Raw genomic sequence first — 72,089 nt, forward strand, 5'->3', positions numbered from 1 at the left:
TATGATTCAGAATGTTTTAGTCCCTTAGATTCATGATTCTGAATGTGACCCACCATAACTATAGCCATGAAAGTGACTGGACTGAATACTGGCTAATTTCAGGACATATCCTAGAATTTAGATTTTTCTGCTAAATACTTGATATTAGCTTATTTTATTGTCATTTGACTCCATGGAGTGGAAGCTAAATTCTGGCTAATTAATGGTGCTGGCAAAATAATTGAGTTTCTGCTAATGGGGGTTTTGTTGAACATCCTTGGTTCTCACATCTTGAGGTGATTGGACCTGTGCACTCGATAGTTATTATGTCACTGCTTCATTCTAGGTGGTGAGTGCCTAACAACCCTCAGAGGCCTTAATGAAGGAAGAGTGCCTGCTTGGGAACCAGGAGACCTGGGTTCTTGTCCTTTCTCAGTGACAGTGTGACCTTGGGGTAATCCCTTCAGCTCTTAGAGCCTCTGTCTCCTCCTTTATCCATTGAACTAAAATCCTAGGATTAATAAATTAGCAGTAACTAGCTTTTCTTAGTCATCACCTTCAGGGCTGCTATGTCCCTGGGGCATAACCAACAATTCTGCAATAACCATGTGACGAGAGGAGGATGAACTCTTATTGCCTAGATCTGTCCTTAGTCTCCTACTTAGCCCACTTTCTCTAAAGCTCTCTGGAGAAAGCCAAACTGTCCCAGGCCCCAAATGTGGCATTTACACAACAATGGGCATTGAACACACCTATCAGCAAAGGACCTTGCAGAACTGTGTTTAGGCTTATAAATGGTTCTAACGGGGATCAACAGCCTATAATTAGAATTTAACAATCCAAGTGAGGAGTAATATGTACTCTGCAGGAGAAATTGGAGCCTTTTTCTTTACTTGTGCATATTTGGTGTGTAGATTGGCTTCCAACTAGCCTTCTACAATGACTGTCCCACTGAGGTAAACATGTCACAAAGAGGAACAATGAGATCAACAATAATATAGCACTAATACTATAAACAAAAGAAACACCACCTTCTGCTCTAGCGGAATGGAAATCACACTGTAGACAAACTCACATAGCTATTTAAAAAACAAATTACTTGGCGGAATGCTTCCCAGCTCTCCAAAATGCTATTTACCGCTAACTCCATTACAAGCTGAAGCCTGGCCCTGAAATGTATCCATCTCTGCCATTTCATGGCACCAGTTGTACAGAGTCAAGGTGCTGGGACAAAGAATGGAAGGCCTCTCTGCGTAGGACGCTCTGCCTCCTTCTTCATTCACACTGTCTCTTTGATGTGCCAGTTCTTTTATATTTTCTCCAAGATCAAGACATTGTGGGGGGCAGATGTTAACATAAATGGAAAATAAAGCTTGTTTATTACTTTCCCAGTCACAGAATTTCCTGACATCCCACATGCCCCTTAGTCCTCTGAGAATGTGATAGACAGTGTGGTACAGTAGATGGAGAACTGAGTGAGCTTGGAATCAAGAATACCTGGACTTAAATCTCACCTCAGGCACTTACTAGCTGTGTGTCCTATAGGTGAGTCACTTAATCTCAAAGAATTATCATTTCTATCATTAGCAAAATGACAGGTTTCACTCTGACCTCTAAGGTCCCACAAAGCTTTAAATCTCTGATCCTATAGCTCTTCCTTGAAGACTCTATTTTTTTTTCTTTTTTTCTTCTTTTGAAAAGTAGTATAAATGAATCCAAGGATTTCAGGACTAAGAGTGACCTTAGAGATAATCTGATTTCACCTCTTCAATTTACAGAAGAGTAAATGAGCTCCACAGAAGCAAAGTGATCTGCCCAAAAGCAGAGTAAACTGGCTCCTAACTCTCAGTTCAGTTCTCTTTCCACCTTACTGCCATGCTTAATGGAATCCATTGGTCAGAGTCCAGGCTAAGACTAAAGGGATTTTGCAGAAGAATTAGAGGAGTTGGTCAGTGTTGATACTAATAAGTCATTTTCAAGGAGATGCTGCAAAGAAAAGGTCATATGTTTTAACTAGAGACACTCAACAGTGTGAAGCAAGGATAAGAAGGCAAGGATACTAGGTCGTTCCATTTACATTCCCCACCTTCACAGTGGAGCCAGGATTGACATCTCCAATCTAGGTCAGCCTACTAACTCCCTTACTTGGGGACAAGAACTAAGCCCTCCAGAGAGGAATTATAAATGAGGAAGAGAAGGGATAAAATCAGGACTATAACCATTGGGACACAATGGTCTTTAGGTCATATTTCTAAGAAGAAGTCCACGATGGTCTAACAAGAGGCTGCTTCTGGAACCTGGTACAAGGCTATATAAACCAAGCTCTTGATGAAACTCCTGAGTCCATTTTTCAGGGTGATTTAGGTAGCTCTTGGTTCATAGCAACTCAGATATTTTATAGAGACAGATGCTACTTAGACAGGTCTGATTGCTTTCCTTAAGGTCATGGGCAGAGAGAAATCAGTTAGGAAATTGGGAGTTCCTAGCCTGGAATAGAAGATTTGGGGAAAGATATGGGGATAGAAGTGGGAGAAGGGAGTCCCAGAGAAAAGCAAAACAGAAAAGAGAGGATATAACTAGGGAATATGCATGTTGGACAGCAAAAGACTAAGCCAGAAAAAAACCAGATTTCCCCAAACTATGACCCCATTATCTACCACTTTTTAGCTATATGACCTAGCATAACCTAGCCTACCTTTGTAGCCTTCCATAGGATATATGTATCATGTATAAAATGGGAATAATAATACCTCATCTACCTGAAAGCAGGATTCTAGACTATATGACTCTTAAGTTTCTTACAGCTCCAAATGTATGACTCTATGCATCACATATTTGAGTGGCAAAAAGGCTTGGAAAAAATGTCAACCAGATGTGTAGATCTTGGACATCATTCAACCTTCCTGGTCTTGAGTTCCTCATTTATAAAATGAGGGGGTTAGATTAAATGGAACAATTGTGTTGGTTCTTCATTTCCAAAGAAGACCATAGCATCAGAGAATTGATAACATGACTTGCACTTGACTTTGTTTTGAGTGAGGGGGGGCTGTACAAGGTCACCAACCTCACTTTATCTTCTGGAGCCATCTGGATCCAGTGACCAGATATTCATCGGGATGACTGGAGATGGCCCAGAATGCAATGGGAGACCTTGGTCTCTTGAGGCCAAAGCCTATTCAAGTACTCACTTAGGGTGAGGTAAAGCCCATTCAATGAATAGGCCTGTTTAAGAAGTAGTCAAGGGATGGCCCCTTTAATGAGGCAAAGAAAAATAACTAAATCAGGCTGGTAGGGAAACAACAACATGCCAGGTAAGTGAGTTTTTGGTTTGCTCAGGGGACTAAAGATTCAGGCTGATGACATCACTTCTTCATCATAGAATATGAAATAGCCCTAAGGAGCTCTGGGCTTTTTGATGCATGGCTAGTGCAAAATGGTGGACAAAGTCAGGCAAAGGAGACTTGCCCAACTAAATCAGCTCAAGGTCTTTAATGACTATTCTTGTTGAATATTCTTCTCCTGTTACAATTAAGTAAGTCTCCTTTTGTTAATTGTTGTATGACCTATGAGTGTTTCATTTTGTTTCATTATTGGACATGAACTAACCGGGGGCTGGCCAGAGTATCCTTCAAACAACATCAACCCCAATTTGCTAGAAGTCTTCCTCTAGATTACATTAAAAACATTGATATGTTTTTTGTTTAACCTGACCTACATTTACCAATGTATTCCTTGCCCTCTCTCTCTCTCAAAGAGCCAACACTTATGATAAATAAAAAGGTGAAAAATTAGTTCATCAAAATTAACTCACATATTGAAAAAATCTGGTGTCACATACAGTGTTCTATCTTCACTGTCTCCTACTTCTGTGAAGACTCCAGGGAGTAGTTCCACCTCATAATCATCAGACTGGCAATGTTGATGAACAAGAAAAATGACAAATGCTAAAGATGCTGTGGGAAAACAGGTGTATTAATAAACTTTTGGTGGAGTTGTAAACCATTCCAACCATTCTGGAAAGAAATTTGAAATTATGCTCCCAAAACTAATAAACTGTGCATATCTTTTGACCCAGTGATACTACTTCTTGGTCTACACCTCAAAAACATTGAAGAAAGAGAAAAAGGACCCCTAAGTACAAAAATATTTATAGCAGCTCTTTTTTGCAATGATAAAGAATTAGAAACTGAGGTCATCAATTGCATAATAACCGAACAAATTATGGTATATTATGTGGTGGAATACTATTGTGCTATAAGAAATGTTTAAAAAACATGTAAAACTTGTACTGCAATGATGCAAAATGAAGTGAGCAGAACAAGGAAAATATTTTTTATAATAACAGCAATATTATAAAGACAAACAATTTTGAAAGACTTTGGTCAACACAAACACAAGTCCAGAGGATTCAAGATGATACCCACCTCCTGACAGAGAGATGATGGACTCAGAGTAAAAACTGATGCATTTTTGTGAGGGGAGGGGCACAGCTAATATAGAAATTTGTTTGCTTAACTATATATGTTCGGATTTTTTTTTCTTAGTAGTGGGTCAGGGAGGCAGGAGGAAGAGAATGTGGATATGAAAATAAATTAAAATTTATTTTTAGAAAAGAAGCCAGAGATTCTTTTTAGTAACTTTCCTTTGGGGTCAAGTTTGGTCAATTGCAATTGCAAGGTAATGGATAGAGAGCCTGGAGTCGGAACAACCTAGGTTCAAAACCAATCTCTAATAACTTAGCTGTGTGACCGTAGGCAAGTCACTTAACCTTCTTTGCCTCAGGGTTTTTTTGTTTGTTGGTTTGGGTTTTTTTTTTTTTGCAAAGGAAATGGCAAATCACTCCAGCATCTTTGCCAAGAAAACCCCAAAATGGAATCATGAAAAGTTGTACACATCTCAACAATCTTTCCATTTATATTACTGTAATCATTGTATATATTGTTTTTCTGGTTCTACTTACTTCGTTTTTCACAAGTTTATATCACTCTTTCCATGCTTCCCTGTATGCATCAGATTCATTGTTTCTTATACTGTATATGGTATTCCAATATGTTCAGGGACAACTTGCTTAGCCATTCTCTAATTGAAGGGCATCTACTTTGTTTCCTATTATTTGCTTCTAGAAAAAATATTTTGGTGTATGTGGGGCATTTCTTTGTCATTGATCTCCTTGGGGCTGTACACCTAGGAGTGGAATCTCTAAGTTAGAAAGTCACTTTCTCTACATAATTCCAAATCACTTTCCAGAATGGTCAGATCAATTTGTAGCTCCACCTCTAAGGGTCTTTTACCACGTCATGGTTATTCACACAGCACTCAAGCTTCCTGTCTGTTATTCCTTGCTGCTCTTTTCTCATCATACATTTCTTTGATGATATCTCTTTATACCCCTTCTTACATACAAGTTGACATTGGTATCATTAGTTACATCACTATGCTCTCTGGGTCAACCACAATTTCTCTGATTTCCATTCTTTGACAATTACAGTGCTCCATAGTCATATCACACCACTAGGGATATTGGTGTATTAAAGTAATTTGTGTGTGTGTGTGTGTGTGTGTGTATGTGTGTGTGTGTGTAACAAGTTGGGAACATTGAAAACATAGTAAGATTTCCTAAATTCAACCCAGCCCGCTTTCTTATTCAATTCTGTAACTAGGCACAGCAGATGGATTGTCCTAAGACATTATATGGATGGAATAAGTCACTGGACTGTCCATCTTTCTGCATCTCATAATTTGGGCAACTGGAATCCATCCTTCCTCATAGATTTTGCTGTTTGGATTATTAGGCTGATCTCTATCGAATGGGAATGGATCCCTCCAAAGAGGATCTGTGGTATTCTGGGGTTTGGAATCACAAATGCAATGCCATCTGAGAAGAGGAACATCTGGTGGACCTGCCCACCTGGAGAGAATCCCTCTTTCATTTGGCCTGAGAACCTGGGGCTGTATTTCTCAATCCTCCATTACTACATTGCTACAAAGGGTCTAAATATCTCATAGTTTGGTGTTGTTACCCTACACCAATTTATTGAAAGAATAGCTGACATTTGCATCATCTAACATGCAAGATATATAGTCTTAATCATGTCCTATAAATTGTTAATCTCTGGGTCTTCTTATGTAATGGAAGTGAAGGTACTGACATGACCTCCATGCATGGAGGTCTGGGACCCTCAGAGGTTGTCATAGATCCCAATAACTGCACCAAGTTGTGAAATGAACATTTTCATCTTAGGACAGATCAGGAAGGTATAAGATCACATGGAGGGCAACAGCTCCCAACTGACTGGACTGTAAAGAAAGTCTAGCTATGCTGTTTGGTTCAATCCCAAGTGGTACAGAAAATGCATTATGTTGGTCAACTGAATGCCAGACTAGATGGCAAAGAAGCAAACTAAGTATGCCTTTTCAGTCAGATAAAGCTTTTTTCAGAGGGAAGGGAACACTGAGAGTGTGTTTTCACATACCTTAACTGCAGCAAGATGCCTTTTAAAAGCAAAAGCTAATGCCTGAGATACTTCAGCTTTTCAAACACTTCTCATGGCTCTGGTCTCATGTGTACAAGGGGAGAACAGAGTATCTATCCTTCAAAGCAAGTTATCTTCACTTGTCTTCCAGTTTGAACTACCGAACTCGATTTGTACTGAATGTTGAACCTGGAAAGCCCCCTTGGAGAATTGCTGTTGAAAATCTCTACCAGGTCATCTATCAACTTAAAAACAAGACAAAATAAAGCAACAAAACCAAAGACTCAAATATTATAGGGAATCTTACTGAATTCTGTTTCCTCATAATCATCATCTCTGCATTCTACAGCATGAAAAACAAATATTCTCCAATAATATAATGATGATAAAAATGACAGTAATGATCCAATTCAATAAAACATTTATTAACTACATATTATGTTTAAGGCATTCTCTTACCTATCAAGGCTTCATCCCTGTCCTTAAGTTTCCCTTCTACTGAGTGGGTATGTAACTTGTACACAAATAAAGAAACAGGAAGCATCTGTAAAGTAAGAAAAATGAATTTCAAAGTTGAAGAGAATGCTGATAACTGGGGTGAGGGACTGAAGGGAAAGATCAGAAAAGAGCTCATGTAGGAGAGCACCTGAGATGTGATTTGAAGGAAGCTATAGATTCTACAAGGCAGAGGAGAGAGAGGGGTGCATTCCATGCATTAGAACCACTAGCATACAGGTACTGGACCAAGAGATGGGATGTCTTGTGTGAGGGAAAAACAATTACCATTAAAACTAGTGACTTTCAACTTTTTAAAGGTGGACTGTGTGATCCAATGTCTGTCCCCTACTGTAACAACAGAGAGGGCTAGATTTGGGGTCTAAGAAGTCACCCACAAAATATTGTGTGGGAGAAGTCCCAGTCCTTCTCTCTTAGAGTGTCAAAAGTGGATCTTTTGGAGGGGTGGGAGACCTCATTTCAGTTATCAGACATACTCAGTTTTGGTGAAATAGTTTAGCCATTCATATATGATACAATTTTCACTTGATGACTCTCATATTCATGGATTTTTCCTGAGCCTTGAACTCTTCTTCTGTCTGTTTCAGGACATAAAAAGCATAAATATTCATTCTCTACAGGTATTATTTTTCTTATTACAACTTCTGCTTAAGAAACAGCTAAATGGACTGGACTAGGGCATCAGAAGGCATTAGTATCCCCAATAATCTGTCCTTAGAGCTCCCTCTTGTGGCAGTTAGTGAAAACAATCCAGTTTTAAGAATTTTTTTTAGATTTAGATTTTTTTTAGATTTTTTTAGATTTAGACAGCCTTTAAGGTCCCTTTCAACCCCAACATTCAGTGTACTTGAAATCAATGAATTCAGAGTCCCCTGGCATGAGGCTGTGACCTGATAAATACAACAAAGACAGAAATGAACCCAGCAGATCTCTCCTCTGACCATGAAAGAACCAGAGTCTAGGAATGTGAGCAGTAGTCATAAAAAGAATTGAGGGAAATACGTTGAACTTTTTGGACATGGATACTATGACTCAGTTGCCATCATCCTGAGGCTTCCCTTAGCCTCTGTAGCCTTCTCACTCTGAAACAGCTTTCTGCCATGTCAGCCCCCTTCTCCAGTTGGTGGGTTCTTCCCAGAGTCTCCATTTTGCGGACGTGCCAGACTAGCCAACTCTCATTCTCCCACTAGGCTCTGCTTCTGACATCTTTGTGTGATGTCTTCTTCTCATTAGAATATAAGCTCCTTAGGGCAAGGATTGTCTTTCTTTTTGTATTTGTATCACCAGCGCTTAACAGGATGTCTGGTACATAATAAGTGTTTAATAATGTTTATTGCATTGCCATAAGATCACAGATCTTGAGTTATATGGAACCTCAGAGACCATTTAGTGTTACATCTATCATTTTGTAGATGAGGAAACTGAGGCACAGAGAAGTTAAGTTACTTTCCCAAGGTCACACAGCTACTAAATATCTGAAGCAGAATTTGAAGCTAGGTCTTCCTGCAGGTTCAGTGTCTTATCCATTACTTTGTCTCGTGCTTACTTCCAGATCTAGGACTGACTTCTTGGCTTGAGAATCTACTCTGCCCAATAGTTTGCTCACATGTACCAGGTCCTTGAATTTCATTATTTCATAGACACCTTGTTACCAACCTGATCTGACTTTTCAAGTTACTCATGTTCTACTTTCAATTAGATCCCATCACCTCTACCCCCAGGCAGACACTCTCCTTACTCCAACTATTTGGCTCATTACCCACTTTGGGGATTTGACAGATGGATAAATTTGATGAAAGGAGGGTCTCTCCCTGTACTGCAAGCAGAGGACTCCTAAGAGTCCTACACAGAGCTGCATCAAGTACAGACCCAGGCCATGGAGAAAGAGCAATGCCTTTGCTACTCAGAATGAAACAAAACTCTGTGTTTGGGTGGCCAGTGGAGTCAGTCATCCTGGTGCCTCTAACTTTTGCTGATCAGGCAGGTGACTTCTTAAGATTTCTCTCTAGTTCTAGCTTTTTATAGAACTCCTTCCATAGGAACTCCTCACAGACCATGGTAAGGTCACCATCTTAATGTCTCAAGCAGCAGAAATGATTCCCCATTAGATAATGTAGAAAAGTTTTGTAGGAGCTCAAGAAGAATTCCTTCCCCATTAGAGAGTAAGCCTCCACTGTTGTCTCTCTTTTATTCTACCTCCTCCTCCCAAACTAAAAGTTGATAAGGCCAACCAGTCATTTTTCAGTTCCAGGAAGGGACTGTGATAAGAACCAGAAGGAAATGATGTATTCTAAGTCAGGACTTGGTATGGAATACCCCTGCCCTAGAGTATCATTTTTTTTGAGGGATCAGTGACAATCATCTATAATGAATTAGTCTGGGTGGACATAGCTGGGGACATGCATTATAAGAAAGGTGAGTCTCATCTTCTGTCATGAAGAGGCATAGTTTATATAAGGTTAGACTTGGATTAGAAAAACAAAGAATGGGAACAAAGAGTTGTATAATGCCTTCTATGTGCTAGGGACTGTGCTAAGTACTTTCTCATTGATCCTCACAGCAACCCTGCAAGGTAGGTGCTATCATTATGCCATTTTTCAGTTGAAGAAACTGAGGCAAGAAGACGTTAAGTAACTTGCCCCAGGTATCTAAGGCAGGATTTGAACTCAGGACTTCCAGCTGCCTCCAGGATATTTGAATTCATCCTCAGTCTTTTAATAGCTGTGTGTGAAATGAATAATACATATATGATTCCCCTGATAAAGTTGTTGTGAGGTTTTAAATGAGATAATGTATGCTGTGCCATTATTATTTTTAAATTTTATTTCATTCTGGATTTAAGAAGTAAAACAAGCATTCATAGTAGAATAGAAAAAAAAGATTGCACATGAAACCGCAAATCTATTTTATATAACTCACTATTCCTTTTAAATATATATAATAGTTATCATGAAACTTTTTTTGTTTCTTCCTCTAGAGATGCCTCCCAATAGACACAAATATACCTATGTGTATAAAACTGTTCTATACATGTTTCTATTTATTAGTTTTTTCTCAGGATGCAGATAGTATCTTCCTTCATTTGTCCTTTATAGCTAATCTGGGTATTTCTAACAGTCAAAATGACTTAGTCACTCAAAGTTGTTCAATGTTGTTACTATTTACAATATTTGGTTCATTTCACTCTCCCTTATATCCATGCTTTTTCTAAGATCATCAAGCTTATCATTTCTTATGGCACAGAAGTATTCCATCATAACCATATGCCATAACTTTTTCAGCCATTCCCCGACATTTGGCTCATTCCCTCAATTTCCAGTTCTTTGCCATCACAAAGAGAACTGCTTGCTATAAATGTTTTAAAACATATAGGTTCTTTTCTTTTTTCCCTAATCATCTTTGGAAATAGATCTAGTAGTTGTATTGCTGGGAGTGAAAGAGCATGGGTAATTTAAAAACTCTTTGGGCATTCTATACTGCAAACTTCTATGTGGATTATGAACTCTTTTGGTTCCACATGCTTGTTTATTTCTATTCATGTAAATTTCATGAAGTTTTGATTGAGTGTTGACAGCAGTGATATTATGGAGTCAAAGAGTACAATAAGTTTACTACCTCTTGGCCTAATTCCAGATTGCTCTCCAAAAGTGCTAGATCAGTCCACATTTTCACCAACAGTGAAAGTCCTTAGTGAAGTCCTAAGTCCCTTTCCCCTTCAATCATTTTAGCCAATCTTATAAATATAAAATGATATCTCAAGATTGCTTTAATTTGTATTTCTCTAATGAATAATGATTTAAGGCATTTTTATATGACTATAAATTGTTTTGATGTCTTCATCAGAAAACTACCTGTCCCTATCATTTGACCATTTATCAATTGAGAAATGACTCATATTCTTGTAGATTTGACAGAGTTCTTTAGATATTTGGAATCTGAAACCTTTTTCTGAGAATCTGTCTATAAAATTTACCCCCAATTTTCTACTTTCCTTCTGATCATGGCTATACTTGTTTTATTTGTACAAAACTCTTTTAATTTAATGTAATGAAAAGGATTCATTTGACACCTCACGCTGCTCTCTATCTCTTGTTTACTCATAAATTATTTGCCTATGAATAAGTCTGATGGGTAATATATTCCATATTCCCGAAATTTTCTTGTAATCTCTCTCTTTATATCTGTAACAGCAAGCAAAGTGGGATTTGTTTGTTTGTTTGTTTTCTTTTTGGAGTTGTTTCCCAGGCTCAGGCTAAATTGTAGGCATCTGAGGGGTTAGTCTCCTTTGAGCTCTGATGGGTGGCAGCTGTACTGAATCATGGGCATTTCGTGCCTAATGACTCTGAGCCAATCAGTAGCCAAGTCTTCATTACATATACTGGGAGGTTGGTATTTTACTTTGGGGATTTGATTATGAAAAGGATCTTGTGATTACCTGGTGGAGACTCTGAGTGGTCATATGTTCCAGATGCTCAACTGCTCAGATGTAAAGGGTCTCTCAATTCAGGGATGTATGCAAAGTGTATAGCAAGATTGCTTTGATTCGGGCAGTAGAGTCCTGTCTGTTGGTTTTTATTTCTCTGTATTTTCTCTGTTGAATAGATAGGAGGTTTGGTAGCTTTGGAAATGTAAAAGATAAAAAGGCATATCTGGAAGCATTTAGTTGAACTAATTCAAGTGATTGTTGACCCCTCAAAAGTTGTCTTTCCTTTTATAAATGCAGATCTAAGAACCTGTGATAGCAGTAAGGGTGCTTACTGATGCAATATCTAGGTCATATATCCATTTTGATCTTATCTTGCTAAATGGTGTAACACAGTAGTCTATGCCCAATTTCTGCCAGATTGCTTTCCAGTTTTCCCAACAATTTTTACCAAATAATGAATGTTTATTCCAAAACTGAAGTCTGTATACTTGACAAATACAAGGTTACTGTATTTATTGACTGCTGTAAATTGTGTGTCTACTCTGTTCTACTGATATACCTTTCTATTTCTTAGCCACTACTAGATAGTTTTGATAATTACAATCTTATAGTTTAAGATCTGGTACTGTACTGCTAAGCCTCCTTACTTTACCTTTTTTTCCCATTAGTTCTTTTGATATTTTTTACTTTTTGTTCTTCCAAATGAATTTCATTGTTGTTTTTTCTCATTCAGTAAAATAGTTTTTGGTAATTTAATAGGGATGGTATTGAATGTATATGTGAATACTGATGATTTATGTGGATTTAATTTATATCCTGGTACTTTGCTAAAAATTATTGTCTCAACTAACCTTTTAGTTGAATTTTGGGGTTTTCCAGGCATATCATCATATCATCTGCAAAAAGAGATAGTTGGTTTTTTTTTTTTATCTCATTCCCTCTTTTGACTCCTTCTATTTCTTTTCCCTCTCTTGTTATTGCTAGGATTAGCAATATAATATTGGTGACAGTGGGCTTCCTTGTTTCACACCTGATTTTACTGGGAAAGCTTCTATCTTATTCCCATTGCAAATAATGCTTGCTGGTGATTTTAGGTAAAAACTTTTTGATTTTAGGAGAAAAATCCACTTTTACTTTCAAGTGTTTTTAATAAAAATCAGTGTACTTTATCAAAGGCTTTTTCTGCATCTATTGCTATAATCATATGATTTTTTAAACTCTTGTTGCTGACATAATCAATTATGTTAGCAGTTTTACTTATATTAAACCATCTCTGCATTCCTGGTATAAATCTCACTTGGTCATGATGTATGATCTTTGTAGTATATTGTTGTAATCTTTTAGATAGTTTTTTATTTAGGATTTTTTGCATATGAAATTGGTCTATAATTTCATTTCTCTGTTTTTATCCTTCCTGATTTAGGTATTAGCATCGTATTTGTTTCATAGAAGGAGTTTGGTGGGATCTCTTCTTTGCCTATTATTCCAAATAAGTTATTTAGCATTGGAATTAGTTTATCTTTAAATATTTGATAAAATTCACTTGTAAATCCATCTGATCATGGTGCATTTTTCTTAGGAAGCTCATTTATGGCCTGTTCAATTTCTTTTTCTAAAATAGGTCTTTTTAGATCTTCTATTTCTTCTTCTGATAATCTAGGTAATACGTATGTTTGTAAATATTTTTCCATTTCACGTAAATTTTAAATTTATTGGTATATAATATAGCAAAATAACTCCTTAAAAATACTTTAATTTCACCTTCATTAGTAGTATATTCATTTTTTTTTTACTTTTAATAATAGTCGTTTGGGTTTTTCTTGCTCTTTTTAAAATCAATGGTTTAACCAATGGTTTCATCTATTTTATTGTTTCATTTTCACAAAATGAACTCTTAGTTTTATTTATTAACACAATGTTTTTTTTAACACTCAATTTTATCAACCTCAGCTTTAATTTTTAGGGTTTCCAATTTAGTGTTTAATTGGGGATTTTTAGATTGTTCTTTTTCTAGTTTTTTAAATTGAATACCCAATTCATTGGTCTGCTCTTTTTTTATTTTATTGATGTAAGCATTTAGAGATATATGTTTTCCTCTGATTATTGCTTTTTCTGCATCTCACAGGTGTTTTTTTTAAGGTTTATTTATTTATTTTTGGTTTTCAACATTCATTTCCACAAAATTTTAAGTTCCAAATTTTCTCCCCATCTCTCTCCTCCCCCACCCCAAAACACCATGCATTCTGATTACCCCTTTCCCCAGTCTGCCCTCCCTTCTATTACACCCCTCTCTCCCTTTATTCCCATCTTCTCTCTTGTCTTGTAGGGCAAGACAAATTTCTGTACCCCTTACCTGTATTTCTTATTTCCCAGTTGTATGCAAAAACAATTCTCAACATTCGTTCCTAAAACTTTGAGTTCCAACTCCTCTCTCCCTTCTTCCCCATCCATCCCCACTGAGAAGGCAAGCAATTCAATATAGGCTATATATATGTAGTTTTGTAAATGACTTCCATGATAGTCATGTTGTGAAAGACTAACTATTCTTTCCTCCATTCTGTCCTGCCCCCCATTCTATTTTCTCTTTTGACCTTGTCCCTCCTCAAGTGTTTACTTCTAATTTCTCCCTCTTCCCATTTGCCCTCCCTTCTATCACTTCCCCAACTCCCCTTATCCCCTTCTCCCCTGCTTTCCTGTATGATAGATTTTCATACCAAATTGAGTGTGTGTGTGTGTTATTCCCTCCTTAAGCCAAATGTGATGAGAGTAAGCTTCCCTTTTTCCTCTCACCTCCCCCTTTTCTCCTCCATTGAAAAAGCTTTTTCTTACCTCTTTTATGAGAGATAATTTGCCCCATTCCATTTCTCCCTTTCTCTTCCCAATATATTCCTCTATCACCCCTTATTTTATTTTTTTAGATATCATCCCTTCCTATTCAACTCACTCCATGTTCTCTGCCTATGTATATATATGTGTGTATATAATCCCTCCAACTACTCAAACACTGAGAAAAGTTTCAAGAATTACAAATATTACCTTTCCAATTAGGAATGTAAATAATTCAGCTTTAGTAAGTCCCTTATGATTTCTCTTTCCTGTTTACCTTTTCATGCTTCTTTTGATTCTTATGACTGAAAGTCAAATTTTCTTTTCAGTTCTGGTCTTTTCATCAAGAATGCTTGAAAGTCTTCTATTTCATTGAAAGACCATTTTTCCCCTGAAGTATTATATTCAGTTTTGCTGGGTAGGTGATTCTTGGTTTTAATCCTAGTTCCTTTGACTTCTGGAATATCATGTTCCAAGCCTTTGATCCCTTAATTTAGAAGCTGCTAGATCTTGTGTTATCCTGATTGTATTTCCACAATACTTGAATTGTTTATTTCTAGCTGCTTGCAATATTTTCTCCTTGACCTGGGAACTCTGGAATTTGGCCACAATGTTCTTAGAAGTTTCTCTTTTTGGATCTCTTTCAGGAGGTGATAGGTGGATTCTTTTAATATTTATTTTGCCCCCTGGTTCTAGAATATCAGGGCATTTGTCCTTGATAATCTCATGGAAGATGATGTCTAGGCTCTTATTTTGATCGTGGCTTTCAGGTAGTCCCATAATTTTTAAATTGTCTCTCCTGGATCTATTTTCCAGGTCACTTGTTTTTCCAATGAGATATTTCACAATTATCTTCCATTTTTTTTCATTCTTTTGGTTTTGTTTTGTGATTTCTTGGTTTCTCATAAAGTCATTAGATTCCATCTGCTCCATTCTGATTTTTAAAGAACTATTTTCTTCAGTGAGCTTTTGAACCTCCTTTTCCATTTGGCTAATTCTGCTTTTGAAAGCATTCTTCTCCTCATTGGCTTTTTGAACCTCTTTTGTCAATTGAGTTAGCTTATTTTTAAAGGTGTTATTTTCTTCAGCATTTTTTTGTGTCTCCTTTAGCAAGGTGTTGAACTGCTTCCCATGCTTTTCTTGCATCTCTCTCATTTCTCTTCCCAGTTTTGCCTCCACCTCTCTTACTTGATTTTCAAAATCCTTTTTAAGCTCTTCCATGGCCTGAGACTATTGAATATTTATTTTGGATGTTTGGGATATAGAAGCCTTGACTTTTATGTCTTTCCCTGATGGTAAGCATTGTTCTTCCTCATCTGAAAGGATGGGAGAAGATACCTGTTCACCAAGAAAGTAACCTTCTATAGTGTTATTTTTTCCCCTTTTTTGGGCATTTTCCCAACCAGTTACTTGACTTTTGGGTCCTTTGTCAAGAGTAAGGTATACTCTGGGAATCTGTAAGATCTCAGTTCCTCCAAGATGGCACAATCAAGCATGTACACTGATCTGGGAGTATGAAGAGATTTTTGTGCCCAGAATCTTAGCAGTTTCCTCTCCACAGCCATCTGGCCTCCAGTTCCACCGCCATTCAGTGTGAGATAAAGATCAGTTCCCTCAGGGCCTCTACACAGTGCTGAGGTAAAAGTCAGCTCCTCAGGGCCCCCAGGGGTTTTATGGTCCAACAATGGATGCAGCTGCTGTGGGGCCTGGGGTGGGAACTGCTGCCACCTGCCCTATGTGGCTTCTGTGGCCGCTGCCTGCAGCCAGAGCAATGGGAAGACCCTTCTCCTTTCCCAGCCAGCTGAAAAAACCCCTGTCACTGACCTTTGGAACCTGTGGGTTGAGAGATCTGTGAACCTGCTGCTGCTGCAACTGGAGATTCTTTCCCCAAGGTGTCCTCCTCCCGCCCCATGGCCAAGGCTGGGCTGGGCTCCCCTACACATCTGGTACAACCAACATTTCCCATGGGCCTTTCAGGTCACCCTGGGCTGAAAATCGCCTCCACTCTGTTGTTCTCCACTTCTGCTGCTCCAAAATTTGTTGAGAGTCCCTCTCTACAGGTACTTTATGGGCTGTGTGGGGAGAGCCTGCATTTGTGTGTCTTTCTACTCCACCATCTTGGCTTCACCCTATTGTCATCATTTTTAATGAATTATTGATTGTTTCTCTGATTTGTTCTTTAACTCACTCAAAAATTAGGTTGTTTAATCTCCAATTAGTATTTAATTTATATTTCTGTGATCACTTATTAAATTTAATTTTTATTGCTTTGTGATCTGAAAAGAACATTTTTAATATTTCTGCTTTGCCCTATAAATTTTTTATGTCTGAATACAAGGTCAGTCTTTTTAAAGGTACCATGAACCACTAATAAAAAGGTCTATTCTTTTCTATTCCCATTCAGTTCTTTCCAGATATCTATCATATCTGGCTTATCTAAAATTCTCTTCACTTCCTTGACTTTCTTATATATTTTGGGGGTAGATTTATCTAGGGGAGGGAAATATTAAAGCAGTACTGTCTATCTCTGCCTGCAATTTCATTTTACTTTTCCTTTAAAATTTTAGATGCTATGGTATTTGGTACACATAGGTTGAGTACTGATGTTGTTTCATTGTCTATGATATCAAAATATAATTACCCCTTCCTCTCTTTTAATTAAATCTACTTTAGCCTTAACTTTGTCTGAGATCATGATTGCTACCCCTGCTTTTTTGTATCAGCTAAGGCATAATAAATTCTACTCTACCTGTCCATTTTTAGCTCTTTGTGTATCTCTCATTCTTAAATGTATTTTTTGAAAACGTGGTTGAATTCTAATTTTTATTCCATTCTACTATCTATTTATGTTTTGTGGGTGAGTACATCCCATTCACATTCAAAGATATAAGAACAATTTGTCAATTTGCCTCCATTTTATTTTTACTCACCATTGTCCTCAGCCTCTCTTTTTATCTTTTCCCTATTACCTTATTCTCTCCCCTTATCTTTCTATTCTTTATTGTACCTACCCCACTAAGAGTCTCTCTCTTATCCTCTCCCTGCACTCTTCTAAATCTTAATCTACACATCCTTATAAAAATTCCTCCTTTATCCTGTCCCTTAATTCTCTTATTTCCTTATAAGTTAAGAAGACTTTTATTTCCTTTTAGATGTTTGTTATTCCCTTTTTAACCCAGATCTCATGAGTAGAAGGTTCCAACACTACCAGCCCTTCAACCCCACCTGCTTCCTCTGTATCAGTTCTTTCTTTCATGCCCCATTTTATGAGATAATTGCTTATTTTACTTTTACCTGCACAGCTTTGTTTTTTAGAATCACCCTATCATATACAATCCAGCCCCAAACTTTCTTTCAAACTACCCTAGTACAATGACAGTCTTAAGAATATTACCATTTTCATATATGTGTGTATATATATATGCATATATATATACATATACACGAAATAAACAGTTTGACCTTAATGAATTCCTTATAAAAATTATTCTTTAATGTTTTCTTTATATTTCTTCTGGATTACTATTTTTATTATAATTTATAGACTTTATAGTACTTCACAAGAGGGATCATACACACAGCATAGGAGAACACAAACAAGGAAAATCACTTCAGAATAAAAGGCCACCTGTAAACATGTTCTTCTTCCAACAGAGAGCTCTTGCCTGGCTCCATCTTTCCCTCCTTCCAAGAGATTGCAATGGAAGAAGCCCTCTCTAAAAACAGCAGCTCCAAAGCTCCCCTTGCTTTTAAATGGCAGTGACAGGGAAGTCTGGTTCTGGGCAACATTAGGCACAAGCTTACTATCAGAGCCCAGGGTGCCAAGATGAGGTGAAAACATGAAATTCATCCATAGACATCTCCATTGACATATATAAGCATTTTGTAAATTTAAAGCAATATATGCATGTCAATATATAAAACTTTAAGGTTTTAAGAATGTTTTACATTTATTATCTCAATTACTCTTCACAAGAACTCTGGGAGGGGGTACTATTATTACCCCTAATTATGGGCAGCTAGATCTGGCACAGTGGATGGAGTGCTCAGCCTGAAGTATAGAAGACTTTGTGGTTCTACTTCACACATCTGACTTGTAAGGATGACAAAACAGAAACAATGACAAATATTATGGGAAGGTGAGTGCAATGGCACAGTTTGTGGACTTGTGAAATTGGTTGGCCATTCTGGAAAACAATTTGGAACTATGTCCAGAAAGTTATTAATGTGCATACTTTTTGATCCAGGTACCAGACTTATTTCTCAAAGAAATCAAAAGAACCAGAGGAAAGACCAATGTCTGCCAAACATGTTTCTAATAACTCTTTTTGTGGGATTTCCCACATTTGGAAGCTGAAGAGCATCCTCTTATTACAGAATTAACGAATGGCTTATGACATATCATGAATGTGATGGAATGATATTACAAATTACTATATTGTATTATAAAAATTATAAAATGAACAATTTCAGAAGAAATTGGGAAGATCCTTAGGAACTGATGCAAAGAGAAAGGAGCAGAAATAGAACAATGTGTATGATGATAACGTTATAGAGAAAAACAACTTTGAAAGACTTTAGAACTCTGAACCATAAAATGATAAACTAACCATGATCCAAAACAATGAAGAGGAAACACAGCATTCACTTCCTGCCAGAAAGATAATGAACTAAAAATGCAGAAAGAGATATTCTTTTGGCCAGTGTAAAAACTATGTATTGTACTGTGTTTTTTAGTTTAGGTTAGGGTTTTATTTTCTCAATGGTAAGGGAAGTGGCTAGTGGTGGGAGTAATTAATTTAAAATACTTAAGTGAAAAGTAAAAATAAACTATTAAACATAATTTAAAAGCATAAAAATTTAAAAACACAAAAATCAGTAGATAAATGCTCATTTATCAAAATTTTAAATCTCATAAGGGGAATCACATTAAATTCCATAGATAACAAATATCCTTTTGATATTATGAATACCTCCTAGTTAAGAAATAACATTCCATAAAACCACTGGTGAAAAATAATACCCCAGATCTTTCATCATCAGATTTGTTTCCCTAAATACAAATATTTAAAAGATTGGCATTTGCTTTTAGTGGATCTGAAAGAGCAACAATTCTCTTTCCAAATATGTTGTTGCTCCCCATATATAACCTAAAAAGAGTATTCAAATGCATTAGCTACCATAGAAATCAAAAGACGCACAAAAAATTACATTTTCATGAGTCATTTGTAAAATCTGTAGCCAACACAATTTGTTTAATTTTATAAAATCTTAGCATTCAAGTTGAAAAAAATATTTTAAGTAGAATCAATTATCCCTTCGTGCCTGCATCACAGGGTAATTGTTCTTTGAAAGTATTTTTAAAAACTCAAAGTGTTCTGTAAATGGGAGGGAGTAGACTTTCACATCCATGCCATTTAGTCCAAAGGAGCCAGCTCTGCCCAGGCACTCTACTCAACTCTGTGCCTGAGCCCAGAGCTCTCTGACAACAACAGTGCCTCCAGTTGTACTCTTGGGACTCCAGGAGAGTCCTACAGGGAAGTAGCAGGGAGCTTTTCCCCTGCACCTATCAAACCGAACTACAGCTGATCATGGCCAAGGCTGGAAGACCAGGTGAACCAGAAACTAAAGAATCAGGGTCTCCAGTCTCAAATTAGATTTTAACTTTTCCTAATTAAACCCAGAGGGAACTTGGAAGAATAATTTACAGGCTGAGGCCTGAGGGGAAATGGATTTGACCAGCTGATGTGATTCCAGCATCTATTTGTTGCTTTCTTTTCCAGGTTTTCTTAATCTTTCTGAACCAGAGAAGACCATACCCCCTCCATCTTTGGCTGGTGAAACCTATAGACCCCTTCTCAAAATAATTCCCAATCTTGTTTTTTCTTTTGTTTCTTTGATGAGGCTTGCCATTACAGACTCAAGTTTTTTCCTATTCTTTTCATTATTTGCTCTTAGGATGCTGCTTTTAAATTCATAGGATTATAAAGGAAGACAGTCACATTGAAATAAAGATTTTTTTCTTATCCAAGTTCACAGAACTTCTAAAATCTATCCAGGAACCTCTTGTCTGAATGTCTGATTTAGGGGATTCAGAATGCCTGATTTAGGGTGATGTTAAATGTTAATCCGATATTTTTAAGGAGGCACAAAGAACATTAGAAAAGGAGTGAGCAGTCAACCAATGAATATTTATTAAGCATTTGCTATGTTCCAGACATTTTGTTAGGTGCTGGGCACTTGAAGAAAGGAAAAGTCTCAGTTTAGGACTGACATTGTGCCATAGAAGACTTCTAGGTTGAGGATGAAATAGTGAGTTATGGTGAGAAAAGAGTATGGTAAAGCCTTAACAGTAATGCCCAGGGAACTAATTGGAGGTGGCTGAAAAATTAAATTTTTTTGTTTAATTGAGACAGTCAAGAATTCCTTCCAATACAGATGATGAAATATACCTCCCTCCTCCCAGGAGGCTTCCTTGTACATGATAACATTGGATATTTCAACTCTAATTGGTGCTTCTGGGTTGCAGTCTCTAGCAAGCTTTTGCTTCTGAAAGGCTTTGGTCGTGTTGGCTGTCCAACTCGATGTAGGTAACTTCCATAGTTTAGAGTTAGGGTCTCTACAGCATTGAAAAGAGGAAGGAAGGATGGACCATGGTGCAAGGATGGATTTTGAAGAAGACTGTGCTTGTGCAATTTCAATGCTGGTAGCATGGGAAGTGGGGGAGAGGTGCTGATTGAACTCAGGGTCATGAGTGTAGGTTCCTGGATTTTGGTGCTTTTTTGAAACTTCATTTGGATTCTTAGTGTCCTAGACCATGGAAGGAGCTGAAGTTGCTTTATCTTTGTCATACGATTTCTTTTTCAGGGGACCCTGAGAGATCATGGGAGAAAGAGAAAATGTCTAGTCCATCATCTTGTTGCTCACATGACCTGGAAATACCGTGGGGGGAGGGGAGAATTATGGAATCATAGAGTTTAAGAGTGTAAATCATAGAGATTATTTAGTTCAAACTTCTCATTTTACAGTTGAGGGTAAAGAGATCCAGAGATATGAATAAACTTGTCCAAGAACATGCAACTGATCATTGGCAGAACTGAGATTGTCTCAATTTCTCATTTTATATATACATCAAATTGCTATGATTCTGCCAAAAATCCTTTTAAAATGTTTTAGTTGGTTCTCCTGTGTGGCTAAGTATAATCTAGTGAATGTGATTGAAACTGGGTTTGATAATGGAGGATTTTGCTGTCTTTCAGAATCAATGTACTGAATATTTCTTCCCTTTGGGCAGGACTGGAGAATGGACTGAGTATAGATTGAATCACCTCCAGGAGGTTGTATTTTTTTTTTCAACTAAATCCCTCATATGTTTGTTTCTGCATGGTGGGCCACTTTGTTCTAAAAGTGAAATAACCAGAATTCTAGGTTATTGAGCATCCCAGTTATTGAGGACTCCAGACATGCTTTACTTGGACTGAGAGCTCCTCCAAAATAAATTAGGCTTCCCTCATAGGGATAATGCGCACATTGAAAAGTCACACATTTGCAGCTACCATGACCTGTTAGAATGTTACCAAAAATGAGTCATTTATTCTGAGAAAGCTCAGTTAGATATAAAGATGTTCGATGTCCACTGACCGCCAGCTATGTACTATCAGCTGCCAGTAGCTAGTGAAACACCTGCCCAGCACAGTATTTGGTACAGGAATTACACAGTTTCTAGTCCATCTCTAATAAATAATGGGTAGACTTGCCTTCTGCTACTCTGCCCTTTAAATCCTGGGAAGGAACTGGTTCTAAATTCTATGAAAGGCTTAATTGCAACAATTCAGAAAAAAAAAATGCCTCAAATATGTTCATTCATCTCCTTTCCTTCCACTTCTGAACTTGGTTCTCAGTTTGAGATTATCATTGAAATGCAAAATTTTACTCCTTTGTTTTCTCATTTACAAAACGAAGGGAATGGGTAGAACAATCTTTAAGGTTCCTTCCAACTCCCAAATTCTGTGGTCTTGTTATTCCTTCCTGACACTATAATATAGGTACAGGCCAAATTTATATTTTGTATTTGGCAAATGAATATAAAGACACAGGACAGAATTTAGATGAGATGTCTTTTTCTTGTATACCCCTTTTGGAGTAGGACATGTGTCTACCTATCGCAATCTGACCCACACTTCAAGGTTCATTCCAAAGCTCATTCCTGCCAAGAATCCCTCCTTGGGTCTTCCCTCAATCACTTTTTATCTATACCATTTATTTGGCACTGTCTTGGGACATCTCTCATACTGTTTTCTTTTCATGTTTAAATGTTCTTTCTCTCTGACTAGACTGTAAACACCACGGAGAGGGACTGAGAGTCTTATACTTTGTATCTACCACACTGACCATTGGATTCTGAGCTCCTTAAGACTAGAGGCTTTCTTTTGTTTCTTTTTGTATCCCCAGCACAGTGTCTGGCACATAGTAGGCACTTAATAAGTGTTTATTTAATTAAACTGAAATGAATTAAGTAAAGATCTGTTAAATGAGCCACAAGTGAGATAATATTGATTGTGTGCTCCGAGTTCCTTGAAGGAAAGATTCCCTGGGTGATAATCACTTGATACCAGATATTGAAGGTTCTCAGAATTCAATTAGTCCAACTTCTTAAGCATGAGCTTATTTCATTAAATCTCTGAGTGGTCATCCATCTTCCAACTAAAGTTTTGGGACTTTTTTTTATTGATACTTAGTCATGTGTGTCTCATTCAGTTTTCCCTACTAGACTGTAAGTACTTTGAGGAAAAAGATTCTGCTTCATACTTATCTGTATTTTCTAGAGAGCTTGGAACAAGCACTTATATGTAGTGCATATTGACTTAATGAATATTAGTTGAATGAAGACACACTCTTTTCTAAAGATGCTCTAGGAGCTACGCATACTAACAGATGGCCCACTGGGTATCACTTTTTCTCCCACCTTTGTCTGTGTTTTCATTGCCAATTACATAATAATGAAGCCACTGGAGGCCTTAACATTTTCTAAAACTCTCAATTTCGTTTAGCAGGATGCTAGGGTTACATGTATTTTGCCAGTGTTTATTTTCTCATAAGATTTCTTCTACAGATCCTGGGATGGAGTTTATGAAGCTGGGTGCTCACCTTAGCTTTGTCATTCACTCTCAGTAAAACTTTGGCCAACCCCTTTTATCTCTCATGGCCTCAATATCCCCATCTGTACAATGAGAGTATTATTCTCTATGTTCTTTATGTGGAGACCATGAACTTGTTTCTTTTAATATATTTTAAAATATATATTTTTATAACACTATGTCAACAAAATTGCTTTCCTTTGTAATCCTATGTATTTTATTTTATTCATTTATTCTAAGACGGGATCCTCAGGCTTTACCAGACCACCAAAAGGGTCTGTAACACATACAAAAAAGGTTAAAAATCCTTGAACTGGATCATTTCTAAAATGTCTTCTAACTCTAGAGAGTTCTATGATTTTCATAGACACTGGCAGAAAAAGCCCAGGACAGGAACATTTGTTGGGGCTATAGTGACACACTAATTGGAACCATGAACTTTAAAAAAAAAAACTGAAACAAATAAAAACATATGGGTACATTCATTATTTTGTCAACAAAATCAAAAATTAATTTCACAATTTTTCCTGGTACTAGCCTCAACAATAAAAACAGAGCTAGATGAGGCTGCTGAAAGGTTGTGTGGTATAATGCACAGAGAAATAGATTAGAAACCACAAAGGCTTTGGTTCAAGCTTGACCTCTGACATCTGTAGGTTTTCTTATTCTAGATAGGGGTACTTCAACCTCTCAGGGATTTAGGTACCTCTATAAATTGCAGAGAAGGTGATATCTGCCTTGATAGAGGGAATTTCCTCATTTAGGTGTACCCTCTATCAATGAAATCCCAGGGCTAGTCCCTATTCTTGGTTCCTACAAGACTAAAAACAAAGGAAAGAAATTGACTTTCATGTCTATGGCAAGAAATTTCTCTCCTCCCTCCCCATCACACACATGGAACAAATGCTTCACTTTTGGTCAGAAAGATTGATTCAAATTCCATCTCTGACACATAATAGCTGTGTGACTATAAGGAAATCACTTTACATCTTTGAGAATAGTTTCTTCCTCTGCAAGATGGGAATAATAAGGAGCCTAGAAACAGAATTACAGTGAAAATCAAATGAAATGAGTTATATAAGCTCTTGGAAAGGATTAAAGTACTATTTAAATGCAAGCTATTATCTTCATTGTAATGGATGATTAAAGCCCAAGAGGAAATGTTCTATGGATCTGGAGACCTGGAAGTTTTGAACAGCTCTCAAAATACCCTCTTTAGGAGTCAAGTGTAAGTGCATCATCAATCTTGATCATCATCATTGCTAACATTTATGTAGCGCCTAGCATGTGCTAGGCACTCTGCTAAGCCCTGACAATTATTATCTCATTTGATCCTGACAACCCTGGGAGGTGGGTGCTGTTATTATACCCATTTTACAGATGAGGAAACTAAGGTGAACAGAGGCTAAGTGATTTTCTAAGTATGATACTGAATAAGTAGTGTCTGAGGCAGGATTTGAATTCAGGTCTTCCTGACTCCAGGTTCAGCACTCTACACATTGTTGAACCTGGCTGTATCCTGCAATTTAAGACAATTTTTTCTGTTTTTTTTACAACTGTGGCATCTGAGGGCATCTCACACATGGGTGCCTAAGAACTGACTTCAGGGGGACAGAGCCAAGATGGCAGAGTAGAAAGACACACATACTCTAGCTCTCCCCCCATAGCCAATAAAATACCTGTAAAAAATGTCTCTAAACAAATTCTAGAGCAGTAGAATCCACAGAACGACAGAGTGAAAGAGATTTCCAGCCCAAGGTAGCCTGGAAAGCCTATAGGAAAGGTCTACTGCACTGGGCATGGAGCAGAGCACAGCTCAGCTTTGGCCATGTGGCACCAGAAGAACAGGACAGGAACAGGCTTCAGGGGAGGAATCCTCAGCAGCAGTGGAGGTTCTCAGATCCCTTAACCCACAAATGCCAAAGACAACTTCAAAGGTCAGTGAGAAAGTTTTTCCAACTGGGAGAGAAGAGAGCAAGGTGCTCCCTTAGCCCTGGCCCCAGTCAGCTGCAGAGGCAGCAGCTGCTGCAGCAGCTGCAGCAACAGCAGTGTCCATTTGTGGAGCCCTCTGCCTAAAGCCCCTGGGGGAATTGAGCAGCTGCTCTGAATCTCAGCCCTGAACATAGTGGTGGAGCTAGAGGCAGTTGTGGAGAGAAAATTCTATTACTCACAGATTCTGGACAGAAAAATTTTAGTTGCTCCTAGAGCAGTGCACAGGCCAGGAGAGGAATAACTCCTCTCTCTTGATTGTGTCACTTTGGAGGAACTGAGAACTTACAAGTCCCCAGAGTATACCCTCCTCTTGACAAAGGACTCAAATGTCAAGTAACTGACTGAGAAAATGCCCAAAAAGGGAAAAAATAAGACTATAGAAGGGTACTTTTGTTGGTGAATAGGTATTTTCTTCCATCCTTTCAGATGAGGAAGAACAATGCATACCTTCAGAAGAAGTCAAGGCTCCCAAAACCTCCAAAATAAATATGCAATGGTCTCAGGCCATAGAAGAGTTCAAAAAGGATTTTGAAAATCAAGTAAGAGAGATGGAGGAAAAATTGGGAAGAGAAATGAGAGCGATACAAGAAAATCATAAAAAGTGAGTCAACAGCTTGCTAAAGGAGACTCAAAAAAATGCTGAAGAAAATAAAACCTTTAAAAATAAGCTAACTCAATTGGCAAAAGAGGTCCAAAAAGCCAATGAGGAGAAGAATGTTTTAAAAAGCAGAATTAGCCAAATGGAAAAGGAGGTTCAAAAGCTCACTGAAGAAAATAGTTCTTTAAAAATTAGAATGGAACAGATGGAATCTAATGATTTTATGAGAAACCAAGAAATTACTAAACAAAACCAACAGAATAAAAAAATGGAAGATAATGTGAAATATCTCATTGGAAAAACAACTGACCTGGAAAAGAGATCCAGGAGAGACAATTTAAAAATTATGGGACTACCTGAAAGCCATGATCAAAAAAAGAGCCTAGACATCATCTTTCATGAAATTATCAGGGAAAATTGCCCTGATATTCTAGAACCAGAGGGCAAAATAAATACTGGAAGAATCCATTGATTACCCCCTGAAAGAGATCCAAAATGAGAAACTCCTAGGAATATTGGAGTCAAATTTCAGAGTTCCCAGGTCAAGGAGAAAATATTGCAAGCAGCTAGAAAGAAACAATTTGAGTACTGTGGAAATACAATCAAGATAACATAAGATCTAGAAGTTTCTAAATTAAGGAATCAAAGGGCTTGGAATATGACATTCCAGAAGTCAAAGGAACTAGGATTAAAACCAAGAATCACCTACCCAGAAAAACTGAGTAGAATACTTCAGGGGAAAAAATGGTCTTTCAATGAAATAGAAGACTTTCAAACATTTTTGATGAAAAGACCAGAGCTGAAAGGAAATTTGACTTTCAAACACAAGAATCAAGAGAAGCATGAAAAGGTAAACAGCAAAGAGATATCATAAGGGACCTACTAAAGTTGAACTCTTTACATTCCTACTTGGAAAGATAATATTTGTAACTCTTGAAACTTTTCTCAGTATTTGAGTAGTTGGAGGGATTCATACACACACACACACACACACACACACACACACAAACACACACGCACACATATAGACAGAGAGCACAGGGTTAGTTGAATAGGAAGGGATGATATCTAAAAAATAAAATTCAGGGGTGATAGAGGAATATATTGGGAGGAGAAAGGGAGAAATGGAATGGGGCAAATTATCTCTCACAAAAGAGGCAAGAAAAATCTTTTTTCAATGGAGGGAAAAATGGGGGAAGTGAGAGGGAAAAAGTGAAGCTCATTCTCATCACATTTGGCTTAAGGAAGGAATAACATGCATACTCAGTTTGGTATGAAAACCTATCTTACACTACAAAAAAGCAGGGGAGAAGGGGGTAAGCAGGGTAGGGGTGATGATGGAAGGGAGGGCAAATGGGAGGAGGGAGAAATTAGAAGTAAACACTCTTGGGGAGAAACAAGGTCAAAAGAGAGAATAGAAAAAATGTGGGGTAAGATGTGTGTGTTTGTCCTTCATTGCCAAAGATCATGCCATCAGAGAAATAATGCCATGACTTGCTCTTGACTTTATATTGAGTGAGGGAGGACTGTGCAGGTCACCAGCCTCACTTCTCCTCCACAGTCATCTGAATCCAGTGACCAGATATTCATCAGGATGACTGGAGATGACCCAGGATGAAGCAGTTTGGCTTAAGTGACTTGCCCAAGGTCCCACAGCTCGTGAGTGTCAAGTGTCTGAGGTGAGATTTGAACTCAAGTCCTCCTGATTCCTGTACTGGTGCTCTATCCACTGCACCACCTAGCTGCCCCCTGGAGGTCAGGATAGGATGGGGGGAAATATAGTTAGTCTTGTACAACATGATTATTATGGAAGTAATTTGCAAAACTACACATATACAGCCTATATTGAATTGCTTGCCTTCTCAGTGGGGGTGGGTGGGGAGGGAGGAAGGGAGAGAAGTTGGAAGTCAAAGTTTTAAGAACGAATATTGAGAATTGTTTTTGCATACAACTGGGAAATAAGAAATGCAGGTAATAGGGTATAGAAATTTATCTTGTCCTAGAAGACAAGAGAGAAGATGGGGATAAGGGAAGGGAGGGGTGTTAGAGAAGACAGATTGGGGGAAGGCATAATCAGAATGCAGGGTGTTTTGGGGTGGGGTGTATGGAGAGATAGGGAGAAAATTTGGAACTCAAAATTTTGTGGAAATGAATGTTGAAAACTAAAAATAAATAAACATTAAAAAAAGAACTAACTTCAGTTTCTCCCCAAAATATAGCTCATGGACCATTCTGAAGGGTGTTTTGTTTTTTTTTTAATCAGCCAACCTGAGGGTACATTATTTCAAGGCTGAAGACATTTAATCAGTGTGGCAAATCACATGACAAGAATATCCCCCACCTCTTCTCTCCATGTATAAATAGAATACTTTTCCCACAAACACCACAAGTGAGGGAGGGCACACAGACAAGATGACCAGGTAACACAGATGGAAGGGTCACATACAGAAAGTATATGTGACCAGAAAACCTGTTTGGAAAAGCACATATCCCTAGAATCCATGTGACTGGAGTACATGCTTGGATGGCACTCACATAGGGATGGGTGTTGCCAGGTGACATATGAGTCTTAGGGCAACTCTCATCTCTAACAATGCAAAGCCCATGAGGTCACTGTGCTAGTCTGTACTAGGTATCATCACACCTCCACTTTTGATGACATTATTTCTACTGGGCATATCCACTGATCTCATTGTCATTGACATACCAAGCTGCTATCTTCTTGGATGTAACAATTAAGAACGTTTTCTCTGGTAAAGTAAGTATAAAGCTCATTTAGCTCTAAGCCTAGAGTCTTCTACTACTTCAACTCACCAACCCAGACAACCAGAAAAAGCTTCCAGTACTGCCTCAAGGTCCATGACAGCCACCACCTAACTTGGGTAAGAATACTCCTTTTGATTCCTATCAGACCCCTGATTATTAGTCTTTGTATCCCAAACCGATGTGAAGGACTGCCCTCAATCAAACCTCATAGAAGATGTAAAGGGGCTGGAGTAAAGAGACTCCCCTTAGTTCTCATGATACTCCCTGATTGACAATGGGAATGTTTCATGCAAATGGGCCAGGGGCAAGAACAAAAGGTGTAAGCCAAACCAAGGAAGCCACCCGATGGCTCCATCTCTGGTTTCCATCCCTGTGCCATATTCTTGCTTCCATTATGCATACCTTCCAGGAACAAAATCAATGGTCCTTGTCATTTTGGCCAACACAAGGGGATTCTGAACTTGCTCAAGAAAATGGGTCTCTCCACACAACCACCAAAACTACCCCCTCCAAAAATTTGGAAGATTATCTCATCCTAAAGGAAAGAGATATTAAATGCATCTGTAAAGTTTTTGCATGCTTGGCAAGATTTGTGACGGATTCTATTCTCTTTAAGGAAAGAAGTTCTGACAAAACCTTATTCCATAAATGTGGCCCTGACCAATCAAAAGGTCAAAATCATCCAAAGCAGAGTCTAAGAAATGGCCAGAGAGGACCTTGTCACCAACCATTTAAACAATGAAAAATTTAAAGCAAAGACTGAAAAGTAGGGCCCCAAGAAAGCTTCCAGAAATCAAAGAAATTCACAGTAAGACCTCAGCTGCCCCTTGGTCGACAGTCATAGTAAGCAACATCAGTAGGCTTACACAGGTATAATTGCAAAGACAAAACACACACACACACACACACACACACACACACAAAACATACCTCTTGTGGGAGGTACACACGGTTTACCAGGGACCATCTGTGGAATAGTAGAATAATGTATCTTTGTGGTTTTTACTGCATCACATTACAAAGGGCATGCAAGTAAATGCAACCGAGGTAGAAGTAAAGGAAACACTGTGTTTCAACCCTGAGTAGATCTCAAAGACAGACTGAGTCACTCACCATGACAGATCTCGACATGGTGATTGACCATTAGATGCTTTGAACTAAATTCTCACCTCTCCAAAACAGAATTCCATCCATCAATTACTGAGTCCTATTATTTCTATCTTATCCGCTTTCCTTGTAGCTTCCCTCTTCCTACCATTCCCAGCTGCTCGCACCCTAATCTAGCCCCTTAAAATCTCTTGCTTGGATTAGTACAGCAGCTTCCTGCTGTCCCTGCTTCCAGGTCCTTCCCACTTCACTGTGTTCTTCACATAGTTGCCAAGTTTAATCTTATTAATGCATAAATGGGATCTTATTACTCTTCTGCTCAAAACCTTTCAAAGGTTCCCTGTTGCTTTCTGAATAAAGTCCAAAATCTTTAATTTGTCTCCAGCCTTATCTCCTCCTTCTCCCCTTCATACACTCTTCCCTTTAGCCGAAATGGACTACTTGCTAATCCTCAAATACCTCCCAGGCTTTCAACCTTCAGCCTCTTAGGTTGCAACTTCTTTCTACTATTCCCAGGAAATTTATTTTGTTCTTCTCCCACTCTTATTTTAGAAGTGACCTTTCTTGCCATGCTGTTCCTATGGTCTTTGGTATCCTTTGATGCCTTGTCATCTTCTTAGCCTAGCTTTCCCCTTTCCTTGCTCCTTTGAGGAAAAGCACTCTCATCTCCCTGACTCTTATTTCTTCACAATTTACAGAGACTTGATGACTATTTCCTTATAGGGCTCTAGCCTTAATTTCTAGTCAACAAGCAGAACTGGTCCAGTTCAACTTTCAAGTTTTAATGAGGACCTTTTCAGATCTCTACTTTGAGGTCTTGCTCCAATCCCTACTTTGGGAGGCTTTCCTAGGCCACCCAAGCCTCATGTGCTCTATCATCCTCTGATGATATTCCTCCAGTATTTATTATCTATACCAAGTAAAGTCAACAATCATTTATTACTACATCCCAGGAAATGTACACAGAAGTGGATGATTTTGCAGTACTGATCATTCTGTAATTCATCATGCTTAGCCTGGTGATACCTTTTGTCTTGATTAGCCTTTCATATGTGTGTAGCATTCCTTCCCATGACTCTGACCCTACCTGGATGACCTTGGGTAAGTCACAACCTCTGTGGGCCTCAATCTGATCTACAAAATGAAAGAGTCAAACTAGATAGCCCCTGAAGTTCCTTCCAGCTCTGAATCTAGGATTCTAGCATATTAAAGGACAAGAATTATATCTTGTGCTTCTAAATATTTCCCCTCCTGTCCCTGTTCCTTTCTCTGGACTTCAAAACCATGCTTATGTGCCAGTACCTTCAGTCTCTCCTCTAATCCCTTCCCCCTCCATCCCTGCCACTTTTCAGTTCTCTTTTATGTTCTGTCTTCTCCCATTAGAACAAGCTCCTTGACGACAGGACCTATTTTTATTTTTGCTTGAACTGTAGTATTGTATCCCCAGCATTTTAGTACAGTGTTTAGTACATTTGCTGTTATTGTTCAGTCATGTCCAACTCTTTGTGACTCTATGGACAATAGCAGGCCAGACCCTTTTATCCTCCACTACTTCTTTAAGTTTCTCCAAGCTCATACTCATTGCTTCCATGACACTATAGATCCATCTCATCCTTTGCTGTCCCCTTCTCCTTTTGCAGTCAATATTTTCCAATATCAGGGTCTTTTTCAATGAATCTCATCTTCTCATTTTGTGGCCAAAGTGTTAAAGCTTCAGCTTTAGTGTTTGTCTTTCCAATGAATAGTCTAAATTAATTTCTTTAAGTATTGACCGATTTAATCTCCTTGCTGTCTGAGGGACTTTCAAAAGTCTTCTTCAGCACCATAATTCAAAAGCATCAATTCTGTGGAGCTCAGCTTTCCTTTTATTCCAGTTCTCACAGTCATAACACTACTTCTGGAAGAACCATAGCTTTGACTGTATGGACCTTTATCAGCAAGGTGACATCTCTGCTTTTTAGTATGCTATTCCAGATTTGCCATAGCTTTCCTTCCAAGGAACAAATCTCTTAATTTCATGGCTGTAGTTACTGTGTGCAGTGGTCTTTGAGCCTAAGAACATAACATCTGACATTGCTTCCATTTCTTCATCCTCTATTTGCCAGGAAGTGATGGGACCAATTGTCATGATCTTAATTTCTTTTGATGTTAAACTTCAAACACTCTCCTCTTTCACCCTCATCAAGAGGCTTCTTAATTCTTCTCTACTTTCTGCTATCAGAGTGGTATCATCTGCATATGGGAAATTGTTGATATTTCTCTGGGGCAACCTTAATTCTGACTTTTGATTCATCCAGTTGTCATGTTGTATGATGTACTCTGCATATAAGTTAAATAAATAAGGTGACAATGTAGAGCCTCATCATACTCCTTTCCCAATCTTAAACCAATCAGTTGTTTTGTTTTTGGTTCTAACTTTTATTTCTTGGCTTACATACCTATTCCTGAGAAGACAAGTAAGATGGTCTTATACTCTCATCTCTTTGAGGACTTGTCACATTTTGTTGTGAACCACCTAATCAAAGGCTTCAATGTAATCGTGAAATAGAAGTAGATGTTTTTCTGGAACTCCCATGCTTTCTTCATAATCTAGTGAAGGTTGGCAATTTGGTCTCTAGTTCCTCTACTTTCTTCAAAACCATATTGCCCTTCTGGTAATTCTCAGTTCACATAATACTGAAGCCTAACTTGCAGAATATTAAATATAACCTTGCTAGTGTGTGAAATGAGTACAATAGTCCAATTATTTGAACATTCTTTGGTATTGACCTTCTTTAGGATTTGGGATATAAACTGATCTTTTCTAATTTAGTGATTGCTGTTGACTTTGCCAAATTTGCTGGCATTTTGAATGCATCATCATCTATTTGGATTTTAAATATTTCAGCTAAAATTCAATCACTTATACTAGTCTTATTCTTAGCAATGATTCCTAAGACTCACTTGACTTCATTGTCTAGGATGGATGGCTCTAGATCAGTAACCACACCATGGTGGTTATCAATGATGTTAATATTTTTCTTGTACGTTTTTGCCACCTCTTCTTAATTTCTTCTACTTCTGTTAAGTCCCCACCATTTTTGTCTTTTATCATGTGTAAAACATTCCCTTGATACCCCCTTTCTAATTTTCTTGAAGAGATCTCTTGTCTTTCCCTTTCTATTGTTTTCTTCTATTTCTTTTCATTGCTCATTCTTAAAAACCTCCTTATCTCTCCTTTGCTGCTCTCTAGAATTCTGCATTCAGCTGAGTTTTATCTTTGCCCTTCTCCTCTTTTTCCTCCCCTTCTCTCCTCAGTTATTTGTAATGTCTCATCAGGTAGACATTTTGCTTTCTTGTTCTTTTTCTTTGGGACAGTTTTGTTGTTGTTGTGGTTGCTGCTATATAATATTGAACCTCTCTGCATAGTTCTTTGGGTACTCTACCAGGTATAATTCCTTTAATCTATTTATAACCTCTACTCCATATTCATAAGGGATTCTATTTAGGTCATAGCTACATGATCTAATAGTTGTCCCTATTTTCTCCAATTTGTTTAAATTTTGCAACCAGAAGCTTATGATCTGAGCTATAGTCAACTCCAGATCTTGTTTTAAGTGACTATATAGAGATTCTCTGCCTTTGGTTGCAAAGTATATAATCATTTGGATTTCAATATTGACCATCTGGTGATGTCCATGTGTAGGGTTGCCTTTTGGGTTATTGAAGAAAAAAATAACCCCACTGAACATTTTGAGAATTACTACAGATACCACCTTTTGAAAGCTAAAGATGGGGGGTGGGGTAGAAAACCAAAACACCAGATTAAGGCCATTCTTCTCAAACCACTGGCTGTTAGCTACAGAGTGGGTCTCTGTCAGCATCGCAGCTGGCCAAATCAATAGCAATTTGGGGTGATGGTGATGGGGGTTAGGGTGTCATCTGATAAAATCTTCTTGATCTAATTAGTTTCCAGCAGCTTCTTGACTCTTCTGGGATATTCTCAACTAATGCAGTGAAAGTAAAAAGCTCCCCCATCCTTCTCCATCTTTGTGGGATGGTTGTGAATGACAAACAGGCTGCAGGCAGACGATTGTCTTATTTTCCAAGCCCTGCCCAAGAGACATCCCAATTACCAAATGAGAAAGGGACTACTGCCGGAAGGCTTTCTTACTTCCCAACCATTGACCTTGCGTCACTCCACCTCTCGAAACTTCCAGTATTTGAAGAGGAAAATGAAACATCAAAAAGGAACCGCTGCTACAGAGCCTTTGGGAGCATCTTCCCACAGCTCTTTTTCATCTCTATCATGATCATCTATGCCCTGCTGGGAGCAGCTCTCTTCTGTGTTATTGAAGGTGGTAGGAATGACAGAAGTGTTGAATTTGAGGCATTTTTGAACAAACTCTGGACTAACTATGAAAGCAATAAAACAGGTATGTGAAATTCCCACTGACCAAGATGAACTGTCTGGGGAACTCTTGACTTTCTAAAAAGGTGTGTTTAGAAGGTTTTTGGTTGATTTTTTTTAAGTGAACCTTTTTTATTTTCTTTTGAAGAGTTTGGTTTTCTGAGGTTAGCTCTCATTATCTTTAAATTAAGTGGTTGCTGTGGCATTCAGTGGGCAGAATCCCTCAGGGATCCAGTCTGAGAATGTGGCTGCCAGACTCATCCTTTCAGCAGAACTAGCAGAAAGTAGGACTGCTCCTTTAGATGCAACTCCCTAACTACTTCTCACTTTGCTTGCTTAGCTTCCTGGCATGAGAATTTGGTGACTATTAGGTTATCCCAAGGGAGGTTGTAATAGTTCCCAGGAGAAGAGGTTGTTCTGAATGAGCTGCCAACTCCTGATGAGGCTGACATCATGAAATGTCAGAGTATTTAGATGTTGAGGGTTTGCTAGGTACTTATAGCTAGCAACTCTGGTGCCCATGAACAATCCATTTGGGGGTACTTGAAGAGATCTTCTGGGCTGTTAGGGTTCAGGCATCCTAGGGAAACAACTTTTGGTCCTCCAGAAAATTTGCCTTGAATACTAGCCCCACTTCCCCTCCAACCAAATTCTGAACAGTAACCCTTGATTGCCCAACTCTTGTTAGGATGCTGGGCTTTGGTACAAGAAACTGACCAGAAATGCTTTTTCTGCTCAAAGTATTCAACCCTTTCCTCTTTGTTGAGTTCAAGGAAAAATTTCATGGTAAAATAAGAGCGTAGTCCTAGTTTTACTACTGACTTGCTAATGGCCTTAAACAAGTCACTTTGGTGGGGTTTTTTGGTGGGGGGAGTGTTTTTTTTGGTGGGGGCAGTGGTTTTTGTTTTCTTGGTGACGGTTCCTATTAAATATGTTGGGCTCTGGAAGGATATCATTATGCGATAGAGAAACCAGGTTCTAATCCTACATCTGCCATGATGGCCAAGGCTATAGTTCCCAAACTGGTAGGGACCTTAAAGGACTCTCCCCCATCCATTCTACTCATCTACCCTGACTCCATTTTGCAGATGAGGAAACTGAGATCTAGAGAGAGGTCACTGTCATCTAGGTAAGATAGTAAGTAGCAGAATTGGGATTACAATCAAAGCCTCTGACTCCAGATGCAGGACTAGTTGTTTGTTTATTAGTTTTCATGTGCTATCTCCTCCCTTTAAAAAGCCCTCTGTATCTTAAAGTAAAATGCTCCCTGAGTCTTGTTAGCCTCAACTGTCAAATGAGTTTGAACTAGAGGGTTTCTTAGGACCCTTTCTTCTCTATGTGTATACAACACATGTGGAAGTCCTTGGAAGAGTCAAAAGCACCTAATTGCTCTGGAGATGTCAGGGCTTATCAGTGTTACCACCCAAACCAAACTTTAAAGTAGTGCTTCAGGAATGCTATTTTTTTAAAACCCTTTATTTTTCTCATTATTTATTTTTAACACAGTTTATAACAGATAAAGCAATTCAAACTTTTGGTCAGGTGATACATCTTTTTAACACATTTACAATATGGACCACAAGAGAATTTTTTTTTTAAACGTTAACCAACTGAGACACAGATAATATTTATGTTGCTAACTTCACAAGCTCTTGACCTATCTCCGCAGTATTACTAAGAATTAAAGGACCCTAACTTATTGTTGTTGGTCTAAAGTCCTATGACTAATAGCTTAATTTTAGACTTAACTTCGGATGTTCCCCTACTCATAATCTATAATTGAATAGATCTGGCATTAAGCTTACAAACTTTTTGACTATAGGAAATTGCCACCAATAGTAAGGACATTGCAGGGATACAATATCTCCCCAACTTCATGTCAATTCCAAGCAGGATTAGACAGTCCACTTGCACTCAGTCAGGTTTAAAGTCTGCCAGGTGTCAGTGGGGAAATTGAGTCAGGAGAATCCCACCTCAGCCCAGGCTGAACAGCCGCTCTCCCACCCTTCCCTTGAGATCACCTATGCAGTTCATACCAGCATCTCATCAGCTTACTGGCATCATGGACTGGAGGCTCAGATCACCTTTCTTGTTACCCATACCTGGAGTTAGACTCAGAAGAACAGTCACTTAATAGTCCCATAGCATCTAAAAATGGCAAGTTCCAACAACCAGGTTTCAAATGTGATTATAGTTTCACTTTAACTAAGGAACATCTTTTGAGGCAAGTCTTAAGTGGCTACATGCCTTTCTATACATGTTCTAGTTCCTGATTAAATAGCAATCATAAAATCAAATTTACCATTAAAATCTTGACTTTTCCATCAATGCCAAATTTTCCCTGAGGTTACCTTCCTCTAGGAAGTTTAGACTGAAATTCTTTTCTCCAAACTAAAGATGTCATTGATTTATTCTCAGTAATTAATTCAGTCTATTGTTTTAATACTAATTGCTTTTACCTCACTTGTAACATGTCCAATTTTTCTCCCCATCACTCCCCTCCCCCCACTTTCTAATACCTTGCATTCTGATTACCCCTTCCCTCAATGTACCCTCCCCTCCATCACACCCCCACCCCTCTCCTATCCCCATCTTCTCTTTTCTTGCTGGGCAAAATAAATTTCCATACCCCTATCCCTGTAGTTCTTATTTCCTGATTATATGCAATAAAAATTCTCAGTATTTGTTTCTAATACTTTGAATTCCAACTTCTCTCCCTCCCCTCCTCCCTCCCCAGCCCCACTGAGAAAGGAAGCAATTCAATACAGACTAAATATGTATTGTTTTGCAAAAGACTTCCATAGTAATCATGTTGTGTAATACTAATTACATTACCCTCTGACCTACCCTATCCCCCCTTATTTTTCCCCCTACAATTGACCTTGTCCCTTCTCAAAAGTGTTTATTTCTAGTGACTCCCTTCTCCCACTTTCCCTTCCTTCTAACATTCCCCTCGCTCCACTTGTTGCCTTCTCTCCTGCTTTCCTGCGGTGTATTTAAATTTTCATATCAAATTTAGTGAGCATGTTATTCCCTCCTTCAGCCACACGTGGGGAGAGTAGCTTTATTTTTCCCCCTCTCCCCTTCTCCTTTATCTCCTCCATTGAATAAGATTTTTCTTATCTCTTTTATGAGTTATAGCTTCCCCATTCCATTACTCCCTTTCTCTTCCCAGAATTTTCCTCCTTCACCCCTTAATTTTTATGTATTTGTGTGTGTGTGTATATCATCTCTTCTGATATAACACACCCTGTACTCTTTATCTATCTATGTGTATGTGTATGTGCGTACAACCTTTCCATCTACCCAAATACTGAGAAAAGATTCAAGTTAAAAATATTTTCTTTTCATGTAGTAATGTAAACAATTCAGCTTTAGAGAGTCTTTTATGATTTTTCTTTTCTGTTTACCTTTTCATGCTTCTCTTGATTCTTGTCTTGGGAAGTCAAGTTTTTAAATACAGATCTGGTCTTTTCTTCAACATGAAATCTTCAAATTTGACTATATCACTGAATGTCCATTTTTTTCCCTTGAAGTATTATATTCAGATTTGCTGGGTAGGTGATTCTTGGCTTCAGTCTCAGTTCCTTTGACTTCTGAAATATCCCACTCCAAGCCCTTTGATCCCTTAATGTTGAAGCTGCCATATCCTGCGTTATCCTGGTTGTGTTTCCAAAGTACTCAAATTGTCTCTTTCTAGCTGCTTACAGTATTTTCTCCTTGATCTGGGAACTCTGAAATTTGGCCACAATATTCCTAGGAGTTTCTCTGTTCAGGTTTCTTTCAGGAGGTGATTGATGAATTCTTTCAATATCCATTTTGCCCTCTGATTTTATAACATCAGGGCAGTTTTCCTCAATAATTTCATGGAAGATAATGTCTAGGCTCTTTTTTTTGATCGTGGCTTTCAGGTAGTCCAATAATTTTTAAATTATTTCTCCTGGATCTATTTTCCAGGTCAGCTGTTTTTCCAATGAGATGTTTCACATTATCTTCTATTTTTTTAAATTTTTGGTTTTGTTTACTAACTTCTTGGTTTAATTCATAGTCATTTGTTTCCCTGAACTCAATTCTCTCTTTCAATGAATTATTTTGTTCAGTGAGCTTTTGAACTTTCTCCCCCATTTGGCTAATTCTGCTTTTTAAAACCTCCTTCTCCTCGTTGGCTTTTTGGACCTCTTTTTCCAATTGAGTTAGCCTCTTTTTAAAGCTGTTATTTTCCTCAGCATTTTTTTGGTTCTCCTTTAGTAAACTGCTAACTTGTTTTTTAAGGTCTTCTATTGCCTAAGCCCATTTTAAGTTCCCTTTAGAGGCAACGGCCTTGACTTCCTCTGACAGTATGCCTTGTTCTTCCTCATCTGAAAGGATAGCAGGAGATACTTGTTCCCCAAGAAAGTAACCTTCTATGGTCTTATTTTTTCCCCCCTCTTTTGGGCATTTTCTCAGCTTTTTCTTGACTTCTGAGTTTCCTCTCCACATCCACCTCACCTCCAGTTCCACCAAGCCAGCACTTGGGGGCTGAGATTCAAAAGAGCTTCTCCCAAGCCTCCAGGGCTTTTGGCAGGAGAGGGGCTGCTATTCAGTGTGAGATTAAGTTCAGCTGCTCAGGTGGGGGCTGGACCACCACATGAGGTTCAGTTCCCTCGGGGGGGTTATGAGGAGACCTTCAACAATGGACACAGGCTCCTGCCTGCTTTGGGAGCCCCTGTCCACTGCTGTCTCCCAAGGGGGCCTGAGTCATGGGGATACCCCGCTCCCCTCTTGGCCAGCCGAAAAGACCCTCTCACTGACCTTTGGTGCCTGTGGATTGAGGGACCTGCACTGCAGCTGGAGATTCCATCCCTGTAGCCAGCTTGGATCTGCTCCTCTCCATGCCATGTGGTCAAGGCCAGGCTGGGCTCTGCTCCATGTCTGGTGTGTGACAGACGTTTCCAGTTAGTTTTTCAGGTCTCTCTGAAACAAAAATCTCCTCCACTCTGTTGTTCTGTGGCTTCTGCTATTCTAGAATTTGTTGAGAGTTCTTCTTTACAGGTATTTTATGGGCTGTGGGGTAAGAGCTAAGCATCTGTGTATCTTTCTACTCTGCCATCTTGGCTCCTTCCCCAGGAATGCTATTTTCTTGAGAATTCAGCTTATCTCCTTTTCTCTAAGAACAGGACTGAATAGCCTCAGGTCACATGACCCAATCTGTGACCTTCCCCTTTCAGATTGGGGTTGGAAACAGTGCCTTATGAGAGAGCTGGCCAGTGAGCACCTTCTTTGCAGTTAGATGACTTGGGTTGAGATCCAGCCCTCTGCTGCTTGGGAAGGAACCTGGGTCTCAGTTTTCTTATCTGTTCAATGAGGGCAGTTGGACTAGAGATGGGCCCTTCCAAGCCCCCATTTATGATAGCAATGATCTCCATAGGTGAGGAAAAAGAATCTGTCTAGAGATACTACTGTCCCTTAGGGAGATCCTGCTTTGTTTGAATCCACCCTAGCTGGATACCTATGGAGGACCACGGCATCCTGGCCCACATGGGTTCAGGAGCGCAAAAGTGGGGCATAGGTGAAAAGTTGGGTGAGTGACATCTCAGACTCTTCGCCTCTACTCAGACAAGACTAGAATAACTGGTCAAACAGACTGACTGAGAAACTGGGAAGATTTCTCTAAAAGACTGAAACTTTTAGTTAGTATCTAGCTGTGCCTGTCAGTTGAATTCTGAAAAAGTCTTTGTTACTTAAATACTGGCTTTGCCCCGACCCCCCCCTCCCTCAGCCAGAGGAGCAGGTACTGTCACATCCAAACGTGATTACTGAATTCAATCAGTCCTACTATTTTGTCCAAACTTGTATTTTCAAGGATTTGGGAAGATCCTGATTAATAAATTCCTATTTCCTAATGCAGATTTGCTATTTGTAAGCAAAAATAAAACATGCTTGGAGGCACTATGAAATTAAATAATTTGCTTAGGAGCCTGCAGCCAGTGTATCTCCAAGACAGAATTCAAACCCAGGACTACTTGACTCTAAAGTCCCCATTTTTAATCAGTATGCCGTATTGCCTGCCTCTCCTAGTTATATCTACTCCTTGTAAGTGATTGTTTCTTGCATCCCAATTCTAGGCATGACCTAGTCTACCCCCAGACCTATTCTAGCTACTTGACTGAGATGGGAGTCAGCAGCTCTATTCCTTCTGATGAAATGCACACCCAGTAAGCCTTGCCATCTAGCCTATCACTGCTATCCTAATGTCATCCAGCCCTTGCCATCTGACCTCTGCCCTCCAGATCCCAGGCCCAATCCCAGGACTGAGCACACTTAGACCTTTTCATCATCCCTACAGCTGGATTTTCATGAGTTGTCTTCCTCATTTAGAATGTGAGCTCCTTGAGAGCAGATACTGTCTTCACGGTTGTTGTAGTTGTTTCTGTGGGTTCTGTTTCTAATAGGTGCTTAACAAATGTTTTATTTTTTAGTCGTTCATTCATTACTTCCTTCATTCATAGAGGTATATAGGTGATGCAATGGATAGAGTGCTCAGGAAGAAGACTCAGGTTCAAATCCAGACTCAGAGATGTACTAGCTGTCACTCTACCTTAATAATTAATAATAATTAATAATAATAATAAATAATAATCTTAATAATAGAACCTGCCTTACATAGATGTGGTGAAGACTAAATGAGATGATACTTATAATCGCACTTAGTACAGCATTTGGCATACAGTAGAGGCTTAATAAATGCTTTCCCCGTATTCATAGAAATTACAGAATTTGTAGAAGTAACATATATATACATATATGTGTGTGTATCTGTGTGTGCATATATGTGTGAATGCCTATCGCCCCCCTCATTTATAGAAATTCAGGGGACTTGCATTTCACTTTTCACAGATTCTTTGGTTACTAAAAACCATATTGTGGGATGGAGAAACTATGGTTCAGAGAAATTGACTTCCCTAAGCTCACACAGCAATATGGTGGCAGGGCAGGGGTTAGACTTAGGTCTCCTGATTCTGGCCAGTGCTCTTGACATTAATCCCTGGGGAAACCCAAGAGGCAACAGCAACAGAAACTGTTAGTATTTTCCCAGGGCCTCAGAGAACTGCAGTATATAGTCATTGTGTTGTCAGTAAAGTTTGAATCTCAGCTAAGTGGAATATGGGGGCAGCAAGCCTCCATCCTGGTGGTGTTAATAGCTGTTACAGTCCAGTATCTAGGAAATAGGCATTTAACTGTCCTGGGCAGGAGAAAAACCTCCCTGGGAAAATTATTCTGCCTCTTTGACTAGTGTAGTTCTTGAGTTGACTGCTTCATCTCACATGTCCCATTTCCTTTATAGGAACCGAGAAAGATAGAAAGGAGAGCTTCATGATAATAACTAAAAAGCTGATGCACGATGAACTGAAGCAGGAATGGCTTATAAGCTCCAAGGAGTGGTCTTTTCTGGAATCCTTATTTTTCTGCTGCACTGTAGTTACCACAGTGGGTAAGACTAAAGACCCCAAGTTATGGCCTCCAGGGTCAATCTCACCTTTAAGACTGCGAAAGGGAGAAAACAGAAAATTAGGATCTTTTCTCTGGAGAGACATTGATGGATAAGTAGCATTTATTCATCCCCTGTTATAAAGACCCCAAATTATGGCCTCCAGGTTCAATCTCACCTTTGAGACTGAGAAAGGGAGAAAACAGAAAATTAGGATCTTTTCTCTGGAGAGACATTGATGGATACGTAGCATTTATTCATCCCCTGTTATATTCTAGGCCTGACCATGCAAAGATGAATGGAAACTTGAGTGTGCCTTCCAAAAACTTATATTTTTAATGGAGAAAACAGTATATTCTAATATACTTAGAGAAGTTTTTGTTCTTGTTTTGAGGTCCAAATTTGTGACATCATTGATATGGGGAATTTCCAGTGAGGAAAATCTCTTTACCAGAGCAGCTCAGCAAATATAACTTTAGATTTCACAGAGGCACTGAAAGCTTAAGTGATTTGCCCAGAGTCATCTTGTCAGTGTACGTCAGAGCTAGGACTTGAAACCAGACTCTGGGGACACAGAGTCATATACTCCATTTGTGAATAGTGAAATTTCACTGTTAGAGCTGAACTCCTTTAGCTAAAAAATGTGAACCTTGTTAAAAATAAAGGTGTTTTTTTTAACCATCATTAGCCATTTATACTCTAATGTGAATGTATTTCTGATGCTCTCTTAAGAGCAGTTTTCTGGGATGAAAAAAAGTCTCCATCAAGGAAATAAAAAGATACAGAATTGGAAGTCTGAGAACCCTAAAGATAAACTTTAAAAACTCAAGATTTAAAAATTAGATGTTAATTCTACTACTCCCCATTTAATGCTGTCATTTAGTCATGAAATTAGGCCTTGGATTGGATTCCATATGCATAAATTATTTTGAGACAGTTTGGAGTAGAGATTATTGAGTTAAGATTAAGGAGGCCTGAATTATCTCCTTCCTGTGTGATTTTGAGTTACTCTGCTCCCCTTTCCAGGATCCTCTTCCTTCCAGTTCTGGGTAGTCTACAGCCATGGAGCAACTTTGTGACCAGGACACCTTTTGTCCTATTTGTGCCTTAGTAATTATCCAGCTTAACTTGGCTCCACTCACAGAACCAACCCTGCACTTTCCACTGTCCATTTTGTTTTTTCTTCCTTGTGGCTGGTCCTAAACTCCTCCTCTCCCGCACCCCCTGCCACCACCCTCACCCCCATTTCACTGTAACTGGAAATGTCCTAATAGAGCACTATCCAACCTTGCCTTCAAATTGCAAAGAGACATTCATGTTCAGAATTAGCTTTTGGAAACCCCAGGTAAATTCCTACAGTGCTAGAAACCATTAGAGTTTCCAGAGACATGAACAAAGTTCTGGAGTTACCAAAGCTTGTCTTTGGCAACCACTGATGTTTGATTTTCAGATCGGTGCCTTCTTACCATCGATAATGTCCTCTTTCTCTTACAAAGGACATTTGCCTGAATCCCATTGTCCACTCATCCAATTGTCTTGTTAGGCAGCTCCTAAGGGGTTTATATTTTAAAAGAGGACTCTTAAAGATGGAAAGGTTTTTTGAGACCCAAAGTAATAAATGTGGATGACAGTCAGGGAATTGATGCTTTGGAAATGAGGGCCCCTCTCAAATTCCATAGGGTCAATGGTTATCTGCTATGCCTGTCTGGAAGGGTGGAACTATAAAGCAGTCAGTTTCATCACCCCTTGTGAAAGTATGAAACTTAAAAGTTTTCCTCTAAGTCGCCAACCAATGGAATGTTGTCCAGTTGAACAATACAAGCCCATTTCCCTCTTCCCTACCTAGTAAATATAAAATCAGAGCCACAGAATCTCAGAATTGGGAGGGCTCTTAGATGTCTTAGATGTCATCTAGACCAATCCTCTCATTTAATGGGGGACAATCTGAGGCTTGGAAAGGGGGAAAAATCACTTTTTCAAAGTTATCTGGGTGGTTAGGGTAAGAACTGGAGCCTAGGTTTTTTGATCCACAGTCTAGACCTCCTCTGAGCTACTCTCTTAATTTTCAAAAGCACTTGTGAGTTGGATCCCTAGATATACTGCTACTCTCATGTCCTAGGGATATCTGGTAGTTATATACCCTCCTTAAACTGTGGCACATGAGACCCCATCAGCAGTGGAGAGATGCAGGACTAGGGCTCAGAAAATCGTAGGGTTAGAGATGTAGATCGAGGAGTCAACTGCAGAGATAATACCTGAATGCATGGTAGCTGATGCAGTCACTGAGAGAGTGAAGAAAGAAAAAAGAGCCCTAGACAGAGCTGTGGGGGGCACCCAAAAGGGTTTAGAAGGAAAAAGCAGAGAGGAAGTGAAGGTAGTTGATGTAGATAGCTTTCCATGTAGTTAGGGAGTATAACAAGGGTGGTGATCCAGTCAAGGGGACTGAGAATGAGCAGTCAGGTAGAAGAAAAACTAGGAAAGAGCAGTATCAAGAAAACCCAGAGAGAAGAAATATTTTTCTAGAAGGAGAGGGTCGTCCAAAGACTACTAGGGTGGAAAGATCAAAAAGCATGAGAACAGAGAAGCAGCCGTTAGATTTGCAAATAAAAGGTCACCTGTAACTCTGAAGGAATAATTTCATCTGCAGGATGAGAACATGAGCCAGATTTCAGAGGGTGTGAAATAGAACAAGAAGAGATAAAGGGTAGGCAATGAATCTTGTTGTTTCAGTTGTGCCCAACTCTTTGTGACCCTCTTTGGGAGGCTTCTTGGTAAAGATACTGGAGTGGTTCAAGTTTTTTCAAGGAGTTTGGCTGAGAAAGAGAAGAGAGCTACAGGACAATAGCTAGTAGGGATGAGAGAATCTAGTGAGGGTTGGGTTTGTTTTTTTGTTGTTTTTCAGGATGGAGAGGATGTGGGTGTGTTTATAGGAAGCAGGGAAGGAAGGAACCAGTATACAAGGAGTGATTAAAGATGTGGGAGATAGGAGGAAAGGGAAAGGGAGGGGGGAGGAGGGGAAGCGAGAGGGAGGGAGGGAAGAAGGGAGAGGAAAAGGAAGAGAAAGGAGGAGGGAAGGAGAGGAGAGGAGAAGAGAGAAGAGAGGAGGAGGGGGAGGAGAAAGAGGAGGAGGAGGAGGAGGAGGAGGACGGGAGAAAGAGAGAGAGAGCGAGAGAGCGAGAGAGCGAGAGAGAGAGAGAGAGAGAGAGAGAGAGAGAGAGAGAGAGAGAGAGAGAGAGAGAGAGGTGGAGTAATAGTCATCCAGCTTCACAGTCTAAGACTCAGCCCCAGTCTTTCCTTTCCCTTATCCCAGATATCTAATCAATAGCCACATCAGGCTGATGGACCTCTACAACATCTCTCACATCTCACATCCATTACACCTCTCACCTGGCCTATTACAATAATCTCCTAGTCTTTACTTCTAGCCTCTCATCTATTCACTCTCCACACAGCAACCAAATTAATACTCCCCAAACCCGAGTCTGAACATTTGGCTCCTTTGTTCAGGAAGCTTGTGTGGCTCACTGTTGCTTTTAAGGTAAGGTGCAAAATTATGTGTTTGCCACAGAAATCTCTTCCTTGGCTTTAACTTATCTTTTCAAGTTGGTTACACATTACTTGTCATAACTACACTCCAGCTAAAATATTCCCTATATTCAACATCCCAGTTCCCACCTCCCAGATTTTGCCCAGGCTCTCCCCCATGCCTACAAGGATATTCTTCCCTCCATCTCCTTCAAAGACTGAGCCCAAGTATCACCTCATTAAAGAAACCCTTTCTGATTCCCTGCTTATTAGTTCTCTCTCTCCCCACCCCACCCCACATAAATACTTAATTTCATATATATCTTATATTTACTAATATGATAATATCATTTGTCTTCTTAGTGAAATGACAGGGATTGTCTTGTTTTTGTTTGTATCTGAACTGCCCACCTCAGTGCCTGGCACCATGTACATAATGCATCCTCACCAAATACTGAGAAATATTTTTGGAAATTGTCAAGTACCACGTGCATATATTATATGCACATTTATTATTTGTGGTCCTGAAATGATTTCTTAGGCTCTGGACTCAGTCAGCTAGATGTTAATACAGACCCAAACGTTTGTCCTTGGTCCCCTTCTCTTTCTACATTCTCAGTTTCCACAGATCCATTCACTCCCACAGTTTCAACTGAACTGCATACTTGAATGCAGAACTTCTTACTTGCTTCAAGGTAGCTCAGATTCCACCTTCCCCCTACCTCTTTCCCCCAACTATTTTGTCTTTAATCTTTATATCTTCTTATTTATGGTATGTCCCAAATGTCTTGATATAATTTTAAACTAAAGCTTAAATATATAATTAACAAGACATGATGGTGTATTGCTAATGTGGCATTATAGTATAATGTAATGTTTGATGTGAATGGAATGTAATATAATAATTACATGACAGGAGCATCAACACCTTAAGCTAAAAGCTTAAAACCTGACTTTTGGAATACCCTGTATACATACATGTGGCCTACCCCCAGTGGAAGGTTAACTCCCTGGGAGTGGAGATTATTTCATTTTTGTCTTTAGCTCTCCAGGGCCTAGCACAGTGCCTGGCAAATGGTCAGTGATTAGTAAATGCTTGTTGATTTATTAACAAATATCAGATCTATATTTCCATCCTTATCTTTCACACTCCAGATTCATCTCTCCTAAGGCCTTCAGTACCTCTGGCCTGGAGGTCCCACCAGCACCTCAAAATTACCATGTTCACAGCTGAGCATGATTTCTTTCCACACAAGCCCACTCCTCTTGCCTTGTCCTACTCTCTCTCTCTCTCATTCTCTCTCTCTCTCTCTCTCTCTCTCTCTCTCTCTCTCTCTCTCTCTCTCTCTCTCTCTCTCTCTCTCTCTCTCTCTTTCTCTCTCTCTCTCTCTCTCCAGTCCTCTGGCTTACTCATCCTGGTTTATCTTTGTCTTTGCGATCTGATCAATCATACAATTTCCTTGATGGTGCCCCTGTGCTATTTCTTGTATCCATTCTCTCCTGGAGTCCCAGTTGGATGACTCTTTAACCACTTCCCTGAATGTTGTGACAGCTTCCTGATGGGCCTTCCTGCCTACTTTCTGTACATGCTCCAATCCATCCTTTGTATTGCGGCCAGACTAGTCTTCTCACATATAAATCTGGCTGTGCCATTTTTCTGCCCCCAAACAAAGAGCTAAAATTCATAGAGCTTTTGTGGAGAGACTTTCCTTCCCTGGGAGTTCTCCTACGGTAATGAATTCAGAGGTCCACCCCCTACCCCTTATATGATAGTGCATTACAGTTTTTGGTATTGGAATCTCCCCTCTTTGACTATAGACTCCATGAGGTCATATCTTCTCTAGCACATAGCACAGTCCTCTGTACACAATATAATAAATGTTCAACTTTTCATTGAAACCTGTATCCTTGACAGAGACAATTGTAGGTTGGCTTAGGAAATAGAATGATTGCTTAATGATGAGAGTTTTAAAACAACCACTCAGAAAGCAAAGACCATGTGGATGTAAAAGAATGCAAAATTCAAACCAACTTTTCTTTCTCCTCTAATGGAAATACATTAGTGTTGGTCTTAGTTAAAACTCCCGGAAATGATAATACATCTCATTGTAAATTCAGTTAGGATGTAGCATGTAGCTTAACGTCTGGTGATCATCCAAAGTCAGACAATGGTGACTCATTTTCTGCGGTGCTGACAATCAATATTTGTACTTTTTAAGCCCTCTGATAATATTTCCTCCTCTACTGCTTTGGGCTGCTTTTCACGACTCCCATAATGCAGTGCTTCCATTAGGTTGTAGACGGAAACACCTGCCAGGAGTAGGACAAGTCAGCTACGATTTATTCCCCATTTCTGAGGCCACTTTGCATTAGGAAACCCTATTTTCTGTATCCAATCAATTGCAAAGACAGTATTGAACAGGAACAGTTTAAGTGAGATGGAGAAAGTGAACTCTGGAATGTATCAATGCATTCAAAGAAATTATCCAATTTTCCCTTACGTACTTCTGTATCTAGTAATTATGTACAGTGGTCCTTTCCAAGGGTAGCCTTTGAAACCTATCCACTTCCCTGCTGAGTTTTTAAGTCTTTAGCCAGAGAGCTAGAAGGATAAGGCCTTTATTTATAATGAACTAAGTCTACTATCACTTAGGGTTGAGTGACAAATCCAGGCACAGGCATCCAAAGGGGGCCACCATACTGTGCCAGAACGAGATTAAAATGTAGTTGGGAAATACTTAACAAAATAAATAAAAATACAATAATATGTCAATAATGTCCATATGTGATTTTCAAAGTTAATGTGTGCCTCCAGGGGTCTTTGGGTACAGTTTAGTGACCTCTGTTTCTACATGAGTTTGACATTCCTGGTATAGTGAAAAGAAAGCAGAACTCATAGTTAGAACATCTGATCCGACATTTACTAGCTGTGGGCCTGTGCACATATCACTTTGCATGAAATAATGAGCATAATGTGCACAAAACTCTCTGCAAATTGTAAAGTGTTCTATAAATGTCAGCTATAATAACAATAATAATTATTATTCTTTGAGACTCAGTTTCCCTAACCATCAAACAGGATTATTTTGAGAAAAGCACTTTTTAAAGTGCTAGATAAACTGAGGTAATGTTGTTGATTGTTGTTCTTTAAATTTCAGTCTGACAGAAAGATTCTGGGGCAGCTGGGTGGTGCAGTGGATAGAGTAACTGACCTGGAGTCAGGAGGACCTGAATTCAAGTCTAGCCTCAGACATTTACTAGTGGTGTGACCCTGAGAAAGTCACTGAATCCTGTTTGCCTCAGTTTGCTCATCTATTAAATGAACTGGAGAAAGAAATGGCAAACCATCACTTCAGCATCTTTTCCAAGAAAACCCCAAATGGATTCATGAAGAATTGGATATGACTGAACATGACTGAACAATGACTGCTGCCAAGGAGCTTATGTTCTACTGAGAAGATACAACATAGGCTGATAGTACCATAGATTCATAGCTGGAGGGGACCTTTAAAGGCCCTTGCGTCCAGTCCCCTAATTTTACAGATGAGGGAACTGAAACACATAAATGTTGAAGTGTCTTATCCAGAGTCACACAGCTAATGAATGTACGAGGTGAGACTTGAACCTAAGTCTTCCTGATTCATCCACTGTACCTGCTGTGTAAACAGCAGATGAGGAGGGGAGGGTGTATGAACATGGAGCAGTATCAGCAAAGCCTTCCTAATGGAAATAACACATGAACTGACCCCTGGAGAAAGCCTGAGTCTCCCTTGTGCCCTCATCCCTTTCACCTTTATCATAGTCATATGTCCATATTTTGTCATCCTAGTCTGTAAGTTCTGTGAGATCAAAGGATGGTGTCTTATTTGTCCTTGGATCTCCTTTAAATCAATCCCACACAGCCCCTAACACACAGTTTCACTCATATAGACACCACTAAATAGACATTGAATAAATGGCTCATAACTGGAACCTCTGGTCTGGAGTTCATGATTTGATTCACTTGGGAAACTAATTTTTTAAAATTTAAACTCAGCTTCTTCCAATATATTTTACAGAAAAAAACTGAGAATATTTTCTATGAGCTCCTTTTTCTCTCCCCTCTTCTTCACATTCTATCACTCGGGGTACTTTCTGCCACTATCTCCTTCTTTAACCCTGTCCTACATGATGAAATGGCATTACTCCTTACCAAGATCAACCCATCTCTTTGTTCAAGTGATCCCCTTCTATCCCAACTTCTCTACCAAATTGCTCCCTCTGTCATCCCGATATGTGTGTGTATGTTGTGTATTTTTATGTATACATGGATACACATTTGCATAGATATGTATATATATATATATATATATATGTGTGTGTGTGTATCTCTGTGTGTGTGTGTGTGTGTGTGTGTATAGATCTATCTATCTAGCGTTAGCCTGGGAAAGAAGTGAGAGAGAGATTGAAGAATGGGTTTAGAAATAGTAAGGCATAAAAAGAAATGGCATGTCTAAAGGACATATAATGACATCCAAAAGGCAACTAAGTAATGTGGGACTGAGGTTAAGGAAAAAGACTATTAAGAATTACTTAGATTTGGGAGTCATCTGTGTGTAGAAATGATCATTAAACCTATGAGAACTGATGAGATTCCTGAGAGAGGGTATAGAGAGAAGGGGACCCATAACAGAACTATGGTGGATACCCACAATAAGGTAACTGGGATGTTGGGGATAAGGAAATTGGGGTTTGAATCTGACCATCAAAAAGAATCACAATGGCTTCTCCTAAACTATCCTTGCCATATCTGCCAGACACTATGCTGGAGGGAGGGACAGAGTCTGGCCCAGTGTGGCAGTAGATTCTTATATTATTAAATCAGTCCAGTACTGATTCTGGTTGCCCAGGACAGCCTGTTGGCATACAAAGACTTCTCCATGCCTTTGACTCTAAAATAGCAACTGTTGAAGTGAACTATAATCATCCCTACCAAAGTGCTTATTGCAGATCTGAACTGCAGATCTACTAAAAAGTAGCATGCATATCCCTGGAAGTAGCTCTAATGAATGCCACCACATCTTTGAAGTTTTTATAACTCGCATCTTCAAGGTAGCTGTGTTTTATGTGATGGGGGGAGGGGTAGGAGGAATGGTAAATGATTCTCTTAGACTTTTTGTAAAATAAGTCTTCATGTCTCTTCTCTTTTTAGGTTATGGCCATATCTATCCCAAAACAAGACTTGGAAAAATAGTATGTATGCTGTATGCTCTCTTTGGGATACCTTTAATGTTCTTAGTTATGGCAACCCTTGGAGATGCCCTAGCATCCATCATATCTAAAATTTACAATAATTTTTACAAAAATATTCATGTCCCTCATGTCACAATATCACAGATCAGAAGGTTTAGTCATAGAGGCACGGACCCTGATCACGTCAATCAGACCTTTCCTCATGTTGAGGTAAAACAATCAGACTATAACATTAACATTCAAAAAGACAGCAAAACAACTCATCAAAAACTGAAGGAACAACACCAGAATATGGAACTGTTTGAAAAGATTGTGGGGAAAGGGCAGAACAACACATTGCATGTTACCCCTCAAATGGAATGGAGCATTTCATGTCCTGAGCTGGAGGAAATTAAATTGCATCACACTCGTCACAAAAGCTTGAGAGATATAGGAAGAATAGTTCAACGCTTCAATGTTCCCATTCTGGTGATTGCCTGTGTTGTTTTTGCCTACATCTCCTTTGGAGCAGCAATTCTACCATTTTGGGAAACTCGATTGGACTTTGAGACCGCATTCTATTTTTGCTTTATAACATTTACCACAATTGGGTTTGGGGATATCAGGTTGGACCAGACTTCTGTTTTTCTCTTTTGTTCCATTTATATTGTTCTTGGCATGGAAATTGTCTTCATCGCTTTCAAACTGCTCCAGGACAGATTGTTCCATATTTATCAAACCGTTGTAATGTTTGTCACAAAGTGGGACATTCGTTAGCCAATGGAAAAGTGAAGGTGATGCTAGGGTTCTTTTGCAGAAATCTATAAGGAATTTGGTATTCATTAAATCCCAGAGATGGAAGGGACCTTAGAAATGATTGTCTTCATTGCTTTCAAACTGCTCCAGGACAAATTGTTCCACACTTTACCAAATCATCATAATATTTGTCACAAAATGGGAAGTTCACTAGCCAGTGGAAAAGGGAAGGTGGTGCTTGTTCATTCACAGAAATCTGTAAGAAATTTGGTATTCATTAAATCACAGAATTGGAAGGGATTTTAGAAATTATCGAGACTCAACTCCCTGCCTAATAGAGTAATATACTCCTCCACGGTACTTTAAGAAGTGACTATAACTTTTGCTTGAAAACTTCCTGTAATAAGGGGCTAACTCCTTCACTAGGTAGTCAGCCTACTCTATTTCAGACAGCTCTTATTATGAGAAAGTACATATGGCCTCTGTATCCGTACAGAACAAGTTTCTCTGTCCTTCAATATGGCAGCCCTTCCAATAACTAGAAACCAATGATGCCATCTCCCTAAAATCGTCTTCTTTTCAGCTTACTTTAATTATTCATCATATACCATGGTTGCAACTCCTTGATCTTGCAAGACTGTGGCACCCAGAACTGAACACAATATATCAGCTTACATTTTGCCTGGATCTATGTTGACTCAGTGGTATTGTAGACTGATATATCATATCATAAAGAGCAGGTGGTATGTCCCGAATTTATTTGTGTCTTTGTGTGTCTCAGAAATTAGGAAAACAGCATGGTATGGTGATGAGAACACTCAAATTAGAGTCAGAATATCTGAGTTCAGATCCCAGTTCTGTTACTTTCTCACCTATATGGCCTTGGAAAAGTCATTTTCCCCCTCCATGGTCTCTGTTTCCTCATATGTGAATGGAGGAAGTTAGGCTAGACGACCTCTAAGGTCGCTCCCAACTCTAAATCTATGACGTGATCATCAGGATACATAAATGATTATGGCCCCCCAAAAGCACTCTTTTAATTATCCAACATTTCATTGGTTTCCTCCTTTTAGAACCCGGAGGTAGTACTCAGATGAAATTACTTTACCCTTTTTTTTGATATGGGAAAATATTTTCCCCTTTAATTCACCAAGAATGTGTACTTTTGTTTAAATTAAAATTCATATAAGTAATTTTTTGTCTTAAAAAAATGGAACTAGTTAGGGAAATGTCCTCTTTTGAATGACTTGCACAAATACATGTAATAAACCTTCTTATCACTTACATGTTTGCCACTGATTTCACTGGGCAGAGCTATTATTTTCCAAATTAATGCAGCAAAATTTCACACAAACCAATAGTCAAGAAGTATATTATAGTATTGAGATAGGTTTCAACATTTAGGACAAATATTGTGGTTGAATGAAAATCGATATAAAACACTTTTTTTATAATTAAACTATTGAAAACATCTCCTGGTTTGTTTTTCAGAAGGATGAGAAAAAATTGGCACTTTTTAAAAGACACTCCTTATGTTATAAGACTATTATAACGGTCATGAATACAATACTTCATATGGTATCATGCTCCAAAGAGTTCAAAGTACATAGTCACCAAACTCAGTAATGCGGCATAGGATTCTAGGGCCAAAGACACGGACTTTCATTTTTCTATTCTAACAGACTTGGCCTAGATTGCAAAGCATTTTTTGTTTATCTCTGAGATGCCATTTTGCAGATTTCACTTTTCTCCCGGTGTGTTGCCATGTACTACTTTCATTCATTTCCTTTGCTGTTATTAAATGTGCATTATCAGGGAGTGGTTAAATTGCCCTTGTCTTTTTGGGTATTGAGTCCTGAGGGAATTCTTCTATGACTGAACTTTGCTACTATGAATGAAGAGAAAAACCCTATGAGCAACATCCATGGGTTTGAATAAATTAGCCAGTGTGTGGGTAAATACTGATCTTTGTTCTGGGGTAAAAAATAACATGTATAAATGCCAATAAAAATATCCAGTTTGGGAAAGAGAAAGCAACTGCCTTTCTATATTCTTTCTTTGCTGCTCTGTTTCTACTTTAGCCTTTATTAGTAAACAAACATAAAAACAAAAAAATGGCTATTACTTTTAATACTTAATATTCTTGAAAGATCAATGATTTCATAGGTATGGGTTTTCCCTCCAACAATGCAATTTGCCACCCTTGTTTGACCTAATAGATAGTCCAGAAGAGTTGCTGTAACCAAGAAATGAATACATCAGTGATGAATCTCTTGAAAACTAACTAAGCTGAGGCGGAGCCAAGATGGCGAAGTAGAAAGATGCACATACACATAGCTCCGAACTCACAAACCACAGAACGGCTAGAGGGGACCAAGCCAGGGCGAATTCTGCACCCAGAGACCACGGAGTATTGGAGCGAGGGAGATTTCTGCTCCGGAGAGACCTGCGGACCTCTCGCGGGGGTCCTTCGCGCCGCGGACTGGGCGCCGGGACGGGGAGCGGAGTGCGGCCCTGCCCGGCCGCGACACTGAGGGGAGGAGATCCGAGAGGGCTACGGGGACGGGATCTCCAGCAGCCACGCGGGTCCCCCCACCCACAGAGGGACCTGCAAACCTCTCGCAAAAGGTCCGTCGCGCTGCAGACGTGGAGCCCAGCCCGGACCTGCGGCGACGGCGGCGGCGGCCACGGCTCCGAGAGGCACAGATCTGAGAGGGCTCCAGAGGCGGGATCTTCAGCGGCGGCACGGGCCCCCCCACCAACAGGTGACTGACGGGGGTGGGTGAGAGAGTCTCTTTGGCGGGTTGAGAGGGGAGTGGGGTGCCCCCAAGGCTCAGGCCGCCCCGGGAGGTGGGGGCTCAGAGACGGCTGCGGACGGGGGCTCCCCAAACAGGCAGGAGCCTGGATCCATTGTGGAAGGTCTGGCATAAACCCCCAGAGGGAACTATGCCTGAGAGGCGGCCCTGCCCCTGACCACCTGAACTTAATTCTCACACTGAATAGCAGCCCTGCCCCCGCCAAAAATCCTAAGGCGGGAAGCAGCATTTGAATCTCAGTCCCCAAACGCTGGCTGGGAGGACCAGGAGGCGAGGTGGGTGTGAGGAGAACATTCAGAGGTCAGGCCACTGGTTGGAGAAAATGCCAAGAAAAGGGAAAAGAAATAAAACTATTGAAGGGTACTTTATCAGAGAAAAAAAACTTCCTCCCTTCCTTTCTGATGGGGAGGAACAATACTTGCCATCAGGCAAAGACACAGAAATCGAGGATTCTGTGTCCCAGCCCACCCAATGGGCTCGGGCCATGGAAGAGCTCAAGAGGAATTTTGAAAATCAAGTTAGAGAGGTGGAGGAAAGACTGGGAAGGGAAATGAGAGGGATGAGGGAGAAGCATGAAAAGCAGATCAGCTCCCTGCTAAAGGAGAACCAAAAAAATCTTGAAGAAATTGGCACCTTGAGAACTAGCCTAACTCAGCTGGCAAGGGAGGTGCAAGAGGCCAATGAGGAGAAGAATGCTTTCAAAAGCAGAATTAACCAAATGGAAAAGGAGATTCAAAAGCTCACTGAAGAAAATAGATCTTTCAAAACTGGAATGGTACGGATGGACGCTAAGGACTTAATGAGAAAGACAGATATCTCAGAACATACCGCGCAGATTCGAAAAATGGAAGATAATGTGAAATATCTTATTGGAAAAACAACTGACCTGGAAAATAGAATCAGGAGAGACAATGTAAAAATTCTGGGACTACCTGAAAACCATGATCAAAAGAAGAGCCTAGACATCATCTTCCATGAAATTATCAAGGAAAACTGCCCTGAGATTCTAGAACCAGAAGGCAAAATAAATATTCAAGGAATCCGCAGAACACCGCATGAAAGAGATCCAAAAAGAGAAACTCCTAGGAGCATTGTGGCCAAACTCCAGAATTCCCAGGTGAAAGAGAAAATATTGCAAGCAGCTAGAAAGAAACAATTCAAGTATTGTGGAAATATAATCAGGATAGCACAAGATCTGGCACCCTCTACATTGAGGGATAGAAGGGAATGGAATAGGATATTCCAGAAGTCAAAGGAACTAGGACTGAAGCCAAGAATCACCTACCCAGCAAAACTGAGTATAATACTTCAGGAGAAAAAATGGTCTTTCAATGAAATAGAAGACTTTCAAATTTTCCTGATGAAAAGACCAGAGCTAGAAAGAAAATCTGACTTTCTAACACAAGAATGAAGAGAACCATGAAAAGGCGAACAGCAAAGAGAAATCATAAGGGACTTACTAAAGTTGAACTGTTTACATTCCTACATGGAAAGACAATATTTATAACTCTTGAAACATTTCAGTATCTGGGTACTGGGTGGGAGTACACACACACACATGCACACACGCACACATACATAGAGACAGAGTGCACAGAGTGAATTGAAGAGGATGGGATCATATATTAAAAAAAAAAATGAAATCAAGCAGTGAGAGAGAAATATTGGGAGGAGAAAGGGAGAAGTTATATGGGGCAAATTATCTCTCATAAAAGAGGCAAGCAAAAGACTTATTAGTGGTGGGATAAAGAGGGGAGGCAAGAGAAAAACATGAGGTCTACTCTCATCACATTCCACTAAAGGAAAGAATATAATGCACACTCATTTTGATAGGAAAACCTATCTCATTATACAGGAGAGTGGGGGACAGGGGCACAAGCAGGGTGGGGGGGAGGATGGAGGGGAGGGCATGGGGAGGAGAATGCAATACGAGGTCGACACTCATGGGGAGGGAAAGGACCATAAGAAAATAGAAGTAAAGGGGGACAGGATAGGATGGAGGGAAATATAATTAGTCCTATACAACACAACTAGTATGGAAAGCATTTGCAAAACTAAACAGATATGGCCTATATTGAATTGCCTGTCTTTCAAGGGGAAGGGGTGGAGAGGGAGGGAGCTAAGGAAGTTAGAACTCAAAGTGTTAGGACCAAATGTAATGTTCTTACCACTGGGTAACAAGAAATACAGGTTAAGGGGTCAAGAAAGCTATCTGGTCCTACAGGACAAAAGAGAAGACGGAGACAAGGGCAGGGAGGGAGGATAGAGGAGAGAGCAGATAGGTCACAGGGGCAATTAGAAAGCTCGGGTTTGGGGGGGGGGAGGGGATAAAAGGGGAGAAAATTTGTAACCCAAAATTGTGTGAAAATAAATGTTAAAAATTAATTAAAAAAAAAAAAAAGAAAACTAACTAAGCTATCCTTGGACACAGAGCTGTAACTAGGAATCCTGGTCCTCTGGGCAAATTCACATAAGCAGTATCATGGCAAGTCTAGTCAACCAATTTTATCCATGATTGGCTTTCACTAGAGACAGAGTTCATGGAAGTTAAGGATACTGAGCAACTGGGAGGCCATAGGGTTCAAACAGGGCAGGGATTGGGGTAGAGAAGAAGATGGTAAGCCAGGTATTGAGCATATTTAGAAGAGAAAGTGACTTGGATATTCAGTAATTATGGCAAAAAGGATCTGGGAAGGAGAGAGTGAACCTTACTATCACCCTGTGAGCTTCTTCCCTCATTGGCTAATCTGCTGTTAGCCTGGAGGAGCGAAACAAGCCAATTTAATTTTGTTCTATGGCTAGTACAGCAGGAGAAATCGGGATGAGATAAGACACAAAATGATATTAGAGTAGTAGTACATGTGGGTTCTTATTTTATATTGATATGGAGACTAGTTTAAAGATGGAGTCACTTATGCTAATAGAAGACATAGATTATATCTATATAATCTATGTATATATAGTATATATATGTGTATATATATATATATATATGAGAGAGAAAGGAGAGAGAAAGAGAATGAGATAGATCTCTTTGCCTTCACTCTCCCATACTTCCCATATCCCCTCAATTCTATATCTCTTTTTGCCAACATACACACTGAATTATTTACTTCCTTCAACCATTTTTACAGTGGTATCACATGCTGCCTAGAGTTATTGACTATACAACGAGAATGGGTTGCCAAGGGCAATTGTGGCAGTTATTTTCCTGGAGATCTTTAAAGTTAAGAGAGATACTTTTTTCTCTTATAGTTAGTGACACTATTTAAATCAGGAGTACATAATCTTTTTTGTGTTACAGACCCATTTAGCCATCTGAAATAGACTCATCAAATATTTTTTAAAACAAGTTCATGGACCCTAGTTTAAGAACCTCTGATTTAAATTGAGTCCTACTTTGACTTAATGAATTCTAGAAGTCCTATATACCTCAGGATGTCTAGCATTTTAAGTCAAATAGTCTTCCTAATCATTACCAGGCCCATACTTGAACCATTTTCAGGTTAACAGAGCCTGTCAGGTCTTGTGTTCTACCAGAAAGAACCCAAGGTCACCTGCATATTATGATGAGACATCAAAGTAAGATTTGACTGTGCCAGCTGAGTGAGGCACTATCTTATTTCCTGTTTGAGGACCAGTCTAACAAAGTTCAGACAGAATTACCATAGAGTAATGAATTTTTTGTTACAATCACTCTCAAGGTCTATTCAGTAAGTTGTACAGAAGCTGTGATCCAAGAATATGGAGAGGGTGTGCACACTAACAAAATTACACAACCTTGAAGTATCAAGGATTTTGTCTTTGTACTCTCAATCTCCAGCACAGTGCCTGGCACACGATGGGAAAAAAGTAAATGCTTGCCAAATGAATGAATTTCCCATTACTCATTGGCACAGCTACAGTTCTCTGTTCCCATGTCCTAATACCTTATTGATGAGCACAACTTTAAGAATTCTGAAATAATGGAAAAGAGATAAGCACAGAATTAGGTCAGGAGACTCTGATCAACTCTAAACCTGAATGAGGAAGTTCACATTGTCCCACCCAACTTCCCAACTCCTCTTTTCTCAAGTTTTGCATGAGACTCAGTAAAGAATCACCAGTTTGATTTTATGAACTATAACAATGAGCAATAGGTTTAGTCAGCCACTTTTCTTCAATTTCTATTTCTTTTCTTATATTAGTGGGATAACTTTCCTTATTTTCCATTGTCAGTGACCTACCATGTAAGGTGTGAATGTTCATATGAGTTGTCCAAATGTACAGACAAGTGACTCAAGGGGAGACAGTGATAGACATGTCTAGAATCTTGCCTGCCCTTCAAGGGAGACTGTGATTGCTTCACTTTGAGGGAGCAGAAGGCTGGCCACCTTACTATTGAGAGAGACAGAGACAGAGAGAAACAGAGACAGAGATCAGAAAAGAATTTTATCTGTCTTCTCTTCTAAATAATTCTGGTAGAGGGGTAAACATTTTAGTTCAACACAGAAAGGAGCTAGCTTCCCTGGTCACTATCTTTTGAAGGATAGAAGGTAGCCCTTAGCTTACACTCACCAGTATAACTCCTTCCCGTTGAATGCCAGTTACCCAAAAGATCATTACAAATAGTGAGGAGCAAGTAAACCTATTTAGCCAAGCAAACTGAAACCAAAGAAGTTATACAAATCAGGATATAGCAGAAAATACACAGATTGAATGTGCTCTCTCCCTCTGGGAAACATCTCTCAAGCTCAACCAATAAAGAGGATCAGATCTAACTGAAGCAGAAAGTCCCTGAAGTCTTTAGGGAGGCAAACTGGAAATCAAGAACATGTTAAGGAGCTGGTTTCCCTAACATCTTCAAGAGTGGTTTTTCATTGCTTTTCCTCAGAAGAGGTCCTAAAGAGAATTTGAAATCATGTGTGTTTCTTTCTGGAAGAAAGATAAAATAAGAATGTCTCTACCTCCCACCCCCATACAGGCATGCAGTGTTGTATCAGAATTCTCTGCATTAGTTAGGAGAATCTTATGCAAAAATACTTGATTGGAAACTTGGGTTACAACACTCTTTGCAAACATGGTAAGAAATTAATTAATTGATTGATTGATAAAGAAATTAATATTTTCCTGTACAATATTTTATCATTTATTTGTTTTCATTCATACAAACATATATGCAGAGCTGGAAGAGACCTAAAAGGTCATACAGTGCAAATTTTAATAAATAAAGTGACATAGGAAGGACTTGAACTCAGGCCTTCTAATTTCAACTCCGGTACAATTTCCCCTGCCTCCGATCAAACAAAGATTTCCTGAGCTCCTACTAGGAGCATGTACCTGCTATAGCTTTCAATTGTAGAGAGAAAATTTCAGGACAAAAACTAAAGATGACCAATGCCAAGTACTTCACAAAGACATTTGCTTCTTTAAGGCCAGGATCATCAATAGTGGTTGAACTAGATGTTCTAAGCTTAAGTCTAATGTCCTAACTGGCTGTGTAATATTTACCAAGTGCTGTTAGCACTGTGGGCATCTGATTTCTTATCTCTCAAATGAGCTCAAAGATTCATCTGTATACTACAAGAATCTTTATTGTCCTTTTCAGAAATGAGTAATTATTAGGGTCATCTATTACACATTCTGGCTGTGGGACTCCTAAGCACATCACTTAATGACTTGGTAACCCAGGCTACTCCTGCAAAATATAAGTTGCAGTGAAGGGGGTCAATGCTCAAGGAGAGCAATTTCCTTCCTGAGAGCTCCTTATGCCAATTCAGTCACAGGTCTGGTTTTTAAAAAGAAAGTGGAGAGTCCTTTTTTAGTTAGCTCCATGTGTTTCTGCTGTTCCCTAGGATTTTCTCAGGATTCTGGGAGCCAGCTGAGGGTATGACACATGAAGCCCACATTTCTATAGCCCTTTACAATTTGCAATGTTCTTTGTTCCCCACCATCTTTGGAAGCAGGAAGCCTATGTATTATTATTGCTGCTTATCAGATGTGTAAGGTTTGACTATAGAGTGGGAAGGGGCTGGCAGCCTGCACCACAAGTTCCCTCTATATACAAATAAGCCATTTATAGTAAAAAATAGAAAAACTTAAAAGAGGGAAGACACATTAAGAAGGACTGGGAAAAGTTACCTATCAAAGATGGAACTTAAAGAAAGACAGGGAAGCCAGTTTGCAGAGATGAGAAGGAGGAAGAACATTCCAAGCATGGGGGAGAGCCCAAGAAAATACCCAGAGCTGAGAGATGGATTATCTTGCTCAGGACACAGTCAGGAGAACCGCTAGAATTCATTGAATAGTGAGGTGATATGGTCAGACTCAGCATCTGATCCTTTGGACAGTCTAGTGAAGCACAAATGAAACCAATTACATTGAAATACAGTTATCAAAGATTTTTTTTAAACCAAATCATAGACTTCAAGTTAAGAACCCATGCTCTAAGTTCTTTGACTTGGGTAAGTACCTTGCCTTCTCTGGACCTCATTTTTCTTATCTGTAAAATGAGGACAAAAGTCCTATGCTGAAGTCTCATCACATCATGGAGGTGACCCTAGATTTTCAAAAGCTGTGCCAATAGAACACAAGTTTTGACACATTCTATCATACTGGAAGAGCTTTTATTATGGCTTACTGTTTTCTGAGGAACAGCCTCGCTGTGGAGAGGCATAACACCAGCAGGTTAACCACTCAAGGATGAAAACTCTTTAGCCATGATAGCCCATGAAATGGGCAGCCAGGTGCTACAGTGGATTGAGCACCAGGCTTGGAGTCAGGAAGACCTGAGTTCGAATCCGGCCTCAGATACTTACTAGCTTGTGACCCTGGGCAAGTCACTTAACCCTGTTTTCCTCAGTTTCCTCATCTGTAAAATAACATGGAGAAGGAAATGGCCAACCACTCCATTATCTTTGCCAAGAAAACCCCTATGGTGGTTACAAAGAGTTGGACACAACTGAAATGATGGAAGAATAACATCCATGAAACCAAGAAAGAAGTTTAAATTAATGGACCTCAATCCTATGCAGGTGGATTAGGATTGGAGGATTAGGTTTTCTCATAGATTCTTAAATAAACAACTACAAGAAAAATTATTGCACAAGATGCTTGGTCATCATGGATTGTGAAATTAATGACTGGTAAAAACAAACAAAAAGATCTGCAATAAAATATTCGTGGCTAATACTAATTGCCAAGGACAATATTGTAGAGAAATTAGAGAGAAAAATTAATAAGAACCTTCAAATCAAATCAATAGACATTCTTGCAAAGATGGGAAAACTGAGGATGGAGAGAAATATAAGGGAAAATATGGTTGAGAAGAAAGAAATGAGAGAAGTCAAAAACTTGTAGGTAAAACGAAAGCCCCTTACCTCTGCATTATGAACACTTTCTTCAAAAAAAGTTAGCAGGCGCTGGATACTGCAAATACCAAGTAAAGAATAAAAATACATTTTAACAGACAAGGAAAGACTTATTACAGCTCTCTGCACACAGTGAGATCTTCAACTTGCCAAAACTTAAGATTAGAGCTTATAATAAACAAAAAGAATGGTAATAAGAAAACCACATGGGGTAAGATTAAGACCATTTAACCCTAGCAGAAATTTAAAAATGGGAACTGGACAACAGAAATGACATCAACACTGACTATAATAATTTCATCTAGATACTAGACCAATGTAAATTAATTGCTACAATAAAGAGATCAAAAGGAACCCAGAAAGCACCTTAGTAACAAATAATTGCTTTGCTTGCAAAATGGAGAAATGTGGCTGCCAAAGGAAACATCAGCTTAGAATATCTGCAAAGAAGGATCATCGACAACTATGGTACTACGTATCATATCATAACACTGAAAGTAGCAATGGAGGACAAAACCAGCCTAAAGAAAACTTGGCAGTATATCAAATTAAGCAGGGTACCCCAAAGTCATTCAAGGATAAAAACAGAAATAAGAACACAAATAGAGAAAAAAATGAAAATATACCAGATCTTAAACTATATTACAAGACAGTAATTATCAAACTATCTGCTACTGGCTAAGAAATGGAAAGGCAGAGCAGTGGAACAGAGTAGACATACAACATATAGTAGCAAACAATTGAAGAGGATATCTTATGCCATTTACTACGATTATCAAAACTTACTAAGAAATACAAAGGTAGATCAATGAAACAGAATAGACATACAATTTACAGCAATAAATAAATATAGTAACTTTGTACTGACAAGTGTAAAGACTTAAGATTTTGGGATAAGAATTCACTATTTGGTAAAAAAAAAAAAATGTAAGCTGTCTGTCAGCAATTGGACATAGACCAATATCTTACACAATTTACCAAGATAAGGTCAAAATGGATATATGACCTAGATATAAAGAGTGATATTACAAGAAAATTGGAAGAACATGCAACATATTACTTATCAGACTTATGGTTAGGCAAACAATTTGTGAATAAACAAGAGTTAGAGAGCAGTATGAGGTATAAAATGGGTAATTACAATTATATTAAATTTAAAAGGTTATGTATAGATTAAAAAATGTAGCCAAGATCAGAAGGAAAGCAGAAAATTGGGAGAAAAATTTTTACAGACAGTTTTTCAGATAAAGGTCTAATATCTCAAATGCAAAGAACTTTGTCAAATCCGTAAGAATATGAGTCATTCCCCAATTGATAAATGGTTAAAAGATATGTGCAGGCAGTTTTTCCAAGAAGAAGTCAAAACAATTTATAGTCACATGAAAAAATGCTCTAAATCATTGATGAGAGAAATATGAATTAAAACAGTTTTGAGATATCATTTTACACCTATCAGACTGACTAAAATGACAGATGCGGAAAGTGATAAATGTTGGAGGGGATGTAGAAAAATTGGTACACTAATTCATTGTTGGTGGAATTGTGATTTGATCCAACCCTTTGGTTGAGCAATCTGGAATTATGCCCCAAAAGTTATTGAAATATTATGTACCACTACTAGGTCTATTTCCAGAGATGATTGGGGGAAAACTAAAAGAATCTATATGTTATAAAATATTTATAGCAGCTCTCTTTGTAGTGGCAAAAAACTGAAAAGTGAGGGGATATCTGTCCATTGGTGAATGGCTGACTGAATTGTATATGATTGTGATGGAATACAGTAGTAATAGCACAGCAGTGCTATAAGAAATGATGAGCTTGGCGATCTTACAAAAACATGAACAGACTTACACAAAATAATGAAGCACAAAATAAGAACCAAGAGACCATTGTATACAGTGCAGCAATATTATTTTAAGAACAACTATGAGTGAATAAGTAATGTTAACTATTATAAATACCCAAATTAACTACAAAGGACATATGGAGGAAGACACTATCTGCATCCCTAAAAAGAAGGGATAAATAGAAGTATGTATAGAATGTTTTTATATATATGCATATATACACATATGTATGTGTGTGTAATTAATGGTAGCCATCTCTAGGGAAGGAAGGGAAAGAAGAAAAAAAGGGGAAAAAAGAAAAAAATTTACATGATAACTTCTATTTTAAAAAATCTACATAATAGATTTGTAGCTCCATATGCAATCATCTTTTTATTATACTGTGTTATGGAATTGCTTGTTTTATTCCATAAATTAAAATGTAAAATAAATTTTAACAACAACAATAATAAAAAGAACAGGTTTCATGTTTCATTGAGAAAGTTAAACAATTAATAGAGCTTTGCTCAGAGTAAACACAGTTGATCTACTCCCAAAGAGTCACTAGATGGCAGAGCCAGACCTTCTAGACATGAGATCAGAGCTACCACCAGATGGCGCTGGCCAAGCCTTTGATAGTCACCATCCTTTCCCCTGAAACAGACTAACAGTCAAGAAAAGGAAAAAAATCACTGTTGTCTGATACAAAGTTATATCTGACTTTATGCATTATATTGTGGAAACAGGGGACTCCAGTGTTGGCCTCCAATACCGTTGTCTACAGGCACACACGTGTTATCTGGCATCAAATGCACTCCTCCCCGCCATATTCCCACCCCAAATACTCAGCAGCCCTCCAGAGAAATGCATGGAAGGTCTGATTATTAGGAGAAGTGGAGCCCCTGGAGGTTGAGTGAAACTGAAAAATTATCCTGAGGGAGGAGGAGGGAAAGCAGGAAATACTTTTGTGGAAATCAATTGTTCTTGACCACCAACATAAGAACACTAGGCTTGTAGACACAAGGATCTGAGTTCAAATGTGACCTCAGACCTTTACAAGAAGATCTAGGTTCCATTGCCTCTTTGAGAGACATACTAATTGTGAGACCCTGGGCAAGTCACTTAACCCCTATTTGCCTCAGTTCCTCATCTGTAAAACTGGGAACATGCTGGAGAAGGTAATGACAAACCACTCCAGTGTCTTTGTCATGAATACCCCATAGACAAAAGTCATGGGGTCCCAAGGAGTCAGACACGACCCAACGCCTGAACAGCAGCTACAACCAGTGTGAGAATGGGGTCTTTGGTCTCTCTCTAGAAAAGAAAAAGGTATCATTATTTGAAGATTTCTCTGTGCTCTAAAAGATGATAGGAGGTGGTGTGAGGTAGTGGAAAGATCAACAAATTTAGAGTGGGAGGGTCCGGGTTCAATCCTGACTCTGCTACTGATTATGTGACCTTGGTGAAATCACTTAATTTCTCTGGATCTGTGAAATGAAGGTATGAACTGGATGAGATCGAAGATTCCTTCAAGCTCTATATCTCTTAAGTAAAAATTCTGAGAAAAAGTTCTCTTCCCAAGCCCCAAGAATCTCACCTATCTAGTCACTTTCATCTCTGAAAGCCATGGAAAGCCTTATTTACATGGCAATAGGAATTCTTTTGAGATATTGCTTGACTTTGTAACTTGAAAATTATTTGCAATATGACGTAGTGGATGGAACACTGGGATAGGATTTGGAAGATCTGGATTCTAGTCTGCCACCAACTAGCTGTGTGACCCTGGGGAGGTCATGTGACCTCTTTGAGACTTATTTCCCATTTATAAAATGGAAGAATTGGGTCAGATAATCCCTAAAGTACCTTTCTAATTCTGAGATGCTGATTTTTTTGTAAAATGCTATTTAAATGTGAATTGCTATCAATATTTTCCTGACATACGATCGTAGATTTAAAGGTAAATCCCCTCTCATGTGAGTCCAACAGCCGCATTTTACAAATGAGGAAATTGAGATTTAGTGAGATTAAGGGTCATGCCCCAAACCACACAGCTAGTAAATTTCCCAAAGAAGCCATGGAACCGAGATCTGGCTTCCCAGTTCAACACACTATATAATCATACAGATGTAAAAAACAAAATAGTAATTGCTGATTTCATTTATTTTGGGATCAAAAGAGAAGAGTACCCTATAGATGTAAGGATCTAATCCTGTCATTAGCCAGAAAGCTCGGCAGCCTTCAGTCTTAGTCGTTTTTATTTTTTGTGCTTTTCAGCAAAGATTGATACTGACAATTCACAAAGCTTGATAAGGTTTGCTAAATTAAAGGTTATCTAGTCCAGCCTCCTCATTTTACAGAAAACTGAGGCTGTGTGAAGTGAATTGTCCCAGCTCACCAAGCTAGTGAATGTTGGAATTGAAATTTAAACCCCGGGCTTCTGGCTCCAAATTCATTATTCTTTTTATTGTAACTTGCCGCCTCCCATAATAAGAATTATAAAATCTCAGAGCTGGATGGGATCTTAAAAATCATTTCACCAAACCCAGTGTTTTCACAAATGAGGAAGATGAGGCCTAGAGAGAGGAAATGATTTGCCCAAGGTCGTATAGTAAGTGATAGAACTTTTTCCCTCCTTCAAAAAGACAGTGACCTTCCTTGAAGTGGCCTCCCCACTAACTATTGAAATCCTACTTCTCTTTGAAGATCTAGATCACATGCTTCTTCTTCCATGAAGACTTTTTTATTCTTTCCTGGGATGATCTCTACCTACTGCAAATTTCTATTGACCCTACAGTCTATTGTGTAGCATAGTTCTTTGTCTATGTAATACATCTTCAATTTAATTCCACAAGCATTCAATACATGCCTATATTATAGTAGGTCTCTCTCTCAAGGTCTCCCTCAAGAACTTTGGAATTGATTGTTTGACATGGGAGACACTGGCATGGGACTACTCAGCATGGCGTGCCCACATCAGAGAATGTGCTGTGCTACATGAGCAAAGCAGAATTGAAACAGTTCAAAGGAAATGCAGAATGTGCACATTTAGAGAATCCACTCCAAATGTTCACGGGGACTATCTGAGCCCAGCCTGTGGTAGAGCATTCCGAGCTCATATTGGTCCGATCAGCCACAGTCAACCACATGGAAACTTGGCTTTATTATAATGAAGTCATTTTGGTCCTCTTTGAGAACGGACAACAACCAACCAATAATGTGGTAGGCACTTTACTAAACAACAGACATACAAAAAAAGACAAAAATGGAAACCATCCTTGCCCTCAGGAAGCTTACTTCTGCTAGGTTACAAGTTCCTTAAGGTTATAGAGGGGCCATTTCTGTATCCTCCATTTTCTTGCACAGCTGAAAAGCAAAAAATCAAAAATCTTAGATAACATCCAGAGCAAGCGTTCTTAACTTGGGGTTCAAAGACCCCATAGAGGGTTCATGGGTAGATGTTAGGAGATCTTTCCCATCTAAGGTGAACTTTGATAGGAAAAACATGGTTTCTTTATTTTCACTAACCTTTGGTTTCATTTGTAATTCTCTATTTTTTTTATGCATTGAAAAATATTTTTCTAAGGAGTCAGTCCATAAACTTCCCAAGCTGCCAGAAAGGTCCATCTCTCTCTCTCTCTCTCTCTCTCTCTCTCTCTCTCTCTCTCTCTCTCTCTCTCTCTCTCTCTCTCTCTCCCTCTCTCACACACACACACACACACACACACACACACACACACACACACACACACATGCAGATTAGGAACTCCTGATCAAGTCCAAATACCACCTGAAATATGAATCCCCTTCATACCATTGCCTTGACAAGGTCATCAAGTGCCTGGTTGATGATTCCTAGTGTTAGAGAACTAGCTATTTTTTTTAAGATGGTCCATTTCATCTTAGAACAGGCTTAATTGGTCTTAAGTTCTTTCCCCTACTGCCCTCAAATCTACTACTTCCTGAGAATTTCAGGTAGGCTTTTGCTAATCTAATTCAGGGAAAATGAACTGTGATTGACAGATGTAGAACTTGGCTTCTGAAGTACCTGAATAAGCCCTCCCCTAGAAGACATTCCTCTACCTATTGGGATATTTACTGACAATATTCCAGCTACGTGCTGGGCTCAGCATCAGACAGTGGTTTTATAAATGAATTGGAGCAGCAGGAGAAATAGAAACATCTTCCATCAGCCCCAAATCACCAATCAACGTGACTGTGTTGAGGGCTATAAAACAAATGGAGGAAACACAGCCCAGAGGGGAGACCTTTCCGAAATCTGTCTTGTTCTGTGTTTTCCAAGTTCATCTTGTATGGTTAAAGAAAAAATACAAATATATCTCCATTAAATATGGCTTCCTTCTTTCCCACCTATATACAGTAAAATAACATTAGAGCTGAGCCACAAATAATTAAAGAAACCCCAGGAAACTGGGAGATGCCATGGTAACATTACGCCTTTGTTTCAGTTAAACACAGACACACACACACAACACACACAAAGATTGTTCAGATGTGCTCAGATAAATGGTGATAGATTGCACTGGTATAACTGCCTTTAGGAAAGGTAGAAGGGACCTGCTGAGAAGTGAAATTAGTGTAAGAGAATCACAGCGCAGGAGGGAGTAAAAATGTAGTGAAAATGGAGGCCGACATTTAGAAAGCACTTTGAAGTTTAACAAAATCTCTGTAATGGGGGTGTTGTGCAGTGTCGGGGAACGGTGCAAGGAGGGGGCGCTGCTTATGTTAGGACATCCAGGCCACATTCTCTTTTGTTGTTATCACACTGGAAACTCCTCCCAGATCCAACTATGTTAACAAATGCAGAAAACCTGCAAGGAAGCAAAGAAAAGGTGGATAGCTTTGAAAACAATGTGTAGTATTTATTATATAGGTTTTCTTGAAATGGAAATTTATTGTTTTAAATTGAACCCCCTCTCGTGTTCTGCCTCTTATGTAGCAAAAGATAAAGGCTAACTGGAGGCCAAGGAGTCTAGAATGGAGCTCCTTAACCTTTTTTTCTTTTTTATGTTATGGATCCCTTTGGCAGTCTGGTGAATCCTATGCACTTCTTATTAAAATAGTGTTTTTAAGTGTATAAAATAAAACACATAGGATTACAAAGGAAACCATTTATAAGGAAATATAGTTGTCAAAATATTTTTGAAAACAAGTCCACACAGCCCTGGTCACGAGCTTCTGGTCTAGAGCAAGCAGCTCCCACACACTGAAGTCTGAGCCTCTTATTCCTGACCCTGATCCCACAAATATTTTTTTCTGTACCAAGAGGCTGGCTCTACTTGACCTTGACCATGGTAGCTAATGACCTAGGAATTTTGGCTACCCAGTACTCTGTTTACGTCAGAGCTTATCTCAATTGTATTGCCTCTTGAATGACATTAGGCCCCTTCCAATTCTAGTTAGTCATCTCTCTAGGAACTTGGAACTTGCCACAGTAGCAATACATAATTCAATACTCACCAGACTCACAGTCTATCTTGGTCCCCATTAGAGGTGCTATGATCTACTACCCTGGGAAAGCTGTGCCTTAAATCCAGATGATCTTCTCCCCAAGTCTAACCTTGGATTCAGTTAGAGTTAGCACACAACATTTTAGTGAATTTTGCCAGTTGCCTTCCTCCTCTTATCTTGAGACCCACACCACTGATGTTTCCCTTTTATTATAATACACTAGATCAAGAGTGGGGAACCTGCGGCCTTGAGGCCACCTGTGGTCCTCTAGTGCAGCCCTTTGACTAAATCTAAACTTCATATGTGGCCTGAAGGCTATAGCTTCCCCACCCCTGCACTAGATGATATGTTAATTTAAAGCAAAGGACATTTAATTAAGACAGAATAACAAGGAATTTAATAAGGAAAATCATCTTCCCCAAACATACAGGAATGGATGCACTCTCCCATAGGATCCCACACCTCTAGTGAAAATATGGATAACTCATGCCTATCATTGGACCCCAACTGGAATCTCTCCCGTCTCTGAAGCTACTGCTTGTTGCTTCCTTGAACAGTTGGGCCTCAGTTTCCTTCTTTGTAAAATGACTGGGTTGATTATCTAGGTTGACTTCCAGCCCTAAATCCCAAGATAATTTTGCCCTTGGTGGGAACCATCCATCCCAATAGCCTCAGAACCATAGCAACAGAGCAAAAAGAAAAAGATAGGAGTCTGTCAACTTCAACAGCTGACCACCACATTTTGCTGAGGAAGAGGGCCCTTATCCTCTAGCAGACAGATAGATACCCCTTCCCCCTCCCCTCTCTCATCCCACCCCCTGCTTTCTCCTATCTTGTCTTCACCACATGTATGTTTAATTTTCAAGCTGTTTGGTTTTCATGAAAAACTCATGGTGTCTTTCACCATCTGTGGGAGGCTCAATTGGTTGCCATGGCTACAGATGGGCTCTTCTATTCAATCAGCAAACTTTGAAGTTGACTTGGGCTCACCACATAGCAAAGATTCAGCCTGATAATTGCAGGGGCTTAGGATGCAAATTAGTCCTTTCTTTTATTCCTAATGAAACCTTTGTCCATCTGCTTTTGTCCTCTTCACTTAGACAAGGACCTAAAGTCTATTCAGACACAGCACACTCAAACTCTGGGGAACTGGGTGAACTTTCATGAAGTGCAAGTCCCCATTAATTCCACTAAGAAATCAGAAACTGTAAAATAGATAAAAACAGTAAAGAGAGGTTGACTAAATGAGAACATTTCCCAAAGAACACTGGGCTGGGAGATAGGAGAGCTGGGTTCTGGTGCCAGGTCTAACTTAAGGCAGCTGAGTAAAAAAAAAAAAAAAAAAGAGCTCTTTTCATTACACCTCACTCAGGTGTGAATTAAATCTTTTGGATGACATCTAAGACCCTTTCCAGATCAAAAAGTTTGCACCCAATTCCTGTATTTTAAGGGTCTTTCTAGGTCCAAAAATCTTGATTTTGGTGATTGAGGATAAAGATGAGCAATTGGATGAAATTCAACAAACATTTATTAAGTACCTACTATACTCCTACTAAGCAAGAAAGAAAGAGAGAAAGAAAGAAAAAAAGGAAGGAAGGAAGGAAGGAAGGAAGGAAGGAAAGAAGGAAGGAAGGAAGGAAGGAAGGAAGGAAGGAAGGAAGGAAGGAAGGAAGGAAGGAAGGAAGGAAGGGAGCGAGGGAGGGAGGGAGGGAGGAAGCGAGGGAGGGAGGGAGGGAGGGAGGAGCTCTTGAGGATCAGCTTTTTGATCCTTGATCAGCCACTGATTAGCTGTCTTTGGTGAGTAACTGCCTGACCCTTGAGCCTCACTTTCCTGCTGTAATGTGATGGACTTAGCCTACCGGCTCTTAATTTATCATCCTATGATCTTCTCAATGCTCAGGCACTTGGTTGATTTGTGGGGTGTGTAGAAAAAAATTTAAGGGCGAGCTCCTATGCTTTTGAGAAGCAATCAAAAATAATAGGAAAACATAAATCACACACACACAGAGCAGTGTCCCCCAAGTTCCAATATTCAGTACAAGCAATAATTACAAACCAAGATCCCCAGTGTCTACAGAGATTGTCCAAGGAAGGTTTTGGAAGGTAGGCAAGATATGAGCTGGGCTTTCGAGAGAGGAGGAGGATTTGGAAGTCCAGGATTTTTTGGGTGAGTTGAAAAAGCAGGGAAAGGGCTGGGAGATGAAGGTTGCTAGACGTAAGGGCCTCTAGGTTAGTACCTTTAGAGTTAGGGTGTTTCCAGCAATGCCTTTGCTTTTTCCTTATCCCCTCCCTCCACCTTTCTTGGCATCTTCACTTTTGTCCTCCAGACGCCAATACCTTCACATTGTTTCATAATTGCCCACATCTCCAGTGAGTTGTGCTCATCCTTCTTTCAAAATGTATCAGCCTTGCACCCCACCCCTGGGTAATTTGATCAATTGATCTGTGTGTAATTAGGTAAAAAAGTAGTGATGGGTGTCAGGATCCTCAGGCCAAGACCACCCCTCTCTTTTTACTATTAGGAGATACCCTGTTTTCCAGAGCTAAGGCCCATCAAGCAAGCTGTGCCCAAAGCTTGGCATTACAACAATCCTTTGCACTCACCCTCTGGATGAAGTCAGTCACAACAAAGTCACAGAATTGTTTCTGCACCAGCCCCAGGTGGTGCCTGAGCCCAGACAAGCACCTGCAGGAACTTGTCTTATGGTTGCTATTACCCCCTCTTTGCCACTGCTACAGCTCACACTGTGTTTCTTTGCCTAGCCACTATTACATGTATCAAGGCTCGACCTCACTGAGATGGGTCTCTTCAGTATCAGAGCAGACCCCTGCATGCATGTATCATTTTCCATCTCTAATGCAATAAAGTTTTTTGTTTATAACCACCATTAGTTCTTTGATTTTTATTTTTCAGAGTAAACAGTTGTTGTGATAACCTCTGTGAGCCTTTAGTCACTTATTTTCCGAGTTTGACATGGATTAATTTATGCCTACCATATAGGGGATAGAGCACCAGGTCTGGAGTTAGGAAGATCTGAATTCAAATCTGACCTCAGACTCTCAATATCTGTGTGACTCTGGGCAAGTCACTTACCCCCTATTTACCTCTGTTCCTCATCTGTAAAATATGGGCACCTTGCAGACCACTCCATTATCTTTGCCAAGAAAACCCCATGGACTAGTCCACGGAGTCGTGAAGAGTCAGACACGAACACTTGAACAACAACTGTGTAGGTGAAGCACTTTAACAGAGTCTAATGGCCAGAATTTCAAGGTGATATAGGGGAGGTGATGGAGCTGAGTAGCCCCTGAAATCGCATGCTGGAAACAGAGCCAAGCCTTTGAATCATATTTGCCAAACTTGTCTTACCTCTTGTGCTTTTCTTTATACTGTTTCCTCCTCCTCAGATGACTTTCCTGACATCACCACTAATCAAAATCCAACACATCCTTCAAGGT

The 72,089-nt window shown here is 39.2% G+C and overlaps 1 protein-coding gene across 1 annotated transcript; it reads left to right on the forward strand.

Moving 5' to 3' along the window:
- The first annotated feature begins 28,606 nt into the window (after positions 1 to 28,606).
- On the forward strand, positions 28,607 to 51,279 carry KCNK18 (potassium two pore domain channel subfamily K member 18). The gene is made up of 4 exons (XM_072623646.1): positions 28,607 to 28,829; positions 33,769 to 34,235; positions 41,535 to 41,681; positions 50,395 to 51,279. The coding sequence occupies exons 2-4, from the start codon at positions 33,857 to 33,859 to the stop codon at positions 51,189 to 51,191; spliced, it is 1,323 nt and encodes a 440-aa protein (XP_072479747.1). The 5' UTR covers positions 28,607 to 28,829; positions 33,769 to 33,856; the 3' UTR covers positions 51,192 to 51,279.
- Positions 51,280 to 72,089: the final 20,810 nt, after the last annotated feature.

This window comes from Notamacropus eugenii, chromosome 1 (assembly GCF_028372415.1).
Source record: "Notamacropus eugenii isolate mMacEug1 chromosome 1, mMacEug1.pri_v2, whole genome shotgun sequence".
In the NCBI taxonomy this organism is placed as follows: domain Eukaryota; kingdom Metazoa; phylum Chordata; class Mammalia; order Diprotodontia; family Macropodidae; genus Notamacropus; species Notamacropus eugenii.

Bases quoted from the DNA above. Each gene is read 5' to 3' on its own strand.
- KCNK18 (XM_072623646.1), top strand. From the start codon at position 33,857: ATGGTTGTGAATGACAAACAGGCTGCAGGCAGACGATTGTCTTATTTT. The intron at 34,236-41,534 runs GTATGTGAAATT...TTTCCTTTATAG, and splicing joins CTATGAAAGCAATAAAACAG to GAACCGAGAAAGATAGAAAG. The intron at 41,682-50,394 runs GTAAGACTAAAG...TTCTCTTTTTAG, and splicing joins CACTGTAGTTACCACAGTGG to GTTATGGCCATATCTATCCC.